This window comes from Biomphalaria glabrata, chromosome 9 (assembly GCF_947242115.1).
Source record: "Biomphalaria glabrata chromosome 9, xgBioGlab47.1, whole genome shotgun sequence".
Taxonomy (NCBI): Eukaryota; Metazoa; Mollusca; class Gastropoda; family Planorbidae; genus Biomphalaria; species Biomphalaria glabrata.
Window position 1 is genome coordinate 7,645,431 of NC_074719.1, and position 72,089 is coordinate 7,717,519.

The 72,089-nt window shown below is 36.6% G+C and overlaps 5 protein-coding genes across 7 annotated transcripts in view; 4 read left to right on the forward strand and 1 right to left on the reverse strand.

The window, feature by feature from the left end:
• The window catches only part of LOC129928012 (transient receptor potential cation channel subfamily V member 3-like), a 9,355-nt gene extending 3,518 nt beyond the window's left edge, over positions 1-5,837 (forward strand). The window contains exon 2 of the mRNA XM_056039811.1: positions 972-5,837. Coding sequence (XP_055895786.1) covers positions 1,080-2,666 — 1,587 coding nt within the window. The 5' untranslated portion in view covers positions 972-1,079 and the 3' untranslated portion in view covers positions 2,667-5,837. The remainder of the gene's footprint in view (positions 1-971) is intronic.
• A 9,040-nt stretch (positions 5,838-14,877) lies between these two features.
• Positions 14,878-28,549, forward strand: LOC106058059 (transient receptor potential cation channel subfamily V member 6-like). Its single transcript, XM_056039859.1, has 2 exons — positions 14,878-15,051; positions 24,744-28,549. The coding sequence occupies exon 2, from the start codon at positions 25,044-25,046 to the stop codon at positions 27,135-27,137; it is 2,094 nt and encodes a 697-aa protein (XP_055895834.1). The 5' UTR covers positions 14,878-15,051; positions 24,744-25,043; the 3' UTR covers positions 27,138-28,549.
• A 5,393-nt stretch (positions 28,550-33,942) lies between these two features.
• LOC106068021 (transient receptor potential cation channel subfamily V member 5-like) lies at positions 33,943-45,245 on the forward strand. 2 transcript variants are annotated; one of them, XM_056042427.1, is made up of 2 exons: positions 33,943-34,088; positions 40,621-45,245. In XM_056042427.1, the coding sequence occupies exon 2, from the start codon at positions 41,018-41,020 to the stop codon at positions 43,478-43,480; it is 2,463 nt and encodes an 820-aa protein (XP_055898402.1). In that variant the 5' UTR covers positions 33,943-34,088; positions 40,621-41,017; the 3' UTR covers positions 43,481-45,245. The 2 variants fall into 2 exon arrangements, with proteins under 2 accessions (XP_055898402.1, XP_055898403.1); XM_056042428.1 differs by lacking the exon at positions 33,943-34,088 and adding an exon at positions 38,101-38,198.
• A 4,689-nt stretch (positions 45,246-49,934) lies between these two features.
• Positions 49,935-57,584, forward strand: LOC106074147 (transient receptor potential cation channel subfamily V member 6-like). Its single transcript, XM_013234877.2, has 2 exons — positions 49,935-50,382; positions 53,442-57,584. Exon 2 carries the CDS (start codon positions 53,564-53,566, stop codon positions 55,970-55,972), a length of 2,409 nt encoding a protein of 802 aa, XP_013090331.2. The 5' UTR covers positions 49,935-50,382; positions 53,442-53,563; the 3' UTR covers positions 55,973-57,584.
• Positions 57,585-62,877: 5,293 nt separating this feature from the next.
• Positions 62,878-71,118, reverse strand: LOC106074146 (putative uncharacterized protein DDB_G0282133). 2 transcript variants are annotated; one of them, XM_013234876.2, is made up of 3 exons: positions 71,001-71,118; positions 70,228-70,385; positions 62,878-68,791 (listed from the first exon to the last, which is right to left on the reverse strand). In XM_013234876.2, exons 1-3 carry the CDS (start codon positions 71,105-71,107, stop codon positions 63,060-63,062), a joined length of 5,997 nt encoding a protein of 1,998 aa, XP_013090330.2. In that variant the 5' UTR covers positions 71,108-71,118; the 3' UTR covers positions 62,878-63,059. The 2 variants fall into 2 exon arrangements, with proteins under 2 accessions (XP_013090330.2, XP_055897844.1); XM_056041869.1 differs by lacking the exon at positions 71,001-71,118 and adding an exon at positions 70,850-70,993.
• Between the last annotated feature and the right edge of the window lie 971 nt (positions 71,119-72,089).

Genomic DNA, 72,089 nt, shown 5'->3' on the forward strand with positions numbered 1-72,089 from the left:
AAGAGGTTAGTTACATGCGGAAATAAACAATATATACTGTTATAAACCTGGTGGCGGCACAGATGGGGGTAGCGGTGTGAGTGTAGTCAGCCGACGCAAATCGCCCCAGGCCAGCGCTAGACAAGCGGTCAACCGTGACGAGTTACGACGGTCAGCCAAGTCGAGTGTCAGAGCTCAGGTGCGTCACGAGGGATGTAGTCATGTGACGAAGCTAGAAACGTCGAGCGATGTCCCGTCCGGTTCTAGAAGGCCAGCAGGGACCCTATATAAAGAGCGGAGGTGTTGCAGTCAAGACGGTTCACGACAGAAGGTTCACGGCAGGGGTTCAGAACACGGTCTACTACAGCACAGTTCAACGGTGTGGTTCTGTACAGAGCATTACGACGGTTCAGTGCGGAGTACTGTAAGGTACAGTTGAGACGACTGGCGTCTTGATCTTGGTCTGTGATCGAGACCGACACAACGAGCCTAGTGTGTGAAGTCAGTCCTAAACTGTTGAACCCAGTGCAAGCCCGGAACGAGATGGAGAGGCCAGTGCAAGAGTTGATACGGCGGTACGGTGTTATCGGAGAGATAGTTGTTCAGTGTACGTGTTGCCAATTGTACAGTATTGGCTGTTATTTATTCAACTATTAAAGTGTTACGTTACTCTGGAGCCCTGAGTTGTCAAGTTCTTTACGTTGGTGGTGTATGGTGCAGTTTGCAGAGAGCCTGGATAGTGAGATTCGTAACAATACCATAGAAACAAACCAACGGGCGTAACCGATGTTCATGGCTAGTTTGAATATAAGCTATAGAGTATAAAATAGTTAATGGTCTTCTTTGAAACCATACGCTCATGCTGTTAAAATATTTTTTTTATCTCTACTTGTTTTTAGAAAAAAAGTAAATGTTCATGCAATCTAAACTTTAAAATTTTTATTAAACAATTGTTTAAATATTTTTTTATGTTTTTGTTTTGTTTCCTTCAGGAAAAAAGCTGAGAAAATTTTTTTCAATTAAAACACAAACAAATTTCGATGTGCTTGCCAGCTTTATTTTAAGAGTCTTCCCTTGAACAGCAAACTGCGCCTATCAAGATGTTTAGCGGCAAAGTTTCTTCCTTACCTAAACCAAAAGACCAAGAGTTGCAGCACATTTACAACATCATTAAGCAGAACAATGCTGTACAAGCCGACATCGGAAACAAGACTCCTCAAATGAAGAACTCCAATGAAGCTCAGCAGAAGCTGCAAGATTTTGTTGACAACTACAGCATGGATGAGGGAAGCATTAAAGAACGACTTGAAACATTTCGCTGTAGTGCTGACAACTGTGACACTTTATTACATGCTGCAGTGACTTATGATGCACGCATTGAATTTATTCAAGGTATACTACAACATTGTCCTGATTTGATCAATACTACAAGGCAGGGAGGCTATGAAGGTCAAAATGTATTACATATGGCTATCGCGAAGGGTGACATTGAACTTACGAAAGTGATTTTGGAGGCGTCAAAAAATAAAGAAATGTTATTAACGACTTTTGCCAAGGGGTCAAAGTTCAAAAAGACTGTAGTAATGGGAGAGACCCCCCTTTCAATAGCAGTCCTCACTCTAAGAACTGAAATGATAGACCTTCTACTAGAACACGGTGCTCGTATAGATCAAGTGAACAGCAAGGGAGATAATGTTATTCATACACTAATGAAATTCGCAAAACTAAAACGCGAAAAAATACCTGAAATCATAGACATGCTGAAGTATTTAAACAAAACAATATTTCGAATCCACAATGCTAATGAAACAAGGGAAGTAAGTGATTTGACAAAAAATTCAGTAGATGTAAATGACTGTGTCACCTTGAAACAGACCAAAAAATTCGAAACTAGCCAAGATATTATTCACCGAATGTGGTTTCAAGAAAATGAGGACTTAGAGACACCTTTAAAGTTGACAACATCTCGAGGCCTCTGGGAAATTTTCAACGTTATGATGAAGATGGAAAATGTGTTTTGTCTTCCTGGCAACTTTGATGGAGCCAACTATACACATTTTTATGATATCACAGAAATCGATCACATTGCGCAAAGCAGGTATACTTGGCTTACGACAGACAAAACAAAAAACGCTGTTCTACTTATGATAATTTTTAATCTATTATTTCCAAAAAGACCAGTTAGTGTCATTGAAAAATTGTGCTCTAAGAATTGGGAGGATGCTAAACCTTATTACAATAATGAGATTTTGACAACGATTACAATGATGAGATGGAAATTGTATCGATTATCCTTTTACGCATTCGGGATCGTTCACCATTTGGTGATGCTAATTTTTGCCACTTCTAGCTTTTGTAAAGTTCGAGTTGTAAATTCAACATGTAAATATTGCGAATTTGAAAAAATGTATAGCGAAGTTGTGCTTTGGATAATCTTTCTGTATAGTCTATACGTAATCTCGTGTGAAATGTTTAGGTGTTTGTTTTTGAAAGATACGTTGATAATGTTTCGGCAACAACACATGGATATCTATAGCTATCTTTACAGGTTTAGTCTACTATGTTTTGCTTTCTGTGCTGCATACAATTGCTATACTAGTCTACTTGGTTCATTCAGTAACGGTTCTTTTCTTACTACTCTATTTTCAGGTAGTTTTTTTTTGTCTTTTTTTCTTCAGAGGATTTGAACCACTATCGTATTTTACTCTTCTATTTACAGATTTGACCCTGACAAGTTTTTTAACCTTTGGTTTAATAATTAGCATGGCATATTCAACGTTTACATTTTCTATGTACATGTTAATGGAAAGTTATGTTCAGGTTGAAGAATTCAGTGATTTCGGAAACACAACTCTAACCATGTTTAGTTATATGCTTGGCATCAAAGAGTTAACGTTCCTGAACGAGGTTGACCCGTTAACTAAATTCTACGTTGGTATTGTTTACGTTGGTTTTATGTTTACGACATTCATTTACCTAATTAACTCTCTCATCGCTCAGATGGCTGGATCTACTGGAGACATTCTGAAGGACAGAAAATTAGTCGCAATTTTACAGAAATCCTCAGTGATCATATTCCTAGAAGGTTTGTTTCTGAAACGGCGTTTGCTTGAAGTGGAATCCGATCATACTCATTTAAGGAAAAATAGATTTTATATTTCGCTGAAATCAGATGTAACAAGCTCTAAATAAAATTTAAAAATTCCTTTTTTTTTTTCATAAGACGCTGAATGTATTGCTGAGTGGTTAAAACTCTATCACGGGGGCTGGATGTAGGGACTCAAAAATGTTTTTTTTTACATTAAATATTAATGCAAAATGCAGGTAGGTCCAGTCCACGCCGGGCCCTACGTCTCTGAATCAACCAATATCAATTAATCGATTCACTAATCATTGATCTATGTATCTATCTATCTATCTATCTATCTATCTATCTATCTATCTATCTATCTATAGGTAGGTAAAAATCTGTTAAAGGAAAGTAACTCTCAAATTGTGGTATATACCGAGTTCTTCTAAATACGAACTTGCTATTTTTTTTTACAAAATCAATACAATATATGTGCGAAATTTGTACATTGCGTATGATGTATTTTTTTAAAATAATTGTTATTTCTTTTTCAATATTATTTGTTCAACTGCTGAGATTCATGGACAATTTTTTTTTAAAGTACAAAAGCCTTCCTTTGACTCCATGGATACTGTGCTGTGGAGACAACAGCTGGGAAAATCTTCTATCTTAGCATGGCACCAGGGTGTACAGGATGAGAGGAGGATGTTACAGAGTCCAAACACCGTTCCCCTTATGACGACAGGTGCAGTGTTGATAAAAGGTTAAGTCACCTTCACTAATTCGCCCAATATTCTGTGTTATCCCCCTTTTAGATAAAGTGTATGGAGATGTATGCCCATACCTAAGAGACAGTCTGAGAGCCAAGATGTCTGAATATATTATATTATATTATGTTTATATTATGATATTGTTGTTGTTTCAGTTTAAGTGTCTATTTTAGTCTTGGAATACGAGCCATATGTAATTGGGATGTAACACCCAACTGTGTGGCGACACCCAACTGTTAAACTTTTCGTTTATAAGCAGATGTAACAGTATTTTTTGATAATTTTGTAACATCATAGCACTAATGTAAATTTCTGATATGCATAGTAAAATCTTTTTGTTTTATCACAAAACAGTATAAGTATATTCTTGCAATATATATTTTTCTTGATAATTAAACTAGTATTACACTAGTATATATATATATATATATATATATAGTTATAAAACCTTGCGAATCGTAATGTTACCTGAAATATAACCCACTTTATAACGCCCCCAGACACACACACGCACACATACTTTTCGGCCATAACTTTTTAGTAACACTTTCACTATTCTAAATTAGGCCGACATACATTCTCTGACTTCTCAATTTAATATCGCTAACATTAAAGAGGCCTGTAGTATTGTCTCAGTAATACTTTAGTCGAGCGCTCCAGAGGGCTCACATGATGTCCAGGCCTCTTGGCCACCATTTAGTAAATATACTCTATGCTCATTTTCGACCGAACCCCCCCCCCCCCCCCGCCACCCACTATTTTCTGCTATGACGTTTTTCGGCCATTTATTAATACAATTATCACCCTTCAATTTTTTTCATTCTCCAATGGATCGACACCATAGACCATAGGCATAAAATAAACCGTAGACTTATATATTATACTAGACTTGAAACTGGAAATAAATTCTGATCCGCGATTGATCGATTCACAGACATAGATATATATAGATAGATTTTTATGTATGTAAACTCTTTTTTTTTTCTAGCTCTAAGGGGAGTCGCCCCAATCAATCTTTTCTGTCTTTAGTTTTCTAAGTTTAGAAATAATGCAAAATCATTTCTCGGATATTCATTCAAATAGGCCTATATGAAACAAAACCATTTCCTGTTTGATTCCATTGAGATAATATTTCAAAAATCCTAGATCGAAATAAGTCTTGTTGATTTAGATCATCTTATGTACATTTCAATAGATTGATTACCTAGATCTTTCTAGATTATATATCTAAAAATTGCAAAATAATAATTATGAGACGAGTGTTCTCTTATTTTGTATGTTCAATTACTAGATCTAGATCTAAAAATTAAATTATATGTTACATAGGTTAGGGTTGAAAAAAAAAACACAACATAACTTCTTTTAACTACTTTACAAAAAAACGCCTGGATCCAACTTTCTTTTTGTAGTGTTAAAAAATCTCCATGTCCAGTCTAGAGTAGTATATCTTAAGTCTATGATCGACCCATTAGCACAAAAATTTCAGCACTTGAAAGTTATAGCAACTTTTGATGCACACTCATAGACATAAATAAATATAGACTGGCCGATTAAAGAGTTTTATGAAACGAAAATTTGTGAATTGCAATTTTGTGTACTTTATTATACAGCATTTATGAGCAGTATAAAAGTTAAGTATTCAGATCTATTTCAGCCGTAACCTATATAAGTATTACAATATTTTCACTAGTGATTTTTTAAAATCTCTCAGCGTGAAGATCATGCAATTTTTCTTAATTGAGAAATCCGAATACAATAGATATACATGTTTTCAAGTTACATGAAGTTACTTCCTTTTTCCAGTCTATATTTATTAATGTGTATGTGCACACTTTAATTTTAAAGCAATGAATGTGTGGCATTGTCTTTTTTTTTTTAAAAAGGGTTTTAATGTTTTTCTTGTTAACATTATAGGCCTACCATCTTTTACTATTACACCTCTTTTTACGACCATTTTTACATTTACTATTTTTTAAAATAATCATATACTTAATGTAGCTTATTATTAGTCGCAATAATAGTTGCCACCAATTCAAGATTGAATTTTTAAAAATCTATTTAGAAATTAAATGTGAATCAAAAAACACAGTGTAAGTGTTGTGTTGTTTTTTTAAGTTAAGCACAGAAAAACAAAGAAGATCTATTTTGTAGGCGCAAAATTATTGTTGAATACATTCCAATGTTATTTGTAATTGTAATCTCTAATTGTTTTATATCTTTATTAATAAATACATTCTATTTATAAGCCAATGTTTCAATGTGATGATCATAGATAAAGGAGGGCGCCAAATAGCACCTTGCCCAGGAGCCAGCTAAGCTCACTGCGCCTCTGGTTGCGACAGTCTGAGCTTGTTTCTGTTTCGACAGATCAGGAATTCTCGGGACATTCTTTGCAAGATCAAAACGAATGTATCAAGTCTTTTTCTGTATTTAGACTTGATAAATAACAGGCTGGAAACCTTATGTTTTGCAAGGATATAGATCTAGTACTGGAAATAAAAAAAGAAGTTTCAACACAAGTAAAACTGGATAAAACTGCAAACATTTGATACCAACAAGAAATCTTTTATCGCTGCATGGCTATTAAGTCGTTAACAAAAAACTCTTGTCTTCGAAACACCTTCAACTTTGACCTGTGAAAGGACTTATGCCAAAAGAGAACGTATGTCTGTTACATTTGAAAAATATAATGATACTAGTCGACCGGCGGCGTGGCATACGTCGCTATTTTACAAGTCCAACCTTTGGCCACTGCTACCTATGCGACCGCAGTGGGCCCATCCATCACGTTTACAGGACCCGCGCTAATTTTAGGGGTATTAATTATTAAATTAAACCATTTTATAACTTATAACAGATTTCCCGCGGCCTCCTGTCGATTTAACAGGAGGTCCTGGAAATCTCCTGAAATTGCAAAATATACCAAAAAGTCCTGGAAATATCCGAAAATTATTAAAATCTTTTGAAAACTCATACCAATCTCCTGAAATATACAGACTAAAATTGTCTTTTTTTTTCACTCTTAAATTACCTAGGATAACTTTCTCCGTCCGAGATGCAAAAATAAAAAAGTGATCTTTCCATTGTGTCCAAACTCTTGAGCGTGCTCTGTCGCTTCGATAGTTACTACGGAGTAGATTACTCACCCTCCCATTTTTTTTAACGTGAGGTAGAAATTTAAAAAACAAAAGAGTGATATTGCAACGGTCCTGGCCTGCTATTTTGTGACTACCTTCCCCCCTCCCCCTCTTGTTTTCTCGTGGACTATCCGCAGAGTGATCTTTCCTTTTACTTCTTGTTTAAACTTTTGTTGGAAGAAGAGAATTATATATATAGAAGATTATGCCCGCATGCATGCACAAATTGTAAGTCACAGAAAATATCATTTGATCCGTTTGTTGGGTTTAGTCTCCTTCTCCCCATAGAGAGCAGACAGATAAATATTATTTTCGTCCAATTTTGTTTGCGAATTTGAAGTTTCATTTGGAAGGATCTGATTTTACCAGACTAATCAAGACATGTTGCATTTGGTCCTTGCAGGGAGGTTCTTCATTGTTTCTTGTAATTCTTTTGGCTAATTGTTCGTTACTAATATTTGTCGATTTATCACACAATGAGTTCTGGTGACTCATTTTGTACCAAATGTTGAAATACAGACCTACATATTAGCAAATTCGCAGCAACACTTGTGCAGACACCTCTAATATTTTTCCAAGAGTTATTTGCTCTTGTCAAGATAGCCGCATTTGGTATTCAGTAATCAAAGATAAGTTACATTTTTGTTTCTTTGTATTAAATCCGAATCAAATTTTTTAAAAAACCTTTTAACTATAAAGGCACATTCCTTGTTCCATATGTTAGGACATATTTATACAAAAGCTCCTTCTTCCCTAGTGCTATTGGAGCATGGAATGGGTTGTCTGAGCCAGCCAGGAAAACCATTGACTTGGCAGAATTTAAGTCATTGGTTAACAAACATGACTAGATGCATGACGCGTTACAAAAAAAAAAACGTCTATATTATATAAGATAAAAAGAAAACAACTAAGTTTTACTTGTACAAATGCTCCTTCTTCCTTAGTGCTATTAGAGCATGAAATGGGTTGTCTGAGCTAGCCAAAAAAACCCAGTCTTTTAAGTTGTTTGCAAAAGAGAAATTCGTATTTTAAATCGCCATCATTTCCATACCTACCTTACTTCTACAAAGCTGGGTATCGTGCTCTCAAATCTCGGGTGTTGAGTATTTAAATGACGTTGCATTTATATTGGCTACCATAGACTTATATATTATATCTAGACTGGAAACCGGAAATAAATTCTTATCCACAGACCTATACATATTTAGATTTTTTTGTACGTTAACTCTTTTTTCAGGCTCTAAGGGGAGTCACCCCAATCAATATTTTCTGTCTTAGAAAAGTAATGATCTTTAGTTTTCAAAGTTTAGAAATAATGCAAAATCATTTCTCGGATATTCATGCAAATATATGAAACAAAGCCATTTCCTGTTTGTTTCCATTGAGATAATGTTTTAAAAATCCTAGATGGAAATAATTCATATTTATTCAAATCATCTTATGTACGTTTCAATAGATTGATTACCTAGATCTTTCTAGATTATGTATATAGCATCTATCAAATAATAAATATGAGACGAGAGTACTCTTATTTTCGATCTTCAATTAGTAGATCTAGATCTAAAAAATTAAATTATATGTTACATAGGTTAGGGTTGAAAAAAAAACTTTACTTCTTGTAACTACATATACAAAACAACGCCTTGATCCAACTTTCTATTAAATTTTCACGACATTTTTTGTATTGTTAAAAAATCTCCATGTCCATTCTAGATATAGTATATATAAGTCTATGTTTGCTACATATATTCGGCTCATATAACTCGTTATAAAAAAAAGTATGCAACATGAAACAGAAAGCCATTCAATGTGACACCTGCGATGAATGGTACCATGCATTATATCTCCATATGAATACACCTGTGTATTAAAAAATTATGCCTTAGGCAACAAAGACGCATCATGGCACCGTGTACCGTGTGGGTTACCTCAGTTTACATCAGGACTGTTTGATTCCTTTGATGCGGACACTTCTAACCCATACAACATCCTAAACACCATCCCAAACCAAACTCACCAACCACTAGCCAGATCCACTCCTGTTAAACCTAAATCTACTAAAATTAATACAACAGGCTCACTAAACAAACCTACTAAAGAAGTAATACCAAAATACCTTAAAACCTTAGTAATACATTTTCAAAGCATTAGGAACAAAACAGCAAACTTAGAAATTTTATTAGAATGTGAGAAACCAGACATAATTGCAGGAACAGAAACTTGGCTACATCCTGAAATTTATAATGGAGAAATTTTCAACAGTAATTACCAACTTTTTAGAAAAGCTAGAGCTGATAATCATGGAGGAGTTCTTTTAGCAATAAAAAACACTCTTAGTCTTATAGCAGAAGAAATTAACCTACCTAAATCAAAAAAATATAGAATCAACATTTTGTAAAATTAATACCACCTCAACATCCCTAATAATAGGCAGTATTTACAGACCACCAAATTCTAGTTTAGAATACATGCAGGAACTATGTAATCAGTTTACTACACTTAAAGAGACAAATAAAAATGCAGTTTTTTGGATTATGGGTGATTTGAACTTACCAGATATAAATTGGAAAACACTAACCATAGATAAACACCAAAACCTTAAGGACATAAATGAGCTTTTCATAGAAACTTTACACAACTTAAGTTTAGATCAAATCATTAAAAAGCCAACTAGATTAAACAACACATTAGATCTCTTCTTAACCAACAGACCTGGATTAGTAGTTGGTTATGATATAATCCCTTGTCTATCAGACCATGAGATCATAAAAATACACAGTCAGATAAAAGCAGTAGCCAATACAAAACCCAAAAGAAAAATCTTACTCTGGAATAAATGTAACCTAACACAACTACACCAAGCTGCTTTAAACTTTCAACAAACATTCTTATTAGAAAAAGACATTAACCAACCAGTCGATGACCTCTGGAATTTCAGTAATAACCATCTTAAAAGCATTATAGAAAATCATATACCAACTACATACATAATAAACAAAATAAATAAATGCTGGTTTAATAATAGACTAAAGAAGCTTTGTAAACAGAAGGAAAGCCTTTATAGAAAATTTAAAGAAACCATGGCAGAAAGAGTTTACAAAAATTATATAAAAATTAAACACTTAACCCAAAAAGTAAGCAGACAGCTGCAGAATGAATACATAAACAATTTAATATCTAAAGATAACAACAAAAACCTATGGTCATACATTAAGTCTAAGAAAATGGAAATAACAGATGAATATAACATAATACATAATGATAATGAAACTAAAGCAAACATCCTAAACAAATACTTTGCATCAGCATTCTCAGCCCAAGGAGACAAAGACATATTATTTAATTTGAACCAAGTAGACAACATAGGAGATATAGTAGTACAAGAAAATGGAATCCAAAAACTATTAGCCAACACCAAACCTAATAAAGCCTCTGGATCTGATGGTATTCCAGCTAGATTACTCAAAGAACTAAGCAATGAGCTAGCACCAGTGTTAATACTTTTTCAGGCAACTCTTAACCAGGGCAGAGTACCAAAGGACTCGAAAGAAGCTAATGTCACCCCCCCTATTTAAAAAAGGTGAAAAATCTGACTCAGGAAACTACAGACCAGTATCACTTACCAGCATCACATGTAAAATCCTAAAACACATAATATGTAGCAACATCATAAACCACTTAGACAAACATAATGTCCTCACCCCATAAAACATGGCTTTAGGAAATATAGATCATGTGAAACACAACTAATAGGACTAATTGATGATTTTTCAAAAGGTTTAGATAGTAGTGAGCAAATAGATGCTAATCTACTAGATTTTTCCAAAATATTTTGACAAAGTTCACCACCATAGTTTGCTTAAAAAAATATTTTGGCATTGATGGTCCATTGCATCAGTGGATTAAAGATTTTCTGATAGGGAGAGAACAAATTGTAATATTAAATGGCTCTAAATCAACACCAATAACAGTAAACTCAGGCGTACCTCAAGGAACAGTCTTAGGTCCACTACTATTTTTAATGTACATAAACGATTTACCAAATTGCATTAGTTCAGGAACAAAAGTCAGATTATTCGCAGACGATTGCATAATATATAGAACAATAAAAATAACACAAGATACAGAAATTTTACAAAGAGAATTAGATGAATTACAGAAAAGGGAATCAAATTGGAGCATGTCTTTCCACCCAGAAAAATGTCAGTTGTTAAGAGTAACAAAAAAAACTAAAACAAATTAATTCCACTTATCTTATTCATGGCAAACATGCTCCAACTTGACAATACAATAGTACGAGCACGTCTATACTTTTTGTATCGACGAAGATAGGGTTGTAGTTAGTAATTCATAGTTTTTGATATTCTTTCTGAGCGGACCACTTTGGGGGCGGATTTTGAGCTTGAGTTTCCACACAAACTGTCTATGTAACCTTGTTTTTAGATATGAAGAATTTACTGTGTAATTTATTAAGCATAGATGTTTCTAAGCATCTATATAAAAATGATAAAATGTTTACTATTACAACTTTTTACGCAGAATTTACATAAGTCGATAACGCAAATTTGAAAAAAAATCATCGGGTCTTCCCTATAAAATATTAAAATAAAACCATACCGTAAATAAATTTTTTTTTTTTTTTTTTTCTTAACGATCTTTTGTGCGTTTTTCAGTAATTTTCATTAATTAAAAAATGGTTAATAAAATTATGCTACAACAATTAAAATGTTTGAAATCATTCAATTGTCTGCAACAGCTAGAACGATTTTTTAAAAAACTACCAATCTAAAAACTGTGTACAATGTCAAAATGTACACGTCAAAATAGACACACACCCAAATAACACATTTCCGATGGTTGATATGGCAACAATGCACTCGTTCAAGATAATCAATGTTTTCCGCCATGACACAAAGGCTGCGGGACACATATATATGAGACCCAAAGTAAAGCCATTAGTGAAGACAGGCGCAGAAGACGGAAAGAAAACATAAAAGACCGCAGGCGGACAATGGCCTTGTCTGCACAAGATGCAGAAGAATATGCAGGTCTAGGTGTCACGTACACTATGACCATATATGGTAACAGTTTTGAGTTGTTCGCCGACTTAGCTCGAAATAGCAGGGAAATATTAGACTGCAATGATTGGTTGGTCTGGGAGGTGTAAGTTGTTGATCACGTGATTACGAGCTGAAAACCGAGGAAGATGCAAAATAGCCTCAGTCGGCTGTAAATATTTGTAGGGATAAGATCTAACTTGTATGTTGTTAAGAATATATATTTTATTCGTATCAAGACTCAGATATATTATTGAATAGATCAGTTATTCAAGTACATTTTAACCATTGTAACTATTTGTGTATAGTGTTTTCAAGTTATTAATTAAAGCAATTGTTTTTGAACGAAGAGAAGTTTCTTCATTAAATTTAGATTGTACTTAGATCATATTTGTCAAGTTGTAACTCCTAGACCTAGATGATCCTCTTATCAATTGGCAACATTCTGTATGATCGTATTATCAACATAGATCTGTCTACTTCTATACGATCATCATATCGAAAGATCATTTCAAGATCCTCGGCAATCACGATCGTTGATGGTGCAATATAGTTCAAGTCTGATCGTGACAGTAGCATCATCTTAGATTGTGACATCAACACCATTAAAGATCATGACACTAGGTATATATATATATATATATATATATATATATATATATATATATATATATATATATATATATATATATATATATATATATATATATATGCCAAAGGCAGTCTTTTTTGGTGAGCTAAAAGGTGATCGACGTAACAGAGGCGCCCCACGGAAACGCTTCAAAGACCAGCTTAGGCGTCAACTTTCCTTGGCTGACATAAAAGAGAGCACCTGGCTGCATACGGCCTCGGAACGAGACAGATGGATGTCACTTACGAATGCCGCGGGATACACATTTGAGACCAAAAGAAAATCTGCTGCCGAGGACAAACGCAGACTAAATCGACCACCAGCAGACAATGGTTATGCTTGCCCTGGATGTGGCAAAATATGCAGGTCACAGCTGGGGCTGCTCAGCCACGGGAAATACTGTATTCCTCACTAATCTTCGGACTCGAAGACAAGCCTTATTATTATATATATATATAAATATATATATATATATATATATATATATATATATATATATATATATATATATATATATATACAGAGAGAGAGAGAGAGAGAGAGAGAGAGAGAGAGAGAGAGAGAGATTGTAAAGCGAAGACTAACCAGCGACCATCATATTTTTGTGTTGTTTAGACTGCTTTAACATGTATAGGTGTTCAGGGCTGTGACGATACGAAACTTGCATGCAAAAGTTCATTTGAGTTTTTCCCAGCAAACCGTGAGAAACTTTAATTTTTAACTTAAACAATTATTTTCTTGTCCACCCATAACTAATTTCTTTTAGGATTTATCTCCACTCGCACTGTTTCTCACGTAAAACATTAACTCGCCTCTCTAGGGCTAACTTTTAATTTTAATTTTTAATTCTAAGAATAGCGTTGCACTCGGGCTGGACAAATGCATATTCGCCTTAGTCCCAACTCTCACGGTACAGGCCATAAATCGAACATGACGCCTGACGTGTCCAGTACATAGATACATGTGAGAAAATCAGCTAGCTATCTTCCCCACCCGTTAAACAAAATGCCCCAACTATATATAGAGAGAGACCAAAGCATTCTAGGTTAGGCCCGCTAGGATTCATTCAGTCTCCTCTGTTAGGAAGTTTAGTTGTGAGGTTTCATTAGGGACAAACGGCCTGGTTGCTACCCCCGATTGCTACCCCGATTGCTACCCCCAATTGCTACCCCGATTGCTACCCCCGATTGCTACACACCATTGCTACACCCGACTGCTGTAACTACCAGATCTCCACCCAAAGCTGTAACCAGAGCAGACCACACCAGATACCCCCCCCCCCCAATTATATACCTGTTAGCAAGAAGGCATTGCCTACTGTCCTTGGCCTTAACATATTGCCCAGTGTCTACAGTGCCTTATACTGCCCAGTATCATCTGCCCAGTACCCGGCCCAAACTGTCCACTGCCCAATAGCTATTGCCTATTGCAGACAGATTAGAGCAACCTTCGCAGCAGAAGATAAACTGGTGTTGAGTTAGCACGGCTCTCTACGAGCTAGAGATCACAGCTGAGAGATCGTCCCACTACAACTTAGTCTGCAGCACCAACCCTCTCTACTGCTAAACAGGCAGCGGCCTCACGCTAGAGCCAACCTGCCTACAGGATAGAGAATATCCCGAGCCGACGTCCTAAGACAGAGCCGGATGACTCATCCTTCTGAGTGCCAGTCCTACGACCGCCAGAGGACGACCCACGGGCTAGCAGCTAAGAAAATAAGTAGCAGACATAGGAACATTTTTCTCCTCCAATCACTCACCAATTAGCAATCCATGATGAGTAGTTATGTTAGATATTAGCACCTTCATTTCATTTCTTAATTATAATTTTATTTGATCATTTTATTTTTCTTTTGTAAACTTTCACTTATTAAATTATCTCTATTTATAAACGTATAATATTGGTCTGTTCTTACTGTTAGTTGCGGTGTGCCTGTACAAAATCTTATATGTGAGCGGGATAAAAATAATATAATTTCCCCTAGACTTAAACAAACAAGCCCAAAATAATAACTAATAAACATCTCGTCACAAGGGCTAACAAGAATATATCAATATCTTTGAAAAGAACCAGTACATTGATTTTTCAATATTGATTATCTTTGAGAATACGAAAATACGAAAATCAATACGTCTTTTTATCGTTCGTTATTTAGCTCGATCTTGTTTTGGAAAAGTGAGCTCATTCAGAGTTGAGTTGTTGTTTCACTTTCAGAAAGTTTTCACTTCTAGATTTAGAGGCTATACTGATATGTATAGCGAAATTATTTGATGATATTTTTAAATAATCTGTTACCTGTATTATTTTACTGTTACATTATTTTGAAGAAACGGCCGTAGAGTGTGTCGTAATGTGAACTATAATGTGATGCCCTTTTAAAAATCGATACGTTACGGTGACGTTAGCGGTAAGTAAATTATTTTACTCTAAAAGTTTTAAATGATTGAAAACATGATTTTCTCATTTCATCTAAATGTATGATTACCTTAAATACCTTGTACATAAATATTACTCCAACATAGATCAGGTTGCGTGTCAATGTACTAGTCGCCAGGAGGCCCATTGACTCCGACTTCAGCCTGCTTTTCTTTCTGGGTGTGCTCCCATAGCCTTTGATCATCCAAGATCATCTGCAAGGCAGCAGTTGTTTTTATTTTCGGAGTTTTCCCTTCAAGATGAACTGTTATCCCTAGCAACGAGCTTCATCTACCCGGGTTTAGAGTTAGAGCGCCCTATACTCGCTTTTTGCAATCATTTCCCTAGATTTCTGAGATGTTTTTAGTAAATATTCTAACCACTGGAATACTCCACCTCACCCTCTGTGACTGCAAACCAGTTGGTCCGCAGCTGTTTATTTGGTGGTCACAGCTAACCCTTATATCTATGGATCTTTCCCCTATCCGTCACCTGGGGACGCGCTTGGTAGAAGGTGGTAGCTCCCCTAAGAGTATTACAATAACCTACACACACACACATACATACATACATATCTCTATGTGGCATTTTCCCTTTGCAACTTCTTGTGACAGAGATGGAGTGACCTCTCCATTGCTGGGGGAAAGCCTGGGCTGCCCACACGTCAGCACACGCCTCTCTTCCATACTGACCGGGTCCAAAGGGATGGCGAGCCATCACAATTTGGGGACAGGTGGCTGCAGGCGTTTGCCAGAGAGCAGTAGTCTTACTACTGTCCCCCCGCCTACGGGGCTCCAGGACCAGATTTTCTGTTATGATTTACTCCCTTAGCCTTAGACCTTACAGGGACACACACACAAGGCAGTGCGGCTATTGACCTATAGCTAGGGGTTTGGTTTGTGGGCAACAGGGCGTGTCCGTCGGCCATGCCTGCCTCACATCTTGGGGCCAAACCTCCTCCGAGACCCTTGCAGTTTAGCCTGAGGCTTCGCAGCCTCAGTTTCCTTCTGCCGCCACGAGGAGTTACTGCATAGGAGTTGCTGTGGAGAGGCTATGTACTGGCAAGAGAGACTTACAAAATTGCTTTCCTTTCACAGAAGCTAGCTAGCGGTAGCAACAAGTTAAGCTACCACACTAGACGCTTCACACAGCCATTGGACAGGTGCCGGTAGTCAGTGATGGATTGTATAACTTTTAAATACTAATAAATTAATAATAAATGTTAAAATACAAGAAAAGTTATAATTTTTTCCCCACATTAAAAAAAGGTGCCGGTACGCCGTACCGGTGCGTACCGTCATAAAAAAGCACTGTATACATATATATATATATATATATATATATATATATATATATATATATATATATATATATATATATGTAAATAAAAAATCAATAGAAATGTTTTTCAACATTAGCAGCTCGGAGTATTGGAGTTCGTCATGCATAACAAGCAGAACGTGTCTACCCAGGGCGGGGTGTAAAGGGGGGGGGGGAGGTTGGTTAAATATCTAATAAGCAACAACAACAAATGTGGGCAAGCCTGAAGTGAGTTAAGCAGAGTATTAAACTTTGTTGTAAGCCACCTCTTAATTAAGCTCTCTAAACTCTAAACAAACAAAGTGTTCCACTAACTACTCAGAACGTGCGAAGTGTTCCGTCAAGGAAAAATGTTTAGGAAACACTGCTCTGTTTAGGAAACACTGCTCTGTTTAGGAAACACTGCTCTGTTTAGGAAACACTGCTCTGTTTAGGAAACACTGCTCTGTTTAGGAAACACTGCTCTGTTTAGGAAACACTGCTCTGTTTAGGAAACACTGCTCTGAAAGAGCGTTCATTTTATCTACGTAATGTGGAGACTAGAAACTGTCTGTTGAAGTACAGTAGGCAGAGCTTGTCTTCGAGTCCGAAGATTAGTGAGGCATACAGTATTTCTCGTGGCTGCGCAGCCCCAGCTGTGACCTACATATTTTGCCACATCCAGGGCAAGCAAAACCATTGTCCAAAGGTGGTCGATTTAGATTTTCTCTTCGTCGTCTGCGTTTGTCCTCGGCAGCGGATTTTCTTTTGGTCTCAAATGTGAATCCCGCGGCCTTCGTGAGTGACCTCCAACTGTCTCGTTCCTACGCCGCATGCAACCAGGTGCTCTCTTCTATGTCAACCAAGGAAAGATGACGCCTAAGCTGGTCTTTGAAGTGTTTCCGTAGGGCGCCTCTGTTACGTCGACCACCTTTTAGCTCACCAAAAAAGACTGCTTTTGGCATACGTTCGTCTCCCATACGGGATACTTGCCCTGCCCAGCGTAGCTGTCGGACCATAAGAAGTCCCTCTATACTAGTCTATACGGTCCATACCGGCGTTCGAAAGGACATCGCTGCCACCGTATGTCCACGATGGAGCGCAAGAATCTTTGGTGAAAGCGCTCAAGAAGTCTTAGTTGTTTTCTATATAGTGTCCATGTCTCAGAGCCATACAGAAGGGTTGAGAGAACCACCGCCTGGTAGACATTGATTTTTGTAGGCAGGTGGAGCGATGTGTTCTTCCAAACTCTCACCTGAAGGCGTCCAAAAGCGCTACTAGCCCTGGTTAGACGGTTATCAACTCAGGGCAAAGGATCACAGTAAACGGACAGCCCCTTAACATGGAACAACGCTTCACATATATAGGTAGTATAGTGTCAAATGACGCCTCACTTTCTGAAGGATTACCAATTAGGGGTTACTGGATAGTGAAATTTATTTTTTTTATTTTTGCTTTAACTTAATAACTATTGTTATATTATATCATATGACAACTCAAAAATAAAAAATATATATTGAATGTTGTCTAATGTTTCCGGGTTGCCATGGTAACGGCAGCCATCTTGAAAATAAACAAAAATTAGTTCATATAGGAAAATTCTAAAATTTTTCAAAATAGATACATTTCAAAGCTAAAAATACTTACACCTTAAAGTATAAAGGTGGCTGGAAGAAGCTAGCTAGATGTTATACATTTTCCCTTAGTATTTTGCATTTTATGATTTTTTAAAAAAGGGTGATTTTTTTCCTGTAAAATGCATCCACATTTTTTTTCCCAAAAGATCATATATTAAAAACGTCTTCAGCTAAAGTCAATAAAACTAGCTGATTCTCTGTATTATTTATCTCTGAATATGAGTACCAAATTTGACACATTTATCTCTATTAGTTCTAGAGATTTTAGAAATATGTTACAGGGGGGGGTCACAATAAATGCATTCACTCAAAAACAGTGAATTTGTATTATAAAAAATAAGGAAAATAGTGTTCACCACGCATCATTAAAATGCTTTTTTTCAATAAAAAATGCTATTTTTTAGAAAATTTTTGGTGCCAGTTTATAAAATACATGTCCACCTATTTAATTACACCAAAATTGAAAAATCAATTTTTTTACCCAAAATCGGATCCAGTAACCCCTTAATTATTTTATTTGAACAAGTCAAAGAAACCGTACTTGACAGATGTGGAGTAAGCTAAATTAGTCCCCTGATGAAACTTTTTTTTTATGCCTTTAAAAAAACGATCATGTAAACGTTCACCAAGATACCCCCTTCTTCCCCCCCCCCCCCTTTCCCAACTGGTCCAGACAAGTGATAGGATCATAGCACATTGAGAAAGCCAAAAATCGATTGGTAAACATATTTTTAGTCGCACAGACTTATATATAGGTCAGTCCTGCATAGAATTCCATGACTGATCCAAACTGAACCAATTACACTTAATATAAACTTTGTTGTTTGTTTTTAAATGTATTTTGTATGTTTCTTTAGTTTTGAATGTACATAATGTGGAGACAAAGAACAGCCTGTTTTTAGTACTAAAACAAAATTTGTTTTTAATAAAAGGTTTGAGCACACGATCCTGTGTTGTTGTTTTAAGTTGGAGATTTGCACAGTTAACCTTTGCCTCGGTTACCTCTTGGTTTTATATTTTCATTCGTAACATCCGTCTTATGTTCTTTAAAGCAATAAAAATGCAAGCGGAAAAAAAAAGATTTGTAGAAATGTCGTGGCGATGTAATGGAACCTAATTGAAAACGTGTGAAACTGAAAAGAAGGAGATAGAAGGAGCTTGAGACATAGACAAAATAAACACTATAGCTTTTCAACACTTTCATCTTCTGTACACAAGACAAAATAAACACTTTCATCTTCTGTACACTAAACAAAATAAACACTATAGCTTATCAACAGTTTCATCTTCTGTACACTAGACAAAATAAACACTATAGCTTATCAACAGTTTCATCTTCTGTACACTAGACAAAATAAACACTATAGCTTATCAACAGTTTCATCTTCTGTACACTAGACAAAATAAACACTATAGCTTATCAACAGTTTCATCTTCTGTACACTAGACAAAATAAACACTATAGCTTATCAACAGTTTCATCTTCTGTACACTAGACAAAATAAACACTATAGCTTATCAACAGTTTCATCTTCTGTACACTAGACAAAATAAACACTATAGCTTATCAACAGTTTCATCTTCTGTACACTAGACAAAATAAACACTATAGCTTATCAACAGTTTCATCTTCTGTACACTAGACAAAATAAACACTATAGCTTATCAACAGTTTCATCTTCTGTACACTAGACAAAATAAACACTATAGCTTATCAACAGTTTCATCTTCTGTACACTAGACAAAATAAACACTATAGCTTATCAACAGTTTCATCTTCTGTACACTAAACAAAATAAACACTATAGCTTATCAACAGTTTCATCTTCTGTACACTAGACAAAATAAACACTATAGCTTATCAACAGTTTCATCTTCTGTACACTAGACAAAATAAACACTATAGCTTATCAACACTTTCGTCTTCTGTACACTAGACAAAATAAACACTATAGCTTATCAACACTTTCGTCTTCTGTACACTAAACAAAATAAACACTATAGCTTATCAACACTTTCGTCTTCTGTACACTAAACAAAATAAACACTATAGCTTATCAACACTTTCGTCTTCTGTACACTAAACAAAATAAACACTATAGCTTATCAACACTTTCGTCTTCTGTACACTAGACAAAATAAACACTATAGCTTATCAACACTTTCGTCTTCTGTACACTAAACAAAATAAACACTATAGCTTATCAACACATTCTTCTTCTGTACACTAGACAAAATAAACACTATAGCTTATCAACACTTTCGTCTTCTGTACACTAAACAAAATAAACACTATAGCTTATCAACACTTTCGTCTTCTGTACACTAAACAAAATAAACACTATAGTTTATCAACACTTTCGTCTTCTGTACACTAAACAAAATAAACACTATAGCTTATCAACACTTTCGTCTTCTGTACACTAAACACAATAAACACTATAGCTTATCAACACTTTCATCTTCTGTACACTAAACAAAATAAACACTATAGCTTATCAACACTTTCGTCTTCTGTACACTAGACAAAATAAACACTATTGCTTATCAACACTTTCGTCTTCTGTACACTAGACAAAATAAACACTATAGCTTATCAACACTTTCGTCTTCTGTACACTAAACAAAATAAACACTATAGCTTATCAACACATTCTTCTTCTGTACACTAGACAAAATAAACACTATAGCTTATCAACACTTTCGTCTTCTGTACACTAAACAAAATAAACACTATAGCTTATCAACACTTTCGTCTTCTGTACACTAAACAAAATAAACACTATAGTTTATCAACACTTTCGTCTTCTGTACACTAAACAAAATAAACACTATAGCTTATCAACACTTTCGTCTTCTGTACACTAAACACAATAAACACTATAGCTTATCAACACTTTCATCTTCTGTACACTAAACAAAATAAACACTATAGCTTATCAACACTTTCGTCTTCTGTACACTAGACAAAATAAACACTATTGCTTATCAACACTTTCGTCTTCTGTACACTAAACAAAATAAACACTATAGCTTATCAACACTTTCGTCTTCTGTACACTAGACAAAATAAACACTATAGCTTATCAACACTTTCATCTTCTGTACACTAAACAAAATAAACACTATAGCTTATCAACACTTTCATCTTCTGTACACTAGACAAAATAAACACTATAGCTTATCAACACTTTCGTCTTCTGTACACTAGACAAAATAAACACTATAGCTTATCAACACTTTCGTCTTCTGTACACTAAACAAAATAAACACTATAGCTTATCAACACTTTCGTCTTCTGTACACTAGACAAAATAAACACTATAGCTTATCAACACTTTCGTCTTCTGTACACTAGACAAAATAAACACTATAGCTTATCAACACTTTCGTCTTCTGTACACTAGACAAAATAAACACTATAGCTTATCAACACTTTCGTCTTCTGTACACTAGACAAAATAAACACTATAGCTTATCAACACTTTCATCTTCTGTACACTAGACAAAATAAACACTATAGCTTATCAACACTTTCATCTTCTGTACACTAAACAAAATAAACACTATAGCTTATCAACACTTTCGTCTTCTGTACACTAGACAAAATAAACACTATAGCTTATCAACACTTTCGTCTTCTGTACACTAAACAAAATAAACACTATAGCTTATCAACACTTTCGTCTTCTGTACACTAGATATGTGAAACAGTATTCTATTTACGAAATTGACTCCATGCCTGTAAATTTCCTATTTAGTTACTTTACTACAGAATTATTAATTATCAATTATTAATAGAATCACAACGTAAAACTGTTTTGACTTAAACATTATTGGTGTAGCGTAGCGGTTCTCAGCCTCAGGGTCACGAACTCCATGGGAGTCAAACAGTGAGTTACATGGGGTCGAAACAGACCTCCTGAAATATGTTGTGTCTATTCTAGTGTGTAAAACCGTTTGCTAGTGGGTGTCTCTTCATCGTTGCTTATTTTTTTAAAACTATAATTGTCATTCGAAGTTACTTAAATGTTTCAAACAAATGAATAAGAATTATTTCAAATATTTTAATTTTTTAACAGTTTAAATTTCTATCCATAAACTTAGTGGCGTAATGTTACACTACACCGCGTTACTCATGATAATAAGATGAATGCCTGGGCATTAGCTATGGACGAAACGATGTCGCTTACACATCAGTTTCTCCCCCCCCCCTTCTCCACACAGCTAATCTATCCAAAGGAACGCTTACACATCAGTCCCCCCTCCTTCTCCACACAGCTAATCTATCCAAAGGAACGCTTACACATCAGTCCCCCCCCCCTTCTCCACACAGCTAATCTATCCAAAGGAACGCTTACACATCAGCCCCCCCCCCTTCTCCACACAGCTAATCTATCCAAAGGAACGCTTACACATCAGCCCCCCCCTTCTCCACGCAGCTAATCTATACAAAGGAACGCTTACACATCAGTCCCCCCCCTTCTCCACGCAGCTAATCTATCCAAAGGAACGCTTACACATCAGTCCCCCCTCCTTCTCCACACAGCTAATCTATCCAAAGGAACGCTTACACATCAGTCCCCCCCCTTCTCCACGCAGCTAATCTATCCAAAGGAACGCTTACACATCAGTCCCCCCCTCTTCTCCACACAGATAATTTATCCAAAAGGAACGCTTACACATCAGTCCCCCCCTCTTCTCCACACAGATAATTTATCCAAAAGGAACGCTTACACATCAGTCCCCCCCCTCTTCTCCACACAGATAATTTATCCAAAAGGAACGCTTACACATCAGTCCCCCCCTCTTCTCCACACAGGTAATTTATCCAAAAGGAACGCTTACACATCAGTCCCCCCCCCTCTTCTCCACACAGATAATTTATCCAAAAGGAACGCTTACACATCAGTCCCCCCCTCTTCTCCACACAGGTAATTTATCCAAAAGGAACGCTTACACATCAGTCCCCCAACTTCTCCACACAGCTAATCTATCCAAAGGAACGCTTACACATCAGTTCCCACCTTCTCCACGCAGCTAATCTATCCAAAGGAACGCTTACACATCAGTCCCCCCCCTCTTCTCCAAGCAGCTAATCTATCCAAAGGAACGCTTACACATCAGTCCCCCCCTCTTCTCCACGCAGCTAATCTATCCAAAGGAACGCTTACACATCAGTCCCCCCCCCTTCTCCACGCAGCTAATCTATCCAAAGGAACGCTTACACATCAGCCCCCCCCTTCTCCACGCAGCTAATCTATCCAAAGGAACGCTTACACATCAGTCCCCCCCCCCTTCTCTACGCAGCTAATCTGTCCAAAGGAACGCTTACACATCAGCCCCCCCCTTCTCCACGCAGCTAATCTATCCAAAGGAACGCTTACACATCAGTCCCCCCCCTTCTCCACGCAGCTAATCTGTCCAAAGGAACGCTTACACATCAGCCCCCCCCTTCTCTGCGCAGCTAATCTGTCCAAAGGAACGCTTACACATCAGTCCCCCCTTCTTCTCCACGCAGCTAATCTATCCAAAGGAACGCTTACACATCAGTCCCCCCCTCTTCTCCACGCAGCTAATCTATCCAAAGGAACGCTTACACATCAGTCCCCCCCTCTTCTCTACGCAGCTAATCTGTCCAAAGGAACGCTTACACATCAGCCCCCCCCTTCTCTACGCAGCTAATCTGTCCAAAGGAACGCTTACACATCAGTCCCCCCTTCTTCTCCACGCAGCTAATCTATCCAAAGGAACGCTTACACATCAGTCCCCCCCTCTTCTCCACACAGCTAATCTATCCAAAGGAACGCTTACACATCAGTCCCCCCCCCTCTTCTCTACGCAGCTAATCTATCCAAAGGAACGCTTACACATCAGTCCCCCCCCTCTTCTCCACGCAGCTAATCTATCCAAAGGAACGCTTACACATCAGTCCCCCCCCCCTTCTCTACGCAGCTAATCTATCCAAAGGAACGGCAAGTGCCGAAACAGTCAGGGGCTTGTTACATCGCAGGCTTTGCCAAGGTTTTTTTTTGTTTGTTTGCGATATAGCTTAGCTTCAATAGCTCAAGAGGAATTGAGTCATTCGTAACAAGGATCTAGTAGACGAATCTAAAAGGTCGAACAAACAGAAGCGTCATTTTATAGCAAGCGCCCGAGCATGTCAGATAAGGAGACTCCATATTTAAGATGTTAAATTAAACTGAGTAAAAAAAAAAAGGCAGACTTCACTCTGATAACAAGTCCCATAACAAAACATGCAACATTCACTAATGCAATATTTGTATGTGGCTCTACACATTAAGTAAATAGATCTAAGGGGTCAAAGTTCAAAAAGAGCATTTTTGATTTGAGAAACTACCATGACGGTAGCGGTCACAAGTTTAAACCGTAAGATGATAGGTCTTAAGATAGCTCGTATTGATCAAGTGAACAGCAAGGGAGATAATGTTATTCATACATTAATAAAACAAAAGTTTCATTCCAACTTACTTAGCACCAAACCAATTATATTTTCACTGGGCGACTGTTTATTTTTGTGCTTAGGTTTGCACTGTGTACTTGCATTGTGTTCATTTGTATACTACAGTTTTGCGAATGTAGATCCCATCTTTTTTCGCGGACAGCAAACTGAAAAAATAATTAACTTTATTTCTTTAGTAAAAGTATGATGTTTTTAAAGATTTTTAAAACCTTGGAGTCACACCTTTTTTTAAACGATTATTAAACATTTTTAATTTTATTTCAGGTGGAAATGAGACTGGTGACAATGCACATAACATAAAGAACAGACGTCCGCTCGCCAACTGTAAGATTTAATGTAGGATCGCTACAGTTAACAGACTGCCTGGTCGTGCGGTTTGCGCGCTGGTCTGTCGTTCGGATTTATCGACGATCGAGGGTTCAAACCCTGCCCGCTCCCATCGCCCGTCGTCCTGCGGGAGTTTTGGACTAGGAAGAAAACTATCTTCAACTCTGAAGGAACATCCGAAATATGTAAAACATTTTACAAACAAACAAACTACAGCAGTCTACGACGTCAATCAAAATGTTTAACGTCAAAGTTTCTTCCTTACCTAAACCAAAAGACCAAGAGTTGCAGCACATTTACAACATCATTAAGCAGAACAATGCTGTACAAGCCGACATCGGAAATAAGACTCCTCAAATGAAGAACTCCAATGAAACGCAGAAGACGCTGCAAGATTTTGTTGACAACTGCAGCAAGGTTGAGGGAAGCATTAAAGAACGACTTGAAACATTTCGCTGTAGTGCTGACAACTGTGACACTTTATTACATGCTGCAGTGAGTTGTGATGCACCCATTGAATTTATTCAATGTATACTACAACATTGTCCTGATTTGATCAATACTACAAGGCGTGGAAGTTATGAAGGTCAAAATGTATTACATATTGCTATCGCGAAGGGTGATATTGAACTCACGAATGTGATTTTGGAGGCTTCAAAAAGCAAAGAAATGTTATTCGCGGCTTTTGCCAAGGGGTCAAAGTTCAAAAAGAGCATTTTGATGGGAGAAACTCCCTTGTCGGCAGCAGTCACCAGTTTAAACCGTAAAATGATAGGTCTTCTTCTTGAACACGGCGCTTGCATTGATCAAGTGAACAGCAAGGGAGATAATGTTATTCACACATTAATCAAATTTGCAAAACTGAAACGGGAAAAAATACCGGAGATCATAGACATGCTGAAGTATTTCAACGAAACAAAATTTCAAATCCAGTATGCGAATGAAACAAAGGATGTAAATGATTCGACAATAACTTCAGTAGACAGGAATGACAGTGTCGCCAAGCAACAGCTTGAAAATAGCAACACAAGTGAAGACATCATTCACAGAATGTGGTTTAAAGAGAACAGAGCCCTAATGACACCTTTGAAGTTGGCAACCATTCTAGGCCTACATGAAATCTTTCAAGTTATGATGAAGATGGAAAATGTTTTTTACTTTCCGGGCAACTTTGATGGAGCCAACTATGCGCATTTTTATGACATTACAGAAATTGATCACATTGCTCAGAGCAAGTGCACCAAACTCAGAAAAGAAAAAGCAGATGACTTTGGGCTCATTTTCTCAATTATTGTCTTTTTCTTTCCCAAAAGACCAATTTGTGTCATTGAAAGTTTGTGCTCCATGAAGTGGAACGATTCTAAACCTTTTCATGAAATGGAGATCTTGACAACGATTATAAAGAGGAGGTGGAAACGGTATCGATTACCCTTTTACTTATTTGGAATCGTTCACCTCTGTGTGATGTTTTTGTTTAGCACTTCTAGCCTTTGCAAAGTACGAGTACTATATTCAACATGCGATTATTGTCCATTTGAAAAACTCTACAGTAAAATCGTGACTTGTATATTGCCGTTGTATAGTCTCTTCATAGCATGTACTGAAATGTATAGATGGTTTCGTTTGAAAGATGTGCTTTTAATGTTTTGGACAAAACACATTGATCGCTATAACCTTTTATACAGGCTAAGTTTAGGTTTGTTCGCTTTTTTTCTAGTATTCGATTTTTTTAATAGTATATTTGAAGCATTCTATAATTTCATATTTCTTGCTGCTCTGTTTTCAGGAAGCTTCTTTTGTCTTTTCTTCTTCAAAGGATTTGACCAATTGTCTTTTTTCTCTGTTGTATTTATAGAAGCCGTTAGTAGTTTGTTTAGCTTTGGTTGCATAATTAGCATTGCGTATGCAACCTTCACATTTGCTATGTTCACTGTGTTGGAAGGTCAAGGCCACATTGATGAGTTCAGCGATTTCGGGAACACAACTCTAACCATGTTTAGTTTTATGCTAGGCATCAAAGAGTTAACGTTCCTGAACGAGGTTGACGGGATCAATCGAGTTTACGTTGCTCTTATATACGTGTGTTTTATATTCATCACGTACATATATTTAATTAACTCTCTCATCACTCTCATGTCTGGATCATGTGGAGATGTCTTTGAGGACCGACAATCAGTCGCAATTTTACAGAAATCCTCAGTGATCATATTCCTAGATGGTTTGTTTCTGAAACGGCGTTTGCCTCAAGAGAATATCAGCTGTACTCATTTAAGGGAAAACAGATTTTATATCTCGATCGAAACAGAAGTAGCAAATGAGCTAAAAGATTAGCTTCAAAGAAACAAGGACTAACCTGCTACAGAATTTGAACAAAATAAATCTAATTTGTAATCTTCGATTTTCTAAGCATTCAAATACATATGCATTTGTTACGAATCTGACAATTTGCGATTCTAGATCCGAAATGTGTGAAATATGATAAACTTTGGCCTACCGGAAATGTTCATTTTTGATGGAGGCAAATCCATAAATATCGAGCTTTGGTGTATCCGGTGTAAAGATAACTGCCCTATTGAAAAGTGGTGTATTTTAATAAACAATTAACTACTTTTTCAAAACTTTTTGGCACTGTAAAATCCCATTTCTCTTTCCCTAGTAGTACAAAGAATTTACGAAGCTTATACAACCCACTCCGACTATCTGCTCGTATGGGTGGGATCTTTTGTACGTTACAAGTCGGATATGACCCACGGCATACGGGCCTTGATCTACTGGATTTAATTTAGATCTATGTCAAAAATGGAGAATGTTCCCTTCACATTTGTTTATTTTGTAACGAAAATAAAAGTAGATTGTGAAAAGAGTTTACCCGTTCAGTCGACATAATCATATTAAATATAAAATACTGTGAAAACGGGTTTACCCGATTTGTTTAAAAGTTTCGTTCTTTAATGGAGATACAATTAGGTACTTTTATATAATAGATTTGTCCCATGTTTCCATTCTTGGTAGATAAGCTTTGTGTGAAAAAAAAAGTAGATCGTCTGCTAAACGTTTAAAACTAACACTAGAAAAAACCTTCTGTTTCAATACATCATTGGCGAAAACGGTGGCCTTCCATCGCGGAAGCTCGAGTTCGCATTGAGACTAGAGCAACTTTATATTTTTAGCGGTCCACGAAAGGGGAAAAGACGCTAGAAATCTATGTGTGGCCAGTCTGTCCGTCCCGTTTAGATCTCGTAAACTAGAAAAGATAGTGAAAATCCGACATCACAATACTTTAGAGTCACTTTAGACCATTCAAAGTACTGATGCAGCGGCTACATTTTTCTTTTCTGAAAGCGAAAAATCTAATTTTTTAAATCACTAATGCAAGCAGTTTTTTTTTCATAAAAAATACACGCTTTTATTCACTATTAATAGTAACAAACACTTGAGGCTCCTTATTAGGGGAGACAACTATTTACCATATTTTTAACACTTTTATGCAAACGGTTGTAGATTTTTTTTTTTGGTCAAATTTTTATAAAATTTGTATTGTTAAGTTATGTTTCTATTATACTAAGTACTATATTTCCACACAAAAAATGTTTATTATTTTTTAAAGAGAAAAAGTCTATTTAGTATGCATATAAGTTGGATATAATTTTAAACAACAATTAAAAAGTAGTTTTTCATATTATCGCGTCAACTGCCACTAGTCACTGATCACGCGTAAAATAAATTTTTGGGATTTTTTTTTTTTTGGACGGAAATGTTTTATTCTTGAGGAATAAGAGATTGGCCCTTTATAAAACAATTAGATCAATTCGATATTCATTATAAGACATAAGTTAGGCCAGGTTCACATCTAACTTCACATTCACTTTCACCTATCCTTTGGTCTGCTGGACCGCTGGGGCACCACACGAGATCTTTTTTTTTCTCCATTATTTTCAGTCATTTGTCTTTGATAGAATTTCCTTCTGATAATATTGACACCTGCCTTTTTACCTGCCTGGGTGAACCACTTCGGGGGCCGATTTTCAGCTTGTGTTTCCACACAAACTGTCTTTGTAACCTTGTTTTTAAATGACTTTTGAAAAGGCAGCAAGGATTCCTTCTCCCCAGAACCCCACTTCCACTGATCTATAAAAGTGATTGGACCCTAGCGCAGTGAGCATGCTATAAGCAGGACTTTTATTATTCAAACTATTTTAAATGTCTGCCACTCACTTCCTTGTTCTCAGTTTCCTAAGTTTTTCACAAGGTCTCATTCGATCGCCATTATATTTCTCCGTATCACTTTCTCTTCTTTTCCTATCCTACTGTATTTATTGATGGCAGGACGTACGCCAGAACGAAATCAAAGTGTAAACAAAGAGAAGATTACAAAGTATAATCAAAGAGAAGATTACAAAGTATAAACAAAGAGAAGATTACAAAGTGTAAACAAAGAGAAAATTACAGAGTATAAACAAAGAGAAGATTACAAAGTATAAACAAAGAGAAGATTACAAAGTATAAACAAAGAGAAGATTACAAAGTGTAAACAAAGAGAAGATTACTGAAATTAACTTTAAGTTTTGAGAATCCCCCAAACAGAATAGGAATGTTTGAAAGCGACGCTATCTTTTAATACAATTGCTCTATTACGTGCACAGTTGTTTTCAAAAAGATAATTTCATGGAAAAGATTTTAAGAGTTTTAGTTGTAAGCCATTATATAAAAGCCATAATTTAATTTCAATTTAATTGAGATTTTTAAAAAATGTCTTACAACCAATAATACGCTAAGACATGTATTGGTACCGATGTTGAAAACCATGTAAAGTACATTTTATTATTAGTTAGTATTTTTATAATCTATCTATCTATCTATCTATCTATCTATCTATCTATCTATCTATCTATCTATCTATCTATCTCTATCTGTGTCTCTTTCTCTCTCTCTATATATATACAATATATATATAACTAGTGCTTTGTTTTGTAAAACAAAAATAGTTGTCAGTACTCAGTCATGGATGGCCAAACTTTTAACTACTAAAAAAAAATAATAATTGTTAAAATACCAGAAAAGTAATAATATTTCCCCACATTGAAAAAGGTGCCGGTACGCCTGATAAAATCTGTCTATTGGTTGTAACACAAACTTCCAACCATTTTATGCACAAATAAAGATCGAAAATATTTTTAAAAATCTTTTTTCCTCCATAAATATTTATTGCTAGTCGTTTAATCATTGAAGTTCATTTAAAGTACAGTCAATTTCGTGTTTCTCAGTCTTGGCGGAGCTACCACCCTCAACCAAGCGCTTTACACATGGGAGATAAAGGAAGGACCCTTAGATATAAGGGCTAGCTGTAAATATAAAAAAAGCCGGATTAACTTAATTTGTAGTCATAAAGGACTCCCAATGATTAGGAGATTCACTTCAAACATCTAAAAATCTATTGAATCGATCACAAAAAGCGCTCATCCACATGGCTGGAGATCTAGGAGAGACAACTCTACAAGATAACAACTGCTACAATGGAGGAGATCTTAGATGAAAAAAGGGGCTATTGGAGTAGACCCAGAACGAAAAGCAGGCTGAAAATAGGAGCCATTGACATACGACTTTTTTACGAGAGTGACAAAGAATAATTGCATCCACAATTTTTTGACTTTTAAACATTGAATATAGAATATAGACTATTGTAACTTCGCCAAAAGTTTTATAAACAGCATTGATAATAGTTTTAAAATTTCAATGACGGACTGGTCCATTCTACATATCCAAACCAAAATTCTGGTATTAGATGTAATGTTTTTTTTACAAAATGGAAACTACTAACTGTTGCAGATTCATTGAAACACAGTCGTCTTCGCTATCCTAGCATTGAATATAAATAAACTGCTTCACCGCCTTAACCGATCTTTTGAAGTAGTCTGTGGTACATATGATACAACCAGAGATACACTATCGTGACTGTCTTGTCATGAAGTTTTGGGGTACATATAACTAAAGTTGAGAAACACTGTCCTGACACGAAGTCTTGGGCTACATATGATACAACCAGAGAAACGCTGTCTTGACATGAAGTCTTTGGGTACATATTACTGATGTTGAGACACACTGTCTTGGCATGAAGTCTTTGGGTACATATTACTGATGTTGAGACACACTGTCTTGACATGAAGTCTTTGGGTACATATTACTGATGTTGAGACACACTGTCTTGACATGAAGTCTTTGGGTACATATTACTGATGTTGAGACACACTGTCTTGACATGAAGTCTTTGGGTACATATTACAGATGTTGAGACACACTGTCTTGACATGAAGTCTTTGGGTACATATTACTGATGTTGAGACACACTGTCTTGACATGAAGTCTACGGGTACATTTTGAATGAAGCTGTGAAACACTGAATATTTATCAATTTTTGGACAGAAAAATATAGAAGTGCAGATTTTAGAGAGGAAGTGGAGATGGATTGGTCACACCCTTAGAAAAGATACCAGCAACAGAGCTAGGCAGGGCTTAGAGTGGAACCCCTAGGGATCAAGACGCAGAGGAAGACCAAAAAGAACATGGCAACGTAGTGTACTTGAAGACGCCGAGAGGACCGTGAAGAGCTGGGAAACCATAAAAAAAACTAGCAAGAGACCGTGGAGAGTGGCGTGTTTTTGTCGAGGCCCTATGTTCCACGAGGAACCCAAAGGAATGATGATGTGAAACACTGCCCTGCCATGGACTCTTGGGGTACATAATATACAAGCAGAGAAACACTGCCTTGACATGAACTCTTGGGGTACATAATATACAAGCAGAGAAACACTGCCTTGACATGAACTCTTGGGGTACATAAGTTATAAGCGTAGAAACGATGTCTTAATATTCAGAAGTATTTAATGAACTGATTGATATGACGATACGGTTCAGTGTATTGGTTAACCTATTGATGTACAGACGGGGTGGGGGAGGTTGATGAATGGCTAATCACTCATTCATGTCTTCCAGTTGCACAAGTTTTTTCCTTTGACAAAACGCCCCATTCATGTCCTCTAGCACAAGTACTTCCCTTTGACAAAAAGCCCCATTCATGTCCTCTAGCACAAGTCCATCCCTTTGACAAAAAGCCCCATTCATGTCCTCTAGCACAAGTACTTCCCTTTGACAAAAAGCCCCATTCATGTCCTCTAGCACAAGTCCATCCCTTTGACAAAATGTCTGACGAATCTTTGGTTTCGGTGGTACAGAATAATAAGGCTTGTCTTCGAATCCGAAGATCAACGAGGTATGCAGTATTTCATGTGGCTAACGCATCCCCAGCTGTGACCTACTTATTTTGCCACACCTAGCGCAGGCATAACAATTAGATTTTCTTTTCGCCGTTATAAACAACAATTAATGCTTTTTTGTTAAATAAATACTATCTTTGTCTTCTCAAAGCCAACAGTGTAAAGCTTTAATACGTGGGTCAAGAAACACTTAAACAGTAATGTCTGGTTGAATATAACAAGAATTTCATCAGTATTCTCTATATTTATATTTATATGAACATTTATTAAAGATATTTGCTTTTAGTAGTTTAAATTTGAAGTGTATCTTTTACATTGGAATCCTTGGAAAAATATTGTTACTGAAATTTCATTCATTTAATACTTATGTTCTTATGGTGGGTAGAAAACAGATTTGTAAAAAAATATATATATAAGACTACAGTATTTTTTAGGACCAATGGGGTGTACTTTGATCAACTAGTGAAAGTATTGTTTGAGGACCATGGCGTGTACTTTGATATGCTAGTGAGTGGACCAATGGTGTGTACTTTGATCTGCTAGTGAGAGTATTGTTTGTATACCAATAGTGTGTACTTGGATCTGCTAGTGGGAGTACTGTTTGTATACCAATAGTGTGTACTTGGATCTGCTAGTGGGAGTACTGTTTGTATACCAATAGTGTGTACTTGGATCTGCTAGTGAGAGTATTGTTTGTATACCAATAGTGTGTACTTTGATCTGCTAGTGAGAGTATTGTTTGAGGACCAATGGTGTGTACTTGGATCTGCTAGTGAGAGTATTGTTTGAGGACCAATGGTGTGTACTTTGATCTTCTAGTGAGAGCATTGTTTGAGGACCAATGGTGTGTACTTTGATCTAATAGTGAGAGTATTGTTTGAGGACCAATGGTGTGTACTTTGATCTACTAGTGAGATTATTGTTTGAGGACCAATAGTATGTACTTGGATATTCTAGTTAGAGTAAAAGATTGTTCAAAGGAACCGTTACATGAAATGGACCATGAGATATAAATAGTAGAGGAAATTTAAAAAATGTTTTCCATGTAATCAAAGGGGGAGAGAATTCGGAAGCAGAACCAAACTTTTACGTTCATATTGATAACAATATATTCATTGTTAGGCACTTCCGCGCTGTGTCTTATATGCAGATAAGTCAAACGGAGGTTACACTCAAATAACGATATCCAATAACACAGGCAAAAGGCTAACAATAGTTAGTCGACGCTGATAGCGAATGTCGAACAAGACGTTTGATAACGAAGGGAACCGTCAAATGTCATCAAGCTGAATCTCTACGTCTATAAGACTGCCTCTCTCAAAAGCCGTCGAGAGTAGTCTGTTAACATTTCGTTATTCTTCATTAAAACCTAGTCTTGTTTTGACATATCAGGTCATTGTCTCTCAGTCAAAACTTTCCCTATTTATGAAACAAATAACTAATTGTATGTATGTGAATAGAAAGACTAATCTTGTTTTTTATCTGTCCTTCCTTTTCACTTTTTTTTTCTGTTATTCTTTCGTTGTCCATTTTGTTAACATAATGCATGAAATATCACCCTAGTATCACCTTTTCTCTGTATTCTTGTGCATGATATAGATCTAGTAATTAGTAAAAAAAAAAAAACAGACTTGGTTAATTTGAATTGCAATAAGTTCTGTGTGACATAGTCGTCAGCAGTCTAGAGAGTTACACAGTATATTCGTCTCAAAGAAATACTCTTATTTTCATTTAATGTGTGTATAATCTCTTTCCATTGAGACCTTGGAATATATCCAAGCATACAAAACCGCAATCAGACCTTGACCTTCACTGTTAGAGACGCTTGAAAAGAATCGGGAAAAAAAGTGACGTCACCGAGCTCTCATTTTGTTGACCCTGAATGTTGCTACTACTACTGTAAAAGTTCAGGTAGGAATGGAAGGCCATGGGCTGAAGGACATTCTGGGAGGTGCGGGTGTTTGTTAGCAGGAGGATTTTGAAATGGTTGGTCCAAGAACTAAAGCTTAAGGTTAGTAATGTTATGTTAGAGTCAGAGTCAGTCAACGTATTCATGTTCATTGTAATATTTATATACTTATTGTCACAGGTTTCCTATTATAGTTATAATTATAACTCGATAGAATCTACCTAAGGTCTCGATAAGTCTAGGTGTCCCTGGTTCAGTTCTAGTTAACGAAATAAAACAATGAAACCACTAGATCAAACACATAAACTTTAATCAGCTTTACTGCATCTCACACAAGCTGGTCTCTCCCTCTGACAACAAAACACACTTCCGGTCATTCGCGCAGAATGTAAAAATAGATTATACATACATACACACATTCATCCGTGACACTTATGTATATATGTTTTAAGTTTTTTTTTTCATTCAGTAGTTTAGGAAGATGACATTGCCAAGAAACAAAGAAGACAAAGAAATTTGTGTCATGTCCGTAGGGACAACATTATTTTCAAATTGTTCATTAACTAAAGTTTTTTAGTCTATACAAAACTTCGACGTTTTGTTCATTTTAATTCAATGGTAAAGAAAAAAAATGTTTCCACTCGAGTAATTAATGAAAGTAATTGTTCCTTCAGAGTTCCATATGTTAGGACAAATTTGTACAAATACTCCTTCTTCCCTAGCGCTATTAGAGCATGGAATGGGTTGTCTGAGCTAGCCAGGAAAACAAGTGACTTGGCAGAATTTAGATCATAGGTTAACATGTATGACGCGTAGGATGTAATAATCATCTTTTTTTTTTTGAAGTAACATGTATTATATAAGATAAGATAAGATAAAGATTATCATATTCTAGCCCAAACCATCCACAAGACGGCGGGGGAGGGGGGGATGGCGCCGCACAGGGTTCCAATCTAAGACCATCGAAACAGCAGTCCAGAGCGCAAACCACATGACCAGACAGCCATCCATTATAGTATATAATGATTGCTTGGAAAGTATATAATGATGCTTGGAAAGCAACAATGATAGTGCATAGATCCCTAAAAGATTCTATTACTTAGTCTTATATTTGATGATTCCTATACTATGATTTTGTAATAGGGTATTTTCATTATTAAGTCAATTATAGTAATATTCCCCTGATTCAATTCATATTTCTTAGACCTGGTTTACATTCAAAAGATTTCCTTCAACTAAATAAAAAAAATGTGGAGGGGGTACAGAGGATTTAGTAGTGAAAAATGGATGCGGCCTGGGCCACCGCTACCCACTGTGCATTGTGTGAATTGCATGCAGGCCGCCGTAAAGGGGTTTGGTTGTTGTGCTGGCCATATGACACCCTGCTTTTTAACCGTTGGCCAGAGAAACAGATTATAAAATCTTAATAAAGAGGTCCTACCGGCCCACCAATAATTCGCCCGAACACCCATATAGCTAGTCCGCCCCTGTGTTAGTCTGTAGCTTAAGCTTTTAGTATCAATCCTATCTTGAAGTCTCCTCCCTGACTATGTAACTACAGATCAGTAACTATAGATCCACTATGTAACAAATCTCCATTCTCTGCTATGAAACAAAAAGGCTGATGTATAAACCCCCATAATGTTTAAAAATACCAAAGATTCATCTGGGCTGTAAACAGTGGAAACATATCTCGAAAAAAAATCTAAACTAGTTTATCAAGAGTCACATTTAGTTGTATAGAGAGATCTCTCAAAAGATTTCTATGAACTGAGAAAAGTGTTTTTCACAGTAAGAGCCTTGGTCCACTTTGACTATTCTGTAAAGAAAAGGTTCCAAGCCACTGATCCGTGGTCACCAAGGACTATTTATTTCTTAAGGTGCACAATAATGTTCCCCAACTTTTCTCCCTTTCTCGATCCGGGGGGTCTCAAACATTTTTGATACAGTCGGCAGGGGATATCAGAAGAAAAAAAATATTATAATAAAAATTTAAAAAAAATAATAGATCTAGTACAAAATCGTGGGCAGACGTTTTGAGAGGATCTACTGGCAGATAACAGGCGAATAAAATGATCTCAAGGGTGTCAAGGATCGGATCTGGCGGTGGTCTTTGTTTGGGAATCATTGGGTTAGATAGATTAGATAGGCAGAGATAGATATCGATCGATCGATCGATCGATCGATCGATCGATCGATAGATAGATAGATAGATAGATAGATATAGATAGATAGATAGATAGATAGATGGATAGATGGATAGATAGATAGATAGATGGATAGATAGATAGAGATAGATAGAGATAGATAGATAGAGATAGACTCGAGGCCAGAATGAGAACAGTGTACACTGGCGGGGTGTCAGACTCGAGGCCAGAATGAGAACAGTGTAAACTGGCGGGGTGTCAGACTCGAGTCCAGAATGAGAACAGTGTACACTGGCGGGGTGTCAGACTCGAGGCCAGAATGAGAACAGTGTACACTGGCGGGGTGTCAGACTCGAGGCCAGAATGAGAACAGTGTACACTGGCGGGGTGTCAGACTCGAGGCCTGAATGAGAACAGTGTACACTGGCGGGGTGTCAGACTCGAGGCCAGAGACCGCGTGCACCGGGATCGTAACTCTTGGTATGCGTAGTTCATTTTGTCGGAGAACATGTCCCGCAAACCTCATGCGACGCAATGCCACAACCTCACTAAGTGGTGACCCCAAGTTCAGTATAGGATTTCCTTGTTTGAGACCCGATCTGTGTAACTGACTGCCAAACTTCGTCTTAGCCTCTTCTCAATAAAGGCAGAAGATATTCCATGTCTTGCATGCATACGTCACTGTTGGGATAACGATTGTGTTAAGTAGGCGGTTTGGCTTGTCCAATTGGCCGCAGCCTTTGGAAAATGGCCCTTGCCTTTCCTATTCGGCTTGCTAAGTCATGTTAGGCGTCCCCATCATTTGCCATGATGTTGCCTAGGCATGTGAATTTATCAGCATCTTCAATGTCCGTCATTCGATTCTGTTTACGACATGGAATACTGAAGGCAGTCTGATTCATTGCTCTCCTCATTATGTAGTCGATGGCTAGTGTCACCACTTATTAACTGACATTTGATTAAGCATATTAAAATGTATACTATGCAGTTATTAAAGATGCCTCCCTTCACTTGATCTGTTGTACTAAATTTGTTGCTCCGTATGTCTACTAGATCTATTGAGTACTATAATAACAAATATGTACATTCATCAACTTACTCATAGAAATCACATTTATTAAGTTTAAAATAACAATTCACTGGCAAGTCCAGCCATCAAGGAATACCAGAAATTATCCACATAAATCAACAATATACTTCAATAGAATTCATCAAGTACATGATCATTGATGACTTTTTACACTATTGGCAAGATACATCTTTACACTTCCATGATCTTGATGACTACTGATTATTGTCCATGTGGTCCGCTCTCAAAACGAGACTTTTTATCCATCATTCCCCGCAAATCTTTACGTGAAAACTGTTACCCCCTGATTCCCGACTAGTTCATGTCACAATATGTAACGAACAATGATGTGACGGCTAGTAGAAAGAGAAAGGGAGACCCCTGTCTTACACCTGTCTCGATGCTGAAGACCTCTGTTGTTCCTTCTTTTTTAAGGCAAGATAGTATTTTTAAATATTTCATCTTGAATCGAGATTAGGTGTGGGAGAATTAACGTGTATAAGCTTTATACCAGACAGATAGATTGATTTGATATACGCTTTATAAAAATAATAATCTTTATCCTTGATGAAATGGTACATAGTCATACAATTAAAAAGTTGCAGACAAAGAGTCTAAAAAAATATGAGAACCGCGATAGCAGCTATACGTCTTTCTAGCCCATAATTGATAAGAATGGAGAGCTTTTTGTCTGTGATTTGTTTTAATATACTGCCACATAAAAATGCATTTCTAGAAATGACTCTGTCACCAAAACACGGCATAATTCCTTTTGTCACGTGGGTGTTTGAAGGGCAGGGGAGAAGAGGGATTCAAGAAGGTCAAAACAAGTTCAGGCAGCAGCAGACTGAGCTATTTAATTCTCGTAAAGTAAACTTCGTTTTATTGATTGTTGGATAAAACCAGAAAAGTGATCCAAGGGACAATTGTAGGTTGGTGCTAGTCTAGCAGTGTCACCACATGGACAAAAAATATTCACCAAAAACATTGCCAAGGGTAAGAATTTATTTTGTGAATTTCAGCTAGCGCGAAGAAAAAAAATTAGATCTAATAGGAATTGTCCATCCCCAGGCATTGACGGACTGATCTATATATATATAATAAGCAAAAACTACTTTTTAAAAATTAATTAATATTTTTTTTTTGCCCTAGATGGGGAAATGCGTATTTTAGGATGATAAACCGTACTTGCGTATTTTGGTGTCCATTTGCGTACAAAATACGCAAGATGCGTATTTGTAGGCAACTCTGCATACGTACCAAAAGTTCGCAAGAGGGAAAGACCATAGCTAGAAGGGAAAATTAAAAGAGAGGCCTTCACTTTTTCTGAGCCTCAGTTACTGTTGTAAATGTATAGAAATTAAACAGAAATTAAAGTGAAATTAGTATCTACGACATTACGATGGTGTAACACTGTTTAGTGCAGAGTTACTCAAACAAAAACTAATGAAATGGATAAGGTGGATTAGATTTGAGATGTGTTATTATGCCCGGCTAAATGCGCTAAATTTCAAGCCTGTTTCTTTTATTTGTGATGAGATTCATTACGGCGGCAATGAATCCACATTGTGCGAAAAAACAACAACAACAACAACAACATTCAACAACTTCTTTACCCATTATATATATATAAGTTTGAAATATCTTTTTAAAACCAGAATTTGTGGTATGTTTAGACTTTGTGGTATGTTTAGACTTTGTGGTATGTTTAGACTTTGTGGTATGTTTAGAATTTGTGGTATGTTTAGACTTTGTGGTATGTTTAGACTTTGTGGTATGTTTAGAATTTGTGGTATGTTTAGACTTTGTGGTATGTTTAGACTTTGTGGTATGTTTAGACTTTGTGGTATGTTTAGACTTTGTGGTATGTTTAGAATTTGTGGTATGTTTAGACTTTGTGGTATGTTTAGACTTTGTGGTATGTTTAGACTTTGTGGTATGTTTAGAATTTGTGGTATGTTTAGACTTTGTGGTATGTTTAGACTTTGTGGTATGTTTAGAATTTGTGGTATGTTTAGACTTTGTGGTATGTTTAGACTTTGTGGTATGTTTAGAATTTGTGGTATGTTTAGACTTTGTGGTATGTTTAGACTTTGTGGTATGTTTAGACTTTGTGGTATGTTTAGACTTTGTGGTATGTTTAGAATTTGTGGTATGTTTAGAATTTGTGATATGTTTAGAATTTGTGGTATGTTTAGAATTTGTGGTATGTTTAGAATTTGTGGTATGTTTAGACTTTGTGGTATGTTTAGACTTTGTGGTATGTTTAGAATTTGTGGTATGTTTAGACTTTGTGGTATGTTTAGACTTTGTGGTATGTTTAGACTTTGTGGTATGTTTAGACTTTGTGGTATGTTTAGGTCGACAAAGAATAGTACGTAACAGATACTAAACATTTAGTGAGCTAATTATTTTTCTAATTATCCGATCGGATAAACTGGCTTTAAGAGAAGAAGTTATTTTAATTGGATAACATTTTGACCTTCTGTACATCTCCTTCGGTCGTGTCGAGGACCCACTGGGTCCACGGACCACAGTTTGAGAAACACTGGTTTAGAGGGCAAAATTTTGAAGAGTGTTTTTTTACAACACTACCTCGACCACACAATCCCATTGTTACAAGGTCGCTTTTACTTTGATTCGACTAGGTGTAAAAACGTGAATATACATAATAATAAACTATTATGAAGTGAGACTGACTGACTGATGCACTAAATTTAGACCCCTTCCCCGCCCCTCCAAAAAAAAAAAGAAGAGAATAACGAACTTTAAAAAAAATTTTGAAATAATAATTTGTACACTTTAAAAATAACGTTTTATTATATTACAACACTCTCTGGAGGAAACTGTCAATGTTGTTTTCTAAACAGACTTTGAATACAGCGAAACTCAATGTAAAAGAACATGAAATTTGAATAACGTTTTTATTAATAGTTTTTTTTTCGTGCATGTATCAACGCTGTCTGTCTGTTTGTCTGTCTGGTTCTAATCTTGTACTCGTTTTTTTCCCACTTCCTATTTTCAGATCAAGTTGAACCATAACACAATCATTCATTGCTAATGACAACACGTGAATCAATTTTAATTAATTAATTAATTTAATTTCTCATAATTAATTAATTTTGCTTTAAATGGAAATCGTAGTAAGCTAATGGGAGATTGTCATAACAATAATGAGATTTGAGATATACAGCAGTAATAGAACAGTGCTCTCACCCACCCGGTAAGCCGCGAATGGGACTCTTATCAACATGCAAGATAGCAGACGTGTGAAAGTCGCTAGAATAGGAGAGTACCTTAAGTATTTGTGTACAGTTAGGATTGATTCCAAAAAATAAAAGATTACATTTTACTCAATATAAGCTAGGTTTTCACAAGTATATTTTTCAATCCTAAACTTGTTTTAATTTGTCAACAGATTCTTCTATTAGACCGGAAGAAACTATGGAGCCTATGTCATATTATTACAGCGTGGAAATGACTTTAAGTAAACTTCAATTAAAATATCTGTCAGTTGGTTGGACTGAAATGTGTACAGTAAAGTTTCCCTTTCAGACCTTGCGATCTATTGGGCAGATGATATAAAGGTTTCTGTGAGAGTGTCAAGTGGCCAGCACAAAGACCAACCGTCTTTGCTTTTCCCCCAACTAATGTCAGGTACCCATTAGACTGGTTGGACTCAGAGGCGCCATAAAGATTTCGAAATTCAAAATTCCAGTTTTCACCGAGATTGGAATCCAGAATCGCCAGTTCGGAAGCCAAGCGCTATACCACTAAGCCACCGCGCCTTCCCTGAATTGTTTCAATCTCCAAAAATGATTTCCAGGTTAAAATGCTGTAATAGAAGTATTGCCACCGTTGAGACTGAAGAGTCATTAGATCAAGAAGTGACTGCCATTTACGAGGCTATAAGCAAAAGTGAAGAAAGCAAGAACTCACTAGATGTGGGAGAGGATCTCGATAAGTCCACTCACCAAGACAGCATTAAAGACTTAATTAAACTTGATCGTTATCGATCTCAACTGAAAGGTTTCGACCAACTCGAAAGCTTTATAAACAAGTACGAGAATGACCCAGTTCAAATCTCAGACCGTTTACGAAAGTTTCGCAGCAGAACAGATGACAGCGACGACACATTGCTGCATACGGCAGCTCTCCTGAGCGGAGACATTCGGCTCATAAAGCTTCTAATGGAGAACTGCCCAGAATTAATCTCCATCCCAAGAACAGGAAGTTATCAAGGACAAACTGCTTTGCATATAACAATAGCTAAAGGAAAAGAAAGGGCGACAAAAGCTATACTCGAAAATCTTAAAGAAGAAAATAAAGCCAACATATTGTCAATGAAAGCCACGGGGTCAAAGTTCAAGAATAATATAATGATGGGGGAGACTGTGTTCTCTGTGGCTGTACTAACTCTAAACACTGACATGGTAGATCTTCTCTTACAGCACGACGCAGGCCTCGATGAAGTGAACAGCAGAGGGGATTCAGTCATACACACATTGGTCAAATACGCAGCTATTAAACCAGATCAAACTGATGACATTATACGCATGTTAAAATATTTAAACAAGATTATTCTTCAGATGGAAAACGAAAATAATCTCATCAATAGACTCACCAGAAATTTTCACAAAACAAGTGAAACGGAAAAAGATGTGGGCGATGAGCAAAAAAGACAAGAAAGAGATGAAGACTTTGACTGCCAGGACATTGTTGACAAGATGTGGTTTAAAGAAAATAATGACCTAATGACGCCTTTAAAGTTGGCAGCTTCTGTAGGTTCCATTGATATTTTCAATGCCTTGATGAGTTTGAAAGATGTCTTTTATTTTCCCAGTAATTCTGATGGCTCTTTCGATACAAAGTATTATGATATCACGGAAATCGATCACGTCGCACAGTATCGATATTCAACAAACCTAAAGAGTCATAGTAAAGATACAACGTGCTTTAGCCCCACAATGGCTTGGTATTTAGGATGTGTACCAAGAGGTTCGTCCGTTATAGAAAGCTTGAGTCGTCTTAAATGGAAGGAGGCGAAGCCTCTAGTTGATACTCTACAAATCAAAATGATAATAGCAAGAAGATGGAAAAGTTCTCGAAAGTTCTTTTACGTCCTTGGTGTTTTGCACCTAATTGTCATGTTTTTATTTACTACCTCCATATTTTACAGGAAGCGAGTGATGCACTCTTCAGATTGTACGGACACAAATAATGATTGCTCTAGAGCTCGTATGTACAGTCAAGTTGTTCCATGGCTGCTTTTCATCTACGGACTTGCTGTTGTGGTCTCTGAGATATACAGACTGTATTTACGACACACTTGTAAAGTTTTCAAGCACCATAACAACAGCTGGTACAGGGCCAGCCTTTTGATGCTGGCGCTGGGCCTTGGTGTCGATGCAGGTCTTTACACTTGGCACACGGAAGACAGCAATGATCTTATTTTTGTCATTCTTATTCTAGGATTTTGGTTTCTCTTTTTCTTTCTGAAAGGTTTTGAAAAATTTTCCGTGTACATCGTCCTGTTCCAGAAGGTGATCATGGGAGACCTGCTGCGCTTTGGGCTGATCATTTGCGTTGTTTTCTCCGCGTACTCCTTCGCTATGTACGCTGTGTTGGTAGGTCGTGGCAACGTCGAAGAATTCAGCACTTTTGAAAACACAACACTGACCATGTTCGGGTACATGCTTGGCCTGAAAGATTTAAGTTTTTTGGACAGTGTGGAACTACAGACTCAACGACTGGTCGCAGTGATCTATGTGATGTTCATCATCACGACCTATATACTTCTCATCAATACTCTCATAGCCATGATGAGCAGGACATCGGAAAACATTTTTGATGACAGGAAACTATTAAACATCATACAAACATCCTCAGTGATCCTGTTTCTGGATGGCTTCTATATACAACGTCAACCAATTGACGACACCCGAGAAGCTGGCGTGAAGCGTTTCAGGGAAAACAGGTTTTATTTAGCTATTAAAACAGATCAAATGGGGACAATGATTCGTGATAAAAACTTGACTCCAAGGTGGGATGACATAACCATTGACTTATTGAAACGCTCTCTGCGTCGCCCCCCAAAGCGCTCTGTCATAAAGCCAGTTCGTAAACTTATAACTAAAACGTCCAAAAGATCAACTAGCGCTAAATATGAAACTGCGCCTGAGGGAAATAATGATAATGCACCGGAAGTAAAGAACACATTGAACTCCATGAATAAATCCGACAGACAAGCTATGCTAGACATCTATTACCAAGAATAAGTACATTAGCTGTGCATACATCAAATTCTATCTGATTGTAAGGAAACAATACATACATCCACAGTTGAGATGATGTATCTAAATTAGGACAATAATGAATTATAATAATATGGAAAGTTTAGAATGATTTTATTACATTGTGTATGATTGAGTTTATTATTGATTAACAGAGCTTGGCGACTTAAAAGCCAATTAAATAAACTAGGGTTTATAATTGTGTTATTTTACTAAACCTTCAATATTAAACCTAATTATAACTTTAAGTAAACTATTTCAATATGGCAGGTTTTATCAATATCTATAAAGAAGTGCTTCTCAAAACCCTTTATAGAGCTTCGAGCGTAATAGTTCAATAACGTACTATATCGTTGATAGTTTATGCTTTTATAACAGCTCAATGTGCCTGCGCTCAAAAATGGGCATACGCTTTTAAGACAACACTACAGATAGCTATGATCTACTACATACATCTGTGGTCAGTACACTGTAGAGGCACTACTTATTGTTCAATAGCCGAGCAGTTTAGGATACATATCTCATCTGGGGGATAACCGTAGGCCAAAGACTTTTTTTTTCACTTGCTTGGAGGAGAACGGCCCCCACCACAAGCACTTCTATAAGAAAAACTGAAGCGTTTGTTTGCCCTCTCTAACTGTAGACAGCTGACATCAAATGACCCTGGGAAGAGACAGCTGGATATTTTTTACAATGATTGCCAGACTCAGATTTGAGACTAATAAAATGCTCCTTTTTTAAAAAAAATCTAACATTCATTAGTTTTAAGAGCAAAATAATCACCGTATAAGATGTATAGAGAAGGATTTTTTTTTAACTTGTTTTAAAGTTTTACATGTTAGCCAGGTATTCCGGCTAGATTGCTCAAAGAACTATGCAATGAGCTAGCACTAGTGTTCAAAATACTTTTCAGGCATCCTTTAATCAGGGGAGGGTACCGAGGGACTGGAAAAACGCTTATGTCACTCCCAAATTTAAAAAAGGAGAAAAATCTGATCCAGTAAACTACAGACCAGTATCACTAACCTGCATCACATGTAAAATACTAGAGCACATAATAGTTAGCAACTATATAAATCAAAGCAATAATACATTAAACATTGAACCATAATTTACAAATACAATAACGAAATCTAATTAATCACAAGAAAGACACAAAGATAACTGCACATTTCTTGATCAATGTACCTAATGACATTACAAGATAGAATGGGTCACGGAATTAGCCAGGAAAACCAACGACTTAGCAGAGTTTAAGTCACGGATTAGCATGCATGACTACATTGACACATGAAAGACATAGGACGTAATTCTCTTCTCTTTTAAAGTAACGTCTATAATTTATAAGATATTCTAATATTATAGTACATGCTGATGATATTAGTTTTGATCTATAAAAGAAAATATTAAAGAATGCTTTCACTTGTCTATAATGCTGTGTGTGAAGCAAATGTTTTCGCAATGAATGTTTATAATATTTGTTTTGATATTCTGTTTACATAAAGTATGTATCTGCTACTAGCTGGAGATGTAATGTTATCACAGTTACATTATTATTATTATTATTATTATGTAATACAAGTTGATAATATAATGTTACATTTGTTTTTATCTGCCTTAGGTTTACATTATATTTAGGCACTGATTGAATAACTCTGTGGGCTGAATGCATATTTATTTTATTATCATTATATTGCTGTATGCGCAATAGAAACACCTTTTCTGTCATTAATAAAGATTATTATTATTATTATTGTTATTATTATTAATATAGCCCGGCGGCTAATGTAGTTACTATAATTGTCATACTGCAGAATGGGGAAGTATTCATTCTCTGGCACTGCAAGGGTCGAGTTTCTTTAAAGAGAAACAAAATTCATTGTAGTCCCTTTATCAATATCCAATAAGGAATTTTCTGGTGATGTGACAGGTCTGCAGCAGTACCGCCCTCAGACAGGCAACGAGAATGTTCCTAGGGATGTTAAGGGCCTTGAAGGTATCTGAGGTCAGTTGTTATTATCCCCTCGGTTGACATAACAATGGGGTTTATAGTTATTTTGGATAACTTCCATAAACGCTCAAGCTCCAACAGTGGCGTAGCTAGGATGGGGGGAGGAGGGGGGAGAAATTGAAAATTCCCCAGGCTGCCGCTTGAGGGGGCCCCCAAATGAGTATATGTTTTTTACATTAAATATTAAGCATTACGCAAAATGCAGGGGCCCCCAAATAGGTCAAGCCCCCCCCCCCAGGGCCTCCACATGATTGGAAATTTCTAGCTACCCTCCTGATCTCCAAGCCAAGGTTCCCATATATTCTTTGTTTTTCCATTTCAATTTTTCTTAAATTATGAGATTATGTGGTAAGGCGATGCCAATAATGGTAGCGGCTTTTTCTTTTTTATTGATAAACAGCAGAACAGGGCGATTAAAATCTACCGTTTTGTCGGTCCAGATAGGCCTATTCCAGTATAGCAGATGTTCAGTAGACTCGAGAACCTCTTGTGGCAAGTATTTGTAATTAGGAGGAGTATCCTTACCAAGATAATTATGTTTCTTAGCCAAGTGCTGGTGCATTAAAAACTTTGCAACTTGGTTATGGCGACCTAGGTTTTTATTATTATTATCATTATAATCATTATTAAATGGCTCAGCGTTATTTAATTGTAGACTTACTTAGACATTGGCAAAATTATGTAGTTAAGTCATACCATTTATCACTTATGTAAATGGAAGAAGGTAATAATAATTATAATTTAAACAGATTCTTGCTTAGGGCTAGAAGTCAGCAAAAGAAAAAAAAAAGTTTAAAAAATCACGCACAGAAATTAAGTATAAATAAGTGTTAAAATAAGAGAACAGCTAGCATCTAGTTAATAGACTCTCTTGTACATGTTCTACATTACTTGTGTTTACCAATGCAAATCACTCAACAGTTTACATCATTCAACCAACCACATCAAATCCTTCAAAATCACAGTAAACAACCTATACAATGTTACCCATTTGACATAGTCCTATTGCGATTAAGTGCATCAGAAGACAACCGCCCATTAGTATTACATTATTGTGTTGTTTTCAGATGGTATGTTTAAACATAGTTTTGTAACTCTTTCATGCACACTGCCATCTCAAATGAAATTGCTCACTGTTCAACACAGGACACGAATGTAATATTTAGAGATAGAAGCATAGACATAAATATATAGACTGGACGATAAAGTAAAAATTATTATGGGAAACATTTGGGAAAGGATAAGTTTGTATGAGTTAACAGCAGTAATGAGCAGTGTAAATATTTTTTCAGCCATAACCTATATAATTGATAAAACCCTTCTGTATTATTATATCTCTAATCCTGCCTACCAAATCTATTAAATTTACATAATTAAAATAATTATAAATAGTTTCAAATAATAGATTTAGATCTTGTCTATATAAATACTAAACTAAAAAAAATACTACTTACTACTAGTACTATACTACTATACTCTATACTATAATTGTAAACTGTATAGTCTAGTCTATAGTTAGTATATAAATAGTCTAGGACTAGATTGTCACTAGAGCTATAATCTATACTTATACTAGATCTAGTCTATAGTCTGCATGCATAGATGAGAGATTGACTAGTTTAATAGTTAGTAGTAAAAAGTATGAAAAGTATTAGACCTAGTTATTACAAATATTAGTCATATTTTTTAGATTTAGATCTATCAATATTTGAATATTAAATTAGTCACAGTTACAGTGATACTGAATTATTCTGACTTACTGAAACTGAAAGTTAATGTGTATAATATTCAATTTTTTTTCAACCTTTAGAATTTATCCTTGGCCTATCGTACTACGAACATTAGAGCACGTTCTGCTCATTTTCTTTGACTTTTTTTTTTACTAAAAACTAATAAAAACTAATTCTAACAATTTGACTCGATAAGACGACCGCCATACATTAATAAAGAAGCCGTGTCAACAAACATAGATCCACATCACAAACCTATATATATTTGCCTATGTCTATGATTATGAAACAAAGGCAAAATATTGGGAATATGGCAGTTTTGTACTTTTCAAAACTAAAGATCATAATTATATATTGGCTGAAATGTTAGTCCTAGAATTTATAGCTCAATTGCCGCCATTATTTTTCACATAGATATAGTTAATAAAACATATTTGACTTCCCCCAAATAAAAATAACTTCCTACTTCCAGTCTATATTTATTTATGTCTATGGATAGAAGCTGCCTTACCACACGATATTGCGCACTATTCAACACAGGACAGGAATGTAATGTTTAGAGATAGAAGCGTACTATATTGCGCACTATTCAACACAGGACACGAATGTAATATTTAGAGATAAAAGCGGCCTTGCCACACGATATTGCGCACTATTCAACACAGGACAAGGAATGTAATGTTTAGATATAGAAGCTGCCTTCCGCCTAAAGCGACAAAAAGGGAATCGGGAGAGTCTGTCGTTCTGGAACAAGAGGGGAAAGGAGTCCTACGGGAAGCGTGGTCGAGAGGCTAAGTACGCTTGAACTTATCTTGGCTACCTAGAAGGGGGCTCGAGGTTCGACACCCGACTCGGTCAGAGTTGTGTTTACTGAACGCCTTAAGGCAGCACGGAAAACCAACTCCTAGATACCCCCTCCCCCCCCCCCACTGGTCCACAAATGAGATTGGACCAAAGCGCTCTGAGCATGCTATAAGCATGAAAGTAGCGCTATATAAAAGATATAATAATAATTACATGGTAACTTAAGAAGGCTATCACCGTTGACCTAGAATAACACTGGCGCCGCTGTTTTGGCTACACCTTTTTGGCGACGGTCGCATGAGCACTGTGGCTGTTTAAGAAAACATACACTGTAAACTAGAAATTGTTTTCTATGCAAAAAAAAAAAGGCCTAAATATTTTTAAAGAATATAAAAGTTCACTTGATAAAAATAAGACAATGTTTCTAAATATTTAACAAATAACTAAAGCGAACTCTTTAACAACTTAGATCCTTAGTCTAGAACTCGATGAATGGACAAGCTTTCCATCCTATACATTTCAAGAGCCTCCGGTAGTTTTTTTTTTGTTTTAAGTAGCTTTCATACAGTGCTGCTTTCATTCTTATAACACAATCAGAGCGCGATAGTTCAATCTAATTTTGGGGCGGGGGGTGGGGGTATCTGGGAGAAGGTTTTCCGTGCTGCCTCAGTAAAGACAACTCTGCTCGAGTCTGGTGTCGAACCTCGAGCCAAGCCAAGCTCAAGCGTGCTTAGCCTCACACATCCCAGAACGTTTTCACGTGATCAAGACGGGTAGGTCACGTGGTCGTAGATGTATTGTAATGTCTTCTATGAAGTTAGGGTAGAAACGATTATCAAGCATTAACACTTTCTCTCCGTAATTATTTACCACATTCTGGTGGAATCAACGTTGGTATCGTCAGTTAGGAGAGAAAGAGTTAAACTTTTACTAGCATGGTGGAGACACAATATAATAATTTAGTGTAATAATAATTAATATTAATAATAAAAATAATAATAATAATAATCTTTATTGTCAGTAAGGAAATTTGTCTTACAATTTGTGAATTACACCAAACAAAACATAATAACTATAGAAAACAAAATGTACATTCACACCAGACTCATACATAGTTTTCATGTGACAAAGTTTATATCAGATTGTTTCTATTTATTGATTTGATTGCTAGGGGAACAAAAGAGTGTTTGTGTCTGTTTCTTTGCTATCGGTGTCTTGTATCTCTTTTGTGATGGTAAAATAAAAAAATCCTGACCAAAAGGGTGATTTTTTATTTTTAGAATCTTTTTAACTTTTGTATGGATGTTTGTCTCAATATTTGAAGATTTTGAATTAGCTATTGCACCAAAAAAATGTCTCAGCCGCTTCATCATAACCACGTCAGGTCGTCATCAGTACGTCTTGCACCATAGGATGAGAACCACTGCTCTGACTAGTGTGACTTAAAAAAACAACTATGACTTAATTAGATTTAAAAATGTTGAACAATATATTGGCCTTGCTTTACATATTCAATGGCATTTTCCGAGGAAATAATGAACAGTCTTCATTCATGTGGAAATTTTTTTAATTTTATTCCTAAGAGAAGAGGGATCATGGATGAATGTTTTTTTTTTATTTTCATTTCAGAATTTCAATGGGAAAAAAATCTATGCATGTAAGCTATAATACGCACCTATTCATTCACTTGTAGGCTTTATAGCAAGCATGGACAAGTTCAATAGCTTTAAGGAAATTGGAACAAATATATAGGGCTTGTTAGGCATAGAACAAAAACGTTGAGTTTCCACTTCGCAGCTTATCGCTTGTAATATGTTCCCCAAAATATGGCAAACAATTTAATTTCTAGGAAAATCGTCAGAGCCGTTTTTGAAATATCCATCCAACTTCCAGTCTCCAACTTGTTCTCTCCACACAAACCACCCATAAAGGGAAAAGTACAGAAATGTTCTTCAAGCTAATATCGCTGATTCAATAGAAGGTCCTTTTCTAAACATTTCAAAGCCAATCTAAATATCTGCTCTCTAGATATACAATAGCATTTTTTTCTGTGACAATAGTGTAATCGTTTTAAAATCAAGATTGAACAAGTATCGAATTGATTTATTTTGTGGTTGGAGTATCCATAGTTTCTTAAACGTAAACACAATTTCAATGAGATCACACACTGTGACAGAAACCTAGGGCCAGAGAAACCTAGGGCCAGAGAGACAGAGAGTGACAGAGACGAAGTCGGTTTGACTCACTTTGTTAACCTCTTTAATTTTAATGTGACACTAATCTGCATAACATCTCGTGCATTCAAAATAGTGCAAAAGTCATTAGCATTGTAAACTGAATTGGTAAGTTAGTTCAGCCTCTATAAATCAGACTATTTACAAACAAGTTGTGTGTATAATGGCCACGTTTTGCATTTTGTATTTCTAAGATTTTCATTTTTTTAAAAACAAAATTTAAACATTTGTGATTGCCATTTTATAAATTGTATGAATTCGAGTTTGTATTTATATGTGAAGTTCTTTCTTTGTGGTTGAAGATGAACTCAATCTTATTTTCTATGTGCACGATTCTATTTTCTATGTGCACGATTCTATTTTCTATGTGCACGATTATATTTTTTATGTGCACGATTATATTTTTATGTGCACGATTATATTTTCTATGTGCACGATTTTATTTTCTATTTGCACGATTCTATTTTCTATGTGTACGATTATATTTTCTATGTGCACGATTTTATTTTCTATTTGCACGATTATATTTTTTTCTATGTGCACGATTATATTATTTTTCTATGTGTACGATTATATTTTTTCTATGTGCACGATTATATTTTTTCTTTGTGCACAGAGTTTGATGTAGCATTAAACCTAGGTATCGAAAAAAGGATTTCCTTGTATACATGTGAGGTTTGGGTTTCATTTAGGTCTGACTTTCTGTTTAAGAGAGACGTGCTGAAACCATTTTCATAAGGGAATATTTCAATCCTACGTGTCGAACAGTTGAGCACGCTGTAATAGCTTTCTATAACATAGCTTCCAAATACATAGACCTTGGTTAGCTTTAGCCTAACAATTTGCCATTAAATGGTTTCTGCCTAATGCGGCATCTGCCAAATCTCCTATTTGGCTACGGCCCGCTTGCGCAGTCTATCTATAATGCATAATAAGGCCGCAAAGGATCGATCCCTTTGACCCAATGATGTTGTCGCGTTAAAGACCCCGCTGTCTAACGATATCTGTTCACGAGTCTGACGAAGGGAAGACCACGGTCTGGAGATGTACTCACAGAGCCTGACGAAAGATGCGCTTTCATGACCATGGTCCAGTTACAATCCTTATCAATTAAAGCTTTAGATAAGATGGCGGTTAAACTCTATATAATTCGTATATTGTCGGCCATTATTTCTGGCTCAATGTAGTGTCTGGAAAAGATCCGAGTTAGTACTTGCTTTTGAAAAATGGAATTCGCTCTTTTGTATGTCTTTGTCCGTCACTTTCATAGCACTCTTGATGGCTAATTGGAGTTGTCTGATGCAATCTGACACAAGAATTTACATTACATATGGTATTAGTGATGACATCTACTTGAAAACACATATAGAACTGAAGAGTTGCCATGAAATCGACCACCTGCGGACAATGGTTGCCCTGGGTGTGCCTTCCTAACTAATCTTCAGACTCGAAGACAAGCATTATTATAATTATTAATGTTTCTGTAGTGAGAGAGAGAGACAGAGATAGAGAGAGAGAGAGCGAAAGTCCAAAATATATACACATAGGTTTTAATGTGTTAGCCAGTATAGAATAAGGAGGTGCGGTGGCCGAGTGGTAAAGCGCTTGTTTTCCGACCCTGGGATCCATGTGTCAAATCCTGGTGAAGACTGTGATTTTTAATTTTTGATTTTTTGGGCAGCTTCCTGACATTAGTTGGGGAAAAGTCAAGGCGGTTGTTCGTTGTGCTGGCCACATGACACCCTCGTTAACCATAGGCCTCAGAAACTGATGGCCTTTACATCATCTGCACTATTGACAAGAAGTTTTGAAAGGGGGACTTTACTATTATAGTATTGAAGAATATTGGGACCATTTCTTTTTTAGTATTGAAGAATATTGGGACCATTTCTTTTTTAGTATTGAGGAATATTGAGACCATTTCTTTTTTAGTATTGAAGAATATTGAGACCATTTCTTTTTTAGCATTGAAGAATATTGGGACCATTTCTTTTTTAGTATTGAAGAATATTGAGACCATTTCTTTTTTAGTATTGAAGAATATTGGGACCATTTCTTTTTTAGTATTGAAGAATATTGGGACCATTTCTTTTTTAGTATTGAGGAATATTGGGACCATTTCTTTTTTAGTATTGAAGAATATTGAGACCATTTCTTTTTTAGTATTGAAGAATATTGGGACCATTTCTTTTTTAGTATTGAAGAATATTGGGACCATTTCTTTTTTAGTATTGAAGAATATTGGGACCATTTCTTTTTTAGTATTGAGGAATATTGAGACCATTTCTTTTTTAGTATTGAAGAATATTGAGACCATTTCTTTTTTAGCATTGAAGAATATTGGGACCATTTCTTTTTTAGTATTGAGGAATATTGAGACCATTTCTTTTTTAGTATTGAAGAATATTGGGACCATTTCTTTTTTAGTATTGAAGAATATTGGGACCATTTCTTTTTTAGTATTGAGGAATATTGGGACCATTTCTTTTTTAGTATTGAAGAATATTGAGACCATTTCTTTTTTAGTATTGAAGAATATTGGGACCATTTCTTTTTTAGTATTGAAGAATATTGGGACCATTTCTTTTTTAGTATTGAAGAATATTGGGACCATTTCTTTTTTAGTATTGAGGAATATTGGGACCATTTCTTTTTTAGTATTGAGGAATATTGAGACCATTTCTTTTTTAGTATTGAAGAATATTGAGACCATTTCTTTTTTAGTATTGAAGAATATTGGGACCATTTCTTTTTTAGTATTGAGGAATATTGGGACCATTTCTTTTTTAGCATTGAAGAATATTGAGACCATTTCTTTTTTAGTATTGAAGAATATTGGGACCATTTCTTTTTTAGTATTGAAGAATATTGAGACCATTTCTTTTTTAGTATTGAAGAATATTGAGACCATTTCTTTTTTAGTATTGAAGAATATTGGGACCATTTCTTTTTTAGTATTGAAGAATATTGGGACCATTTCTTTTTTAGTATTGAAGAATATTGAGACCATTTCTTTTTTAGTATTGAGGAATATTGGGACTATTTCTTTTTTAGTATTGAAGAATATTGAGACCATTTCTTTTTTAGTATTGAGGAATATTGGGACCATTTCTTTTTTAGTATTGAAGAATATTGAGACCATTTCTTGTACTGTTTTTCTTTTTCAGAACGCTCTCAATCTTTCCTGCACATCTGATTTGGTGACAGAAAAACATTTTTCTCAAATGTCCCCGTGAGTCAAATGTAAAACTAGTGCTGAGAAGTAGAGAAACATTTGAATAGACTAAACATGACCACCCGATGGAAATGCTTCGGTTGGCGCATTGCTTCTGAACAGGAGGACACTAAGGTTGAGACCCCAAACGACGCAGAAGTTCAAGAGATATTGGATGCTATAAAACGTGTTAAGGTGAAGCAAACCAAAGAACCTTCAAAAAATTGCCAGAACAGAGCAGGTCTCTCTGAGCTCAAAAAGTTTAAGGAAAAATACAAGGACAGAGTGAATATCGCGGACCGTCTCAGAAAAGGGAGAGACTACAACGAAGATAGCCACGACACGCTTCTCCACGCTGCAGCTCTTTATAACGACGATGATGAAGTCATCAAAATGCTGATGACCTGTTGCCCAGACCTGATCAACATTCCCAGAACAGGCCGTTACGAGGGGCAAACCGCGTTGCACATCACGCTCTCTCGGGGCAAAATTAAATTATCTGAAGCTATTTTGAATTCCACTAAAAACGAGAGGGATGTATTATCTGCTAAAGCCAGGGGGTCAAAGTTCAAAAAGACTATAATGTTGGGAGAGACTGTTCTCTCGGTAGCAGTACTGTCTCTGGATAAAGATTTGGTCGATCTTCTACTAGGATACCGCGCTCCATTGGATGAAGTCAACAGAAAGGGGGACACTGTGGTTCATTCCTTAATTCGCTACGCAGCACTGGATACCAGCAACATCCCGAAAGTTATTGCAATGCTGAAACATCTTCATGACCGAGGATTTAAAATTCTACAAGGAGAACACGAGAGTCTTCACAAACTATGGTTCAAAGAGAACAATATGAAACTGACTCCACTGAAGCTAGCAGTCAAAAAGGGACTTTTCGACCTCGTCAAGACAATGTTAAAAATGAAGAAAGTATTTTGTTTCAATTTACCTTTAAGCGGAAGTCTAGATTCTACATACTACGATATCACAGAAATTGACCCGGAAACGCAAAGCTTGTATTCTAAAAAAGAGGAAGAAAAGTCCTATTCTTTTCAACACAGCCACGAAACAAAATCAGTAACGTGTTTCCAGAGACTCCGCTCCTATTTCATTCAGCCTCAATCAGTGGTTGAAATGATGAGTACATTAAAGTTCACTCAGGTTCAGCAGTTGATTGACATTCAGATCATCAAACTTGTCATCACTAAACGGTGGAAGAATTGCAAAAAACTATACAAAGCCTTTATAGTGCTGCATCTGATTGCAATAATACTACTGACAACATCAGCATATTACCGAAAATATATAGTCCATACCCAAAAGTGTATGAATACGAAAACTGATTGCGCCATTCAAGAATTGTACGCTTACGTGGTTCCGTGGATTCTCATGGTTTATGGACTATTTCTTCTTTTGACAAGACTTTTTAGGCGGTCAATTTTCAGAAAAGGTTTCTGGCGGATAAAACGCCATAATAATTTCTTATACACAGTGTGTCTGATATTGTTTTCTGTTGGTCTTATTATCGACTTCTTGTTATATGTCAATCATAAGGACAGCAACGACGTGTTCGTTATAAATCTTCTATGTGGATCTTGGTTCTTTTTCTTCTTCCTACGTGGGTTTAAAATGTTTTCCTATTACACCGTCATCTTTCACACCATTATTTTAGGAGATTTGGTTCGTTTCGGGTTAATCATTTGTATAGAATTCACAGCTTTTACGTTTGCGATGTACATCATTCTGACGGGACATGACAGCGTGGAGGAGTTTAATACGTTTGAGAACACCACTTTAACAATGTTTGGTTACATGCTGGGATTGAAAGATTTGGACTTGCTTCGGGACGTGGACCTGGAAACTCAGAGGCTGGTAGCAGTGATTTATATAATCTTCATCATCGTGACTTACTTAATCCTTCTCAACTCTCTCATCGCCATGATGACCCGCACCAGCAGCGCCTCGCATGTGGAACAGAAGCTGATGACGCTGCTTCAGAGGTCTTCGGTGTCTCTGTTCTTTGACGGCGTCGTGTTCTTTTATAACACTGTTTACGACAAAGCTGTTGGCCGCAGTGCTGTTGGCGACTATCGCCTCGTTGAGAACAGATTCTACATGGCCATGAAGAAAGAACAGATGCGGAAGATCATGAGCTCGAAGCAGATCCAAGAAAACGTAACTCTTAAAGATTTGAAGTACGAGTTATGTAAACTTGCCAAGGAAATTGAGAGAAAGAACAAAGGTAACAATGCCGAGAAGAGTGACGACAAGAGCCAAAGTAACAAAGCCATGGAGATTGACGACAAGAGCCAAAGTAACAAAGCCACGGAGATTGACGACAAGAGCCAAAGTAACAAGGCCACGGAGATTGACGACAAGAGCCAAAGTAACAAATCCATGGAGAGCCCCAAGAAGGAAGAAAAAATAGTAAAACAAAGGAAGTCATGCGAGAAGTCGGAGGTTCACTTGGATATTTATGACTTGAATTAAGGGATGTTGCAAAGAAAACAGGTTAAGACATTCAACAACTATTACTATAACTGAAACATCATATAATGGAAATTATTTTTGTTATTTTCTAAATGAAGGATTAAAATGTATGTACAGAACATATGGTACAGACTAAACAGTACATTTTTTTAAATAATCAATAGTCTTAGAAAATACAATAACAGAATTGAAAACTATATTGTCTTTTAAATATTATATTGTATTATATTTATAATTATATTGTATAATTTCTCAAAAGTTTAACAAAAAAGTTCTTAACATTTGTTTGTAGTTGCATTTTATTTGAATTTCTATAAGATAAAGTTATAGATACAGTTTAAAGTATTTTATTTTGTTCCTTAGATAAATTTGTATTTCTTTTGATTCCTTAGATCCAAATTTTAAATATTTCTGGTTATTGTTGTTTAGATAAACTTCTATCATTAAGGGTCAAGAAATATATACAAATTAATTTACATATAAAAAAAACAAAACCCAATGAAATACTTAGACACAAAGATAGAGGCATATTTCTTATTCCATACGCTAGAACGAATTCGTATAAGCGCTCCTTCTTCCGTAGTTCCATTAGAGAATGGAATGGGTTGCCTGAGTCAGCCAGGAAAAACCAACAACTTAGCAGAGTTTAAGTCATTGACTAACATGCATGACTAGATTGACACGTGACATGCGTAAGACGTTGTTATCTTCTTTGAAGTACGTAACGTAACATAAGAACAATCCAGAAAGGTCTTTTAAGGGTTAACATATGCAACTATCAGAGTCCCCTTGTTCATTGGTAAGTAGTTATAGATCATTAGTATTTTCGGTGTACTTCTGATGTTATCATAGTACATTATTCGTCAGTCAAATTATTATAATATCCATATAATTTGTATAACTGATTTATGGTTTATGTGGATTTGTTAATTACTAAATTACCTTTTTTTTTTTAATTTTTTTTTACAAAGCTTTTATCAGCTCTGTCTGTCTGGCAAATCGTTGGTGCACGTGATTTCTCCCACACCCAATCTCCAATCAACTAGAAATTTTGCACAATTATTTCTTGTACCTGACAAAACAATAATCAATTTTTAAAAGTTTAACCATTAAATTACTTTGTTTGGTATCGAACAAGGGAAAGAAATAGTATATGACTGATATATTTGTATAAGTTGAATTAGCCCCTTACCTCCCTTTTAAGAAGGCTTGAGCCTTGAGTTCAAATTCAAGGCGTGCAATTTTTTTTTCTACATGCATTTAAAAAGCGATCACGGTAAATTCACACAGATACACCCCCCCCCCCTTTCTTCTCCCCTTTCCCAACAGGTCCAGACAATTGATAGGTTCATAGCGCACTGAGAGAGCTAAAAGCATGAAGCTTAACAAAATAAAATCGGTAATAATATTTCTAATCGCACAGATGTATTGTTGTTGGTCTAGATCTATTGCACATATAATTACAGGACTGATCCAAACTGATCCAATTACACTTGGTATAAGCTTTGTTTGTTTGTTTTTAAGTATTTTTTTGTTTTTCTTGTTTCATTACTGCTTTAATTACTTGTTTAGGTAAATTGAGTTCAAAGACATTAAACTCATGAAAAATATATTCCCCACTGTGTTCCTTAAGTGTGTATATAGAGATACTATAAATGTTTGAAATATTCTATGCACCAGCATAGCTTATAGGAAACAAAAGTTTTCAAAGATCATTATTTATTTCTACGTAGTCAGTAATTAAACAGGTTGGGCTTATGTGACTACCACCACTACCAGGCTCCGTTGCATTTTCACCCTTCCTTCTACTACTGTTGTGTTTGGCATCTGCCATTCACGACCCTCCCTTTATGCTCGCTCTCCATATGGATCTATCCAGTGCCACTTTTTCCCAGCTGCTAGTGTCGATTTCTTCATGTGACCGCAGCTGTGAATCGAGGGAGAGAGAGAGAGAGAGTAATTAAACACACATAATGCATGGCTATCACTAAATGAAGCTGTATAAATGCTTGCATGTGTTAGATAATGCATAACTTCGACTGACGCTACGCTGTTAAAATGCGTATATATGTGTGACATAATTCTTGAAGCGACTCACCCAAAATAGTAATGTATTGTATTGATTACACAATCCTCTTGGCGTCTCTTTAAACGGAATAACCTGGCGCTGTGAAGCCAGTCTTTACTTGATCTTCCTATGAGGGTCAAACGTTCCCTTCAAGAATAAGATTATAATCTCCATTGTGTGTTCATCTAGAGACCATGTTAATTAGAGACCTTTAGAGACTAGCTTCTTATCTTATTATGTTAATTATAAAATGTATTAAGTTTTTCGTTAAGACAACGTCGTCCTTCGCGTATCTATGTGTCAATCTTGTTTACTCATTTCTATGATCTTATGGCACTGGGGAAAAAGAGACACTAATTGGAACTCGCCCCAACAAATGGAATAAGTAATGTGTTTTTACCTTTGTCTCTTTCTGTATTACTTTTTAGCGGCCCCCGATAGGGGAAAAGACGCTATTAGACTTTATTATTATTATTATTAGTCGCTATTTATGCGGCCTGTCTGTCCGTCTGTCCGTCCGTCCCATTTAGATCTCAGAAACTAGAAGAGAAAATGAAAATCGTACATAATGATATTTTAGATCATTCAAAGTTCTGATACAACGGCTACTTTTTTTCTTTTCCGAAAGTGAACAATCTAATTTTTAAAATTATGTAAGCAGATTTTTCAAAAAAATTTCACCACTTTTCAGTGAAAAACTTCAGGGGAAGTAATTCTTATTAAAAATTTCACAAGCTTCTTCATTAATAAATCATGCTTCATTCATAGATTCGCGCATTGGTACAAAAAAAAATGCATCTAAGGTCACGATTGAAAAAGTATTAATGGATCATTATAAAATACATTTTCCATTTGAAATAGAATACTGATTTAAATGTGTTTTTTTTTAAAGAATTTTAATACGAACGTCGTTTCTATTGTAAGTTACAAGAAAAAAAAAACACTACTTTTATACCGCGCAGTTTTCACACATCCTCAATAGGCTATACATTTGACAACAATCTAAATTACAATAAATAGAGGACAGATCTACATATTTATAATACGAGTTCTAGTCTAGATATCTAGACTTAGATCTAACTCTAAATCTAGACTTAAGAGACTGAGATCTATTTCTAGATCTAGACTTACAGACTTAGATCTATTTCTAGATCTAGGCTTAGACTTAGATCTTGAATCTAGATTTAGATATAAAACTAGGTCTAGATCTAGCTAGATCAATGTCTAGTTAACTCTAGTTTGTTTGTATGACAAATGACAATGGAGACATTAATTTTTATTTGCGAAGGGAAAGTCTTGTCATCTGTACACAATTTTAGCTAAAAGAAGTTAAAGATTTTTTTTTTCGTGTTGCCAATTTATCTAATTTTGTTAGAAGAATAAATCTTTTTTAGTTTCTCTTTATTATAATGTAACATGTTATTAATTTTGAATGTATGGATAAGGTTAATAATTATTATTTTAAAAATTATAAGTGTACTCTAAATGAATCAGATGCTGTGGCTGAGGGCTAAAACACTTGGAACCGGAAGTCCCGTATTGGAATCCTGGTGAAGACTCTAGGTGGACCACTTCGGGGGCCGATTTTGAGTTTGTGTTTCCACACAAACTGACTTTGTAACCTTTTTTTTTTTTAGGTTTTAGTGTTCAGGGTTCTATGTATTACTGCTACTTTACTTTTTGTTTTATGTATTACTAGCCTGACATTACCCGCGGCCTGCGGGTCTAAGTTTGTGTTTACTAATCTAGTGGATTGGATTAAGATGTATGTTAAACTTAGCTAATGATCCTTTCAAGTTTTTCCTCTTTCGCTACGAAAATAAAATTAGGTTTGCGAAAATGGGTTTATCCGAAGCCGATACATTCATATCTATTAAAAACGAAAAGAGCGATAGCTTTGTTAAATGAATGGGATTATAAAAAGAACAATTAAACGAAATAATTTTTAGTACGCGATTCATGAATGAATATAGATCTAGGCCAATCTCAACTCGGCTTCGCAGCTTTCGTAAACGAATGTAGTCTCTTAAAAATGCTTTAGAAAACCAAATTTGAATGTTTATTTGATCAAAATATGAAATGAATGGACTATAATCAGTATGTTCATGTGTTAAAGTATAAATTTATCTGTGCGAAGAGAAGTTTTATCATCTTAGAGTTGAATTAGAGTTTTAGATCTAGGGATGGGATTATAAAGTAAACAATTAAACGAATTAATTTTTAGTTCGCGATTCATTACGGTATTGTCTAATGAAAGAATGTTCGTCAGGAAATCTGTAGTCACATATATAAGGAACTAATTTATGTAAAAAATGCTTTTGAAACACAAAATTGAAGGTTAATTTTATTATATAATGAAATCAATGGATCTTCTTTTGTATTTTCATGTGTCAAAGTAAAAAAACTATCTGCGCAAAGTGTATTTCTTAAAATTAGATCTAGGTCTAAATCCTTTCGATCTTTTCTCATGTCAACATTTAGACATGGCCTAAATCCATAAATACTATAGCTGTAATAGAGTCGGACAACTTTATTTTTTTTTAGGGTCTTAAGTTTGTTTTAGTGCTACAATACATACACTAAGGTCTAAGTTGGTACCCAAGAAACATTCCTGCCAAGTTTTATCAAGATTGGTCAAGCGGTTTTGATGTCTATAAGTAACATACATACACCTCACATTCTACTTTATAGTATAGATTGCTACTTTTTTTCTGTTTTATGTATAATCGCTACTTTCTTTCTGTTTTATGTAGGCCTATTATTGCTACTTTATTGTCTGCTTTATGTATTATTGCTACTTTATTGTCTGCTTTATGTATTATTGCTACTTTATTGTCTGCTTTATGTATTATTGCTACTTTATTGTCTGCTTTATGTATTATTGCTACTTTATTGTCTGCTTTATGTATTATTGCTACTTTATTGTCTGCTTTATGTATTATTGCTACTTTATTGTCTGTTTTATGTATTATTGCTACTTTATTGTCTGCTTTATGTATTATTGCTACTTTATTGTCTGCTTTATGTATTATTGCTACTTTACTTTTAGTCTTCTGTTCCAGCTGTTTCAAAGTTTAGCGATTTCACTAATGGTGTCACTGGTGTCACTGGTGTCAATGGTGTCACTTTCGTCACTTGTTAATATTCACCACTCTGCTTTGCGTTCGTTGTAGTCTATTTGTGCATTCTTGTGTTGAGGGTTCCCAAACTGAGGAAGCATATTGAATATTGGCCTAACAAAAGTCACAAGTATTTCAGTTTTGTTTCAACGATTTGTCTTCTTCTTCTTCATCGTTCTCATTGTTATGTTTGAGTGTTCAGATGACTAGACCAATACATGAGATGAACTGTGCAGTGGTTTCCAAATCAGGGAGCTCTCCATATAGTTTTCTTTCTATTGGGGTGATTTGTGGCCAATGTCTTATACGGGCCTCTTGGTAAAGAGAGCAGTTTTGGAGGACGTGGTCAGCATTCTCTGGTGATACTCCACATGGGCAGATTTCACTGGTTCCAATTTTGAGCTTCCGGTACATGTGTTACGATTTGTCTGATTTCTTAATTATTTCATCAATATGAGGGGCTGGGTCCATCATAACGTTTCAGTTTTTTTTAACACCTAAAAAAGGGGGGGGGGGAGGTTCCTCTTTCAGACCTTGCTGTCTATAGAGCAAATGATTTTAAAGGTCATTTGCTTCTGTGGCCAACGGTTAACGATGGTGTGGCCAGCACAATGGCCAACCGCCTTTACTTTTACTAGTATTTACCAGGATTTGAACCCGGGAACCCCAGTTCAGAAGCTTAGCGCTTTATAGCACTTAAGTCAATATTTCGCGTTGGAATGGCGATCAAAGGGGAAGCGTGGTCGAGAGGCTAAGTGCTCTTGAACTTGGCTTGACTTGGATACCTAGAAGGGGGCTCGAGGTTCGACACCCGACTCGGGCAGAGTTGTGTTTACTGAGCGCCTTAAGACAGCACGGAAAACCAACTCTAGATACTCCTTCCCCCCACCGGTCCACAAATCAGATTGGACCAAAGCGCTCTGAGCATGCTATAAATATCGCTATATAAAAGCTATAATAATAATAATCAAAGCTCTGTCCTCTTTCAGTCGCAAATCGACTAAGGATCATCTCGCATAAAAAGGATGAAAATTGTGAGGGCATTAGCTATGGTCGGAAAGATTTCTTCAACACAGTGACCCCCCTCCCCTCCATGAGGTTGATGTATCCCAAGAAAGGCAGGTGCAAATACAGCGCATCACAGGCTCAGCCAGGGTGTAGCCAAGGGTGCTGCCAGCTGCCCAAGTGTTACCGTCTCCTGAATTTACCTTAAAGGTTGACGCCTGAAGCCTTTTCTTATGTATCTAGCTGAGACTAACGAGCCCGCCCTGACAGAAGCTTACTGGATTGTGGGCCAGTTGCTCGCCTTTCTCCCTTTTTTCTTGTCAGTGATAACAGTTCTACCTGATCCACTATCTAAGCCGCACCTGTAGGCCAAGAGTTGGTCAGAGCGTAGTAGTAACGCATGCAATTGGATAAATGTATAGGTAGTGGGGTGCTTATATTCATTACCACTTCCGGCAATAACAAGCTTATGGAGTGCTGAACTACTGCCCTTGTCTTGAAACATTCGGACTCGAAGTCAGGCCATATTATTTAGGGATTAAGGATTAAGCATAAGGAATGAATATAATTAAAAATAAGATTAGCAAATGTTTGATTTCATCATTATTAGATGTCGGGATGGTTCTTAAATTCTTTTATACTAGTATAGTGTCATGATGAAAGTAATTTTTCCTCGTGGTTGATAATGTTGAAATAAAGAAACACAAAATGAGTAAAGACTTCTTTGAATGTATTTATTTCAATGTTAATTTTTTTTTATCAGGATAATGGGTAAGAGTCGCAATAGTTTACAATCGTATTTACTTTGAAATTGGAGTAACAAAATAATTAAGAAATTCAGAAATCATAGAAGCCTTTCAATTCATTTCAATTCATTTCAAACTTTGCATCCAAATTAAATTTTTAAAAAAAGAATGTAGAACAATTTGACAGGTTCACGGGCTTTCGTTGGAGCATGTTTCCATGGAAGTCGAAATGGCTGAAACGTTTTGTCAGGACTGTGCTCGTCTTTCAAGCCATTTCGGAAAGAACCGAGAATGTCTAGCAGCTTGTATTTTTTGCTCCTTTCAGGTGAGGGAAAATGTTGATAGGCATCTGGATCTGTGGGATGCAAGAACGCACCTTGGTCGAACAGAACAAACTTGGGTTTATTGTTACTTTCATATGTATCATATGTATCCGTGTCAAATGGATGCAAAGAGACACCTTGATTAGCCAACAGCTTTACTTTATTATTGCCTTCAGATGTCAAAACCTGTTGGATGATATTCTTGTCAGTGGGATGCAAAATTACACCTTGATCTTCTAGCAGCTTTACTTTAGTATTGCCGTCAGATGTGGAAATGTATTGATTGACGTCAGAGTTTTTGGAATCCAAGGACACATCTTGAAGGGTCTGCAGATGGATTTTGTTATTGCAATCAGATGTTGAAACCTGTTGGAAAACATTCGAATTTTCAGGAGACAAAAGGACACCATGGTCGGCCGGAAGCAGCTTGACTTTATTATTGTCTTCAGTAACAAAGCTCTGTTGAATGAGATCTCTATTTGTGCGACTCAAACGGCTATCTTGATCGGCCGGAAGATTAAATTTTTTATTGACTTTAGATGTGGACATCTTTTCTTTCCCTTTCCTGAATGTGGGATACAAAGACACAGCTTTATTGGCCTTCAGATTGCCTTTACTATACCGTTCAGATGCTGGAAAATATTTGATGGCATCTGTGTCTGAGGGATCCAAAGACACACCTTGAATAACATCGGTGTCTGAGGGACGCAAAGACACAGCTTGATTAGCCTTCAGATTGCCTTTACCATTGCGTTCAGGGGTTGAGCCATGTTGAAGGGCATCTATGTCTGAAGGATCCAAAGACACATCTTGAATAACATTAGTGTCTGAGGAATGCGAAGATACAGCTTGATTAGCCTTTAGTTGGGCTTTACTATTGCTTTCAGATGTTGAAAGATGTTGGATAATATCTGTGTCTAAGGCATCTAAAGACACACCTTGAATAACATCTGTGTCTGTAGGAGGCAAAGACACACCTTCATCAGCTTTCGGATTTGTTTTCTTGTTGCCTTTCGATGTCGAAACCAGCTGAAGGATATCTTTGTCTATAGGATACTCACTTTGATCATCCGGATACTTCTTGACTTGGTTAATGCCTTCAGATTTTGAGAGGATTTGCTTGAAATCTGAGTTTTTGGGATCTAAAGACACACCTTGATCGCCCACCATAGTTACTCTATTACTGTCTTCATAAAAGGGAACCTTACCATTGACATCTGTGTTTAAGGGACGCAAAGGCTTATGTCGACCGGCTGCTTGATTAATATTATCATTGTCTTCAGATATGGGACCGTTATCATTGACATCTGTGTTTGAGGGACGCAAAGGCTTATGTCGACCGGCTGCTTGATTAATATTATCATTGTTTTCAGATATGGGACCGTTATCATTGACATCTGTGTTTGAGGGGCGCAAAGGCTTATGTCGACCGGCTGCTTGATTAATATTATCATTGTTTTCAGATATGGGACCGTTATCATTGACATCTGTGTTTGAGGGGCGCAAAGGCTTATCTCGACCAGCTGCTTGATAAACATTATCATTGTCTTCAGATATTGGATCGTTATCATTGACATCTGTGTTTGAGGGGCGCAAAGGCTTATGTCGACCGGCTGCTTGCTTGATTTTATCATTGTCTTCAGATATGGGACCGTTATCATTGACATCTGTGTTTGAGGGACGCAAAGGCTTATGTCGACCGGCTGCTTGCTTGATTTTATCATTATCCAAGGATATGGGACCGTTATCATTGACATCTGTGTTTGAGGGACGCAAAGGCTTATCTCGACCAGCTGCTTGATTAATATTATCATTATCTTCATATATGGGACCGTTATCATTGACATCTGTGTTTGAGGGGCGCAAAGGCTTATCTCGACCAGCTGCTTGATAAACATTATCATTGTCTTCAGATATTGGACCGTTATCATTGACATCTGTGTTTGAGGGGCGCAAAGGCTTATGTCGACCGGCTGCTTGCTTGATTTTATCATTGTCTTTAGATATGGGACCGTTATCATTGTCATCTGTGATTGAGGGACGCAAAGGCTTATCTCGACCGGCTGCTTGATTAACATTATCATTGTCTTCAGATATGGGACCGTTATCATTGACATCTATGTTTGAGGGACGCAAAGGCTTATCTCGACCAGCTGCTTCATAAACATTATCATTGTCTTCAGATATTGGACCGTTATCATTGACATCTGTGTTTGAGGGACGCAAAGGCTTATCTCGACCAGCTGCTTCATAAACATTATCATTGTCTTCAGATATGGGACCGTTATCATTGACATCTGTGTTTGAGGGACGCAAAGGCTTATCTCGACCAGCTGCTTGATTAATATTATCATTGTCTTCAGATATGGGACCGTTATCATTGACATCTGTGTTTGAGGGGCGCAAAGGCTTATGTCGACCGGCTGCTTGCTTGATTTTATCATTATCCAAGGATATGGGACCGTTATCATTGACATCTGTGTTTGAGGGACGCAAAGGCTTATCTCGACCAGCTGCTTGATTAATATTATCATTGTCTTCAGATATGGGACCGTTATCATTGACATCTGTGTTTGAGGGACGCAAAGGCTTATCTCGACCAGCTGCTTGATTAATATTATCATTGTCTTCAGATATGGGACCGTTATCATTGACATCTGTGTTTGAGGGGCGCAAAGGCTTATGTCGACCGGCTGCTTGCTTGATTTTATCATTGTCTTTAGATATGGGACCGTTATCATTGACATCTGTGATTGAGGGACGCAAAGGCTTATCTCGACCGGCTGCTTGATTAACATTATCATTGTCTTCAGATATGGGACCGTTATCATTGACATCTGTGTTTGAGGGACGCAAAGGCTTATCTCGACCAGCTGCTTGATTAATATTATCATTGTCTTCAGATATGGGACCGTTATCATTGACATCTGTGTTTGAGGGGCGCAAAGGCTTATGTCGACCGATTGCTTGCTTGATTTTATCATTGTCTTTAGATATGGGACCGTTATCATTGACATCTGTGTTTGAGGGACGCAAAGGCTTATCTCGACCGGCTGCTTGATTAACATTATCATTGTCTTCAGATATGGGACCGTTATCATTGACATCTGTGTTTGAGGGACGCAAAGGCTTATCTCGACCAGCTGCTTGATTAACATTATCATTGTCTTCAGATATGGGACCGTTATCATTGACATCTGTGTTTGAGGGGCGCGAAGGCTTATCTCGACCAGCTGCTTGATTAACATTATCATTGTCTTCAGATATTGGACCGTTATCATTGACATCTGTGTTTGAGGGACACAAAGGCTTATCTCGACCAGCTGCTTGATTAATATTATCATTATCTTCAGATATGGGACCGTTATCATTGACATCTGTGTTTGAGGGACGCAAAGGCTTATCTCGACCGGCTGCTTGATAAACATTATCATTGTCTTCAGATATGGGACCGTTATCATTGACATCTGTGTTTGAGGGACGCAAAGGCTTATCTCGACCAGCTGCTTGATTAACATTATCATTGTCTTCAGATATGGGACCGTTATCATTGACATCTGTGTTTGAGGGGCGCAAAGGCTTATGTCGACCGGCTGCTTGCTTGATTTTATCATTGTCTTCAGATATGGGACCGTTATCATTGACATCTGTGTTTGAGGGGCGCAAAGGCTTATCTCGACCAGCTGCTTGATTAACATTATCATTGTCTTCAGATATTGGACCGTTATCATTGACATCTGTGTTTGAGGGGCGCAAAGGCTTATGTCGACCGGCTGCTTGATTGATTTTATCATTGTCTTTAGATATGGGACCGTTATCATTGTCATCTGTGTTTGAGGGACGCAAAGGCTTATCTCGACCGGCTGCTTGATTGATTTTATCATTGTCTTTAGATATGGGACCGTTATCATTGACATCTGTGTTTGAGGGGCGCAAAGGCTTATCTCGACCAGCTGCTTGATTAACATTATCATTGTCTTCAGATATGGGACCGTTATCATTGACATCTGTGTTTGAGGGGCGCAAAGGCTTATGTCGACCGGCTGCTTGCTTGATTTTATCATTGTCTTCAGATATGGGACCGTTATCATTGACATCTGTGTTTGAGGGGCGCAAAGGCTTATCTCGACCAGCTGCTTGATTAACATTATCATTGTCTTCAGATATTGGACCGTTATCATTGACATCTGTGTTTGAGGGGCGCAAAGGCTTATGTCGACCGGCTGCTTGATTGATTTTATCATTGTCTTTAGATATGGGACCGTTATCATTGTCATCTGTGTTTGAGGGACGCAAAGGCTTATCTCGACCGGCTGCTTGATTGATTTTATCATTGTCTTTAGATATGGGACCGTTATCATTGACATCTGTGTTTGAGGGGCGCAAAGGCTTATGTCGACCGGCTGCTTGCTTGATTTTATCATTGTCTTTAGATATGGGACCGTTATCATTGACATCTGTGTTTGAGGGACGCAAAGGCTTATCTCGACCGGCTGCTTGATTAACATTATCATTGTCTTCAGATATGGGACCGTTATCATTGACATCTGTGTTTGAGGGACGCAAAGGCTTATCTCGACCGGCTGCTTGATTAACATTATCATTGTCTTCAGATATGGGACCCTTATCATTGACATCTGTGTTCGAGGGACACAAAGGCTTATCTTGACCGTCTGCTTGATTGGCTTTATCATTGTCTTCCGATATTGGACCCTTATAGTTAACTTTTGTTTTTGAGTGGCGCAAAGGCTTATCTTGACCGGCTGCTTGATTGGCTTTATCATTGTCTTCAGATATGGGACCCTTATAATTGACATTTGTTTTTGAGGGGCGCAAAGGCTTATTTTGAGATTCTGCTAGATTTAGGTTATTATTGTCTTTAGATATAGAAACATCAAAATCGATTTTTGCCATTGAGGGACGCCAAGGCTTATCTTGATCGGTTGCTAGCTTGACTTTATCATTGTCTTCAGATATCGAGCCCTTATCATTGACCTCTCTGTTGGTTAGACGCAAAGACTTTTCTTTATCGTCCAGTAGATTGACTGCATTTTTGTCTTGAGAAATGGAAATCTGTTCCTGAGCAGCTTGGAGATTGGTTTTGTTACGGCCTTTATTTGTGACAACGTATTGTTTGATATCTACGTTCTTGTTATGCAGGGATACGTAGTTAGAGGCCAGAACATTGTTTTTATTATTGTCTTCAGATTCGAAACTATCTTCTTTGACATCTGTGCTCGTGGGATCCAAGGACACTTTTTGATAGGCCAGCATATTATTGCCTTTAGATGAAGTAACATCCTGACGTACGTTCGTGTAATTCGGCGAAGTCACGTATTGAGCAGCCTGTAGCCTGGTGTTATTTTTGCCTTTAGATGTGGTCACGTATTCTTTGATATCTGTGTTATGGGTATGCAAAGACGTGTCTTGAATGGCCTGCAGCTGGCCCTCAGATGTGAAATCCTTTTCTGCCAAATGTTTGTTTGTCAGAGGCTTTGATAAATCTTGTTTGGCCTGGGCGTCGACGTCATTGTTATCTCCTCGGTTCCAATCTTTTGCTGTGGTATACAAAAATGATTAGAAATTATCATAAAGACTCCTAGAAATAATGTATCTGCATTAGTACTCATATTAGACACACTGATGTCTCTAGATCTATAGTATTCTATAGCGTACACGACAAATGGTTCTCGCGACAAAAGGTTCATATGACAAATGGTTCAAACGAACAAATGGTTCATCCAACAAATGGTTCACACGACAAATGGTTCACACGACAAATAGTTCACACTACAAAAGGCTCACATTTTGCTATAATTGAATATAGATAGATACATATGCTCAACCTGTGACCGCAGCTGTCTATCAAGGATTGGCCTAAGTCACACAAGAAGCAGCAAAGGGAAAAGACTGTCTCTTGAGATATAAAATGCCACAGATATATATATATAGATATATACCGTGTATATATATATATAAATATATATATATATATAGATAGATAGATAGATAGATAGATAGATAGATAGATAGATAGATAGATAGATAGATAGATAGATAGATAGATAGATAGATAGATAGATGGATAGAAGGATGGATGGATGAATAGATGGATGGATTGATGGGTGGATGGATGGATGGATAGAGAGCACGTACCAAAGGAAAGACAAGTGCCTAAACAGTTTGGGGTCAACAGCGTCGCAGGCTCTGACAAGGTCTCCGGCTCCTGATGTTTAGTGAAATTTGACTACATAATCCTTTCTCATGATTGGGTACAGCTGCAAGACAGACTGGAAGAGGTTTGAATTCAGTGTTTTCCTGTTACTAACGAGACATTCCTGCCAGAAGCTTACTGGTTTGAGTTACTCGCTCTCACCCCTTCTTCATTTAATGGCAACAGTTCCGCCGGACTCAATATCTGAGCCACATGTGAAGGCTAGAGGTTGGACTAGATAGATAGATAGGTAGATAGATAGATAGATAGATAGACAGATAGATACATACATACATAGATAGATGCATAGATACATAGAGCTGAGCTAGCCAGGAAAACCAGAATTCAGGTCATTGGTTAATATGTATGACTAAATGCATGACGTAATTATCTTCTTTTTTTTTAAATAACGTCTGTTTCATATAAGATAAGAATATACATAGATAGATAGATAGCTAGATAAATAGATGAGTAGGTAGATAGATAGATAGATAGATAGATAGATAGATAGATAGATAGATAGATGAGTAGATAGATAGATAGATAGATAGATAGATGAGTAGATAGATAGACAGATAGATAGATAGATAGATAGATAGATAGATTGATGAGTAGGTAGATAGATAGATAAATAGATGGATAGATAGATAGATAGATAGATAGATAGATAGATAGATAGATGAGTAGGTAGATGAGTAGGTAGATAGATAGATAGATAGATAGATAGATGGATAGATAGATAGATAGATAGATAGATAGATAGATGAATCTCTACTTTACAGATTGCGCAGCCACAGTTTGCCATGATGATTTCATCAGCATCTCTCTTGCTCATCTTTTGTTCATTTCGACATAAAGCTGCACACATTTTTGGTGACAAACTGAATGCAAATGGCAAGATGTAGGCCATACTCCAAATAAACACCAGAACCAACATTCTAAAAATAAATTTAAACAAGACAGAGAAAAATGTCATTCAGAATTATAGCCCATAGATCTATTTATTGTTTATAATCTAAGACAGTCTGGATCAACTGTTGGCTATAATGTGTAGCCCTGAGTTCATTTGTTTATTTAAAAAATCACTATCCAAATGCACAGATCATAAGTTTACCAAAAAGCTACTCAGACCATGCTCAGACAATGTCAGGCTGTAAATGATCCAACTGTATATCAAATCTGTACTTCTAAAATTATTTGCATAACAGAACTTTTCACGGTCTGACATTACAAATAGACAACATATTTTTCAATTATGATTTTCAATGGCAAAAATGACATGGTAATGTGAACTTTGAAATAACAATCCTGCACAAAATGTCCTCCAAAATTTAAAATAATATATTTACAACAGAAAAAACAATTTTTTTAGAGGATATTAGAATTCAAGTTTCTAACTTACTTTAGACATGTACCAGTCGGCCGGCTAACAAACTAATTTAATAGAAAAATGAATAGTAATTTTTAAAAAGCAAAGTTCTAGCTTTTGATAAAGCGACTCCTTGCTGAGAACACAGTCCTAACACATAGCTCTGAAACCAAAATTACCTTACCTGCTGTCTAAACCGCCACCTACTTTGTAATATGGAATCAGTAGGTAACTATTTGAATGTGAACACAAGTCTTGCATTGATCTTCCAGTTTCATCAGCTTTGATCATTGTTCAAACTTTTAGCTTGTTAAGAAAAACAAAGAACCTAATTACAACCAACGAGATAACACCGGTTCTAGGATTATCAGTAATACTAGCCCCAAGAATTGGTCCTAATTTATATTTTAAAAATACACTGTGCGAACCATTTATCACGACTGAAAAGAACTTCAGGATCATAAGCTGGTCAGAACAAGTGTATGAAACTAATGCTGACGATGCCGTGGCGACAGAATTACCTAGCTGCTTAATCTTTGGGGCTTATCAAGCAGTCTGTTCGCTATCATCTCGATCTAGATAGGAGGGTAAAATAAGTACATGTATTCCTTTCAGACCTGGCCATCTATGGACCCAGAGGATGTCTGTTCGCCTGTTTTCTATGTTTTTGGGGTCTCCTCATGGCATGAAGCTGTGAGTCTCGGAGTCTCAAGATTTGAAGCAAGAAGAGTGGCCAGGGTGAATAAGAGCCGAACCAATAAAACGCTGAGAGAAGAAGCAGGCCCATCTGCAACTGACCTAACCCACCCATACCAAGTATGCGGCCGGCTTTTTAAAGCGAGGATTGGACTTTACAGCCATCTTAAATCACGAAGGTGGAGCTATTAACTATATATATATATAAATATATTTTGTTTGTGGCCAACGGTTAACTATGGTGTTATGTAGCTGACACAACTAACAAACACATTAATTTCCCCAAGAAAGTCAAGTTCCTCTTAGCAGGAGCGGATTAGCTATACGGTCGTTCGGGCTCTGTGGGCCAGTACTAAACGGATCGGTGGGTCCGCCGAATGGGCCACATCTGTATGATAGTAAGTCCCTTTTTGCCTTTTTTAAACATACTTTTACAGATTTTAGACTTTAATAGGCCCCTACGTTACGCTTTAATCCTTTATACACTAAAGCGATTAACAAGCACAAAGGGTATATTTCTAATAGCCCTTGAAAAGACTCATTAAGTGTGAACATACTCGGGGAAATCTATAACGAA

Bases quoted from the DNA above. Each gene is read 5' to 3' on its own strand.
- LOC106074146 (XM_013234876.2), bottom strand. From the start codon at position 71,107: ATGATCAAAGCTGATGAAACTGGAAGATCAATGCAAGACTTGTGTTCA. The intron at 70,386-71,000 runs GTAAGGTAATTT...ATTTATTTTTAG, and splicing joins GGTGGCGGTTTAGACAGCAG to AATGTTGGTTCTGGTGTTTA. The intron at 68,792-70,227 runs GTAAAGTAGAGA...TGTATACCACAG, and splicing joins AAACTGTGGCTGCGCAATCT to CAAAAGATTGGAACCGAGGA.
- LOC106074147 (XM_013234877.2), top strand. From the start codon at position 53,564: ATGACCACCCGATGGAAATGCTTCGGTTGGCGCATTGCTTCTGAACAG.
- LOC106058059 (XM_056039859.1), top strand. From the start codon at position 25,044: ATGTTTAACGTCAAAGTTTCTTCCTTACCTAAACCAAAAGACCAAGAG.
- LOC106068021 (XM_056042427.1), top strand. From the start codon at position 41,018: ATGATTTCCAGGTTAAAATGCTGTAATAGAAGTATTGCCACCGTTGAG.